This window comes from Diplotaxodon limnothrissa, linkage group LG3 (genome assembly GCF_057381915.1).
Source record: "Diplotaxodon limnothrissa isolate DT_005_m linkage group LG3, D_limnothrissa_male_GT1.1, whole genome shotgun sequence".
NCBI classification, from domain to species: domain Eukaryota; kingdom Metazoa; phylum Chordata; class Actinopteri; order Cichliformes; family Cichlidae; genus Diplotaxodon; species Diplotaxodon limnothrissa.
The window spans coordinates 43,014,211-43,066,966 of NC_140598.1; the positions used below are offsets into that span (position 1 = coordinate 43,014,211).

Sequence of the window (52,756 nt, forward strand, 5' to 3'; positions counted from 1 at the left end):
GTTACAGTTGAGTGATATTACCCTGAAATTTATGAAATAGGATAATAAGAACCTAAAAACTGGTGGTTATAGTATAGGAATACAGCTCGGTAATAAAGTGATAATAGTTGGGTAACAAGGAAGAAAGAAAAACATCATAATATGGTAATTTTTAAAATGTTATTACCACTCAATTACCTTCTGTAACTTCTGTGTGATCAGCAGGAAAGTGCACTGCAAAGTACAAAACCGCCTGTTTCCATTTAATAACATATTAATTACCTATTAATGCTAACTTAAAGAAGTGTGGTTATTACCTGAAAATATCTCTGGTAGTTTCTGTGTAATAACCAGGAAACAGCTCTGCAAAATGCAAAAACGCCGGTTACGGCCCTTGCCGTAATTTGAGTCCTGTCTCAAGGGCAGATCTAGACAAATTTTCTTAGGGTGGCAAGGAAATCAAATGGAGTGGCAAAATCCAAGCCTTTTTTTATTTTAAACATACACAGGTGGTTTCATATGGTTAAAATGATTCAAATACAGTAAGTATACATGTTTTTCATATAAATATAGTCTATAAGTAATTATTTTGTGTAGCCAACATCATTAAACACTAGTTACATAAAACATGCAAATTCTGATTTTATGTACTGTATAGCCTGTATAAGAAATAAATATGTAGCCCAATAAGTCTAAAATCTAGAAAGCTACACAACATGGGGTGGTTACTTAACAAAAACAAGTCTAATTGAAGTTTCACACTTTTGTTGTTAGAAGAAAAGTGTAAAATGCTTAAATTTACACAAAATGTCAGAAATCTTCACTGTCATAAACAAAAATTTAAACCTAATTTTTCACGATTTCTTTGCTTAACCCTCTGAGGTCCAAAATATAACTGGCTATTTTTGATTCCTTTTGATTGTACATTTGCATTTCACCTTCAAATTGTTTTATTTTATTTTATTTTTCCTTGCCTCGTTTGGTATCCTTCTTCAGCTCAGCCTCACGTGTCTTAATTTAGCTGTTTTCATTGACATACTGTGTTAACAAAACTGATCTGAAATCACACAAAAAACATAAAATCATAAAAGTATTTTTTTGAGTAAAAGCCCACAGACATGGTGAGTAAATCATTTTTATTACTTGAAATGCAAATATAAATTGTACATTTTGAAATCGTATGCACACATTTAGTAAACATATACAACTATCTATCTAAAAATGATGCCAGTACACCTGACATTTGTTTTGTTTTTTTTAAATTTGGTACAGAAGAGAACAATCAGGTGTCACAATAAGATGCCCCACAAAATATTTGTGCCATTAAAAGGAGGTGTATCAGTCCTCTTATCCACCTAGAGAAAGTGTTTGCACTGCAATCTGCCTTTCTGACATTCATTGGTGCCCTCACCAACACACAAAACAAAACAACAACTACACAACACACTAACTACACAAGACAACACAACACACTAACTATACACTCCACACTAAACGTCACAAATCTCCCACATCTCAAAACTCTCTCTCACTCGCTTGCTCTGTCTCACTGCTGTTATTGTCACTCCCAAAACCTTCCCCTCGTCCTAAACAACCAAATCCCACATGCTGACTTTTTTAAAAATTGGTTGACATGGTACATTTTTCAACCAATAGGAAAGAGGTGGCTTTTTTTCTTTCTTTACTGTTTTCGCGCTGTGCTTAAAAAATGCTTTCAAAACAAAACAAAGACAAAACAATAGTATTTAGAAAAAAACCATGACTTATGTAAAAAAAAAAAAATCAGAACTCTGTCATTAAAATTTAAAAACTGATGTATACTGTGAAGTCTGAACTTTCAACAGGGGCTGAACAACGGCCAAGTTAAATTAAATGTTATTATATAAACAGGGAGTTTTTCATTTTGCTGAGCTGTTGTTATCAAATTACATACATTTCAGCCTAATATTACTCAACTGTTACCAGTGTTGCTATAATGATATAAGTTGGATATTAAGTCGTTATTACTTTGGCAGTTGTAATAACTTAGAAATTACCACATTATTACATTCTTCCTTATTACCCTACAATTACCCCTTTATTACCAAGCTCTAATCGAAAGTGCTCACAACAACAACAACAACAACAACAACAACAAAATCACTTTCGACAAGAGAGAAGGTCCAAGTTGAATTTTCACATATCTTTTTAAATATACTGGTTTATAATGTTTATCTTTGTGTTCCATTTTTCAGATGGTCATTCACAGAGCTCTGGTAAGCATCCAAGAACTATTTTGCAAGACTATGCTAAATCTTGTTTGTTTCGTCTTGTATCTGTGTCCGTTTTTCTTTAAATTGCCTTTCTACACTAGTGGGAGTGCTTATTCCTGCCTCAGTTAGACATCTCTTATTTGTTGGAATACAATTAATGAGTAAAACAACTTGCAAAAAAATTATCATAGTGAATTGTTAGATTTGTTACAAATATAATGTTTGTTGGAGTAAAATAAGAGCCAGAATGTACTTGAAAAACCATTACACCTAGCCAATGTATCTGTCTAATGATCCAACTCTACAGTGTAAACAGACGTAATGTAGAGTAGTAAATTTGATTAATGACTTACTGATAGCTGCTGCATGCTTACTGCTGTTATGCATAAGAGCAATATGCTCTTATGTATTTACAGTAACTTTACTGAAATTTCTGTTACAATATAGCTACTTTTTACTGTAACTTTGTTTTTACTGTAACTTTTTTACAGCTTTTCCCCCCCCCCAACGTCTACAGTAGCAAGATATTTAGTATTTTTCATTTACTGTATTTTCATGTACAGAATTTTGAGTTTGTTAAAATACAGGGGGGGGGGGGGGGGGGGGGGGTATTTTATTTTTTTCTGGCATACTGGGGATGTACCTGGTAATAAGTGAGCACTGACATGAGCCAATTCATTAATTTTTATTACTGAGACTGGAATTCCCAATCAAATCTCTTAATGGAACTGGCCTCTACCTTACCTTTGCTGTGCAATTAGGGTGCTCAGAAAATAGATGGCGACATAAGGAAGGAAGAGATTCCATTAAAATAAATGACTACTTTGACTATGAGCTACTATTCCACCCAATGGTCACTGATGAGTGGTCTTTGATAAATTAATTGTGATCAATGCTCATGGACTCGCAGGCGATTGTTCGTCAGTGGTGCAAGTTTCAGTAATTGTACAAGGGTACTGTTTACAAGGTTGGGAAACCTGCTGTCGTGTAAAATCTCATATAAAATTGCACCACCAGGTGAGCATGTCTTCTGAAGTTAGGTTAAAAAGAAAAGAAAAACACTGCAGTGGAGAAAAAGGTTCAGATCAAACCAGTTTTTCTGAGGAAAGACACTACCCTGAACCCTTTTACACCTCTTCAGTCTCTTCAGTCCAGCTCATCCTTGACCCTGTCCTAGTCTAAGACAGATCAACTGTCACCAACTGTCACCTCCTTTAGAACAGGATGTCTGGAGACCCTTAAGTCTTCAATGGGTTCGCTGTGAGAAGGCAATAAACCTTGTGGCCCACCCAATAACATTTTACATGCATACAACTGGTGTCAAGAGTGATTATTCTACATTGAGTTGAGAAAGCATTACTACTATTACTAAAGTGATGCGATTAATACATAAAATAAAGAGATTTCCAGTACAATTCCCCCCTTTGTGATAACAACCCCATCAAATCACAATATTAATCAAACATAGGAATTTCTTTCCCAACTTCTGTACATAACATCAACACGATTGTACTCTCAAAAGAGATTTCACAATGTGCATCATTCTATAGGTCAGGAAGGAAGAAAAAGACCCCCCCCCCCCCCCCCCCCCCCCCCACAAAAGCACAGATCAATTTCACACCTTAATGCTCATCTTCACTCTCACTAACCTCATCACTGTCCCTATCTTCAGCCTGAAATTTAGGAGTCTCATCCTCTTTTGTCAGCACAGTTGTGATCAACTTATGCACTATAGGGTGTGAAGGCACGGGATGAAACAACAGCCACAACATGTAAGTATGGCAGAAAATGTGGCTATGGACATCAACAAAGACACCACTATGGCTTTATACTTACCAAAATAATTGCAAAAAAACAACAACAACAGTCATCCAAGGGATTATTTATACCAGAGTCCTCTATCATTTGGGTGGACAGTGTCCTCAACCCTTCCAGTGCCCTGGTTACAGAGCCGTCTGGAGCTGTGTTATTAGGGATGAAAGTACAACACAGAGGACCTGCCATAGTACAAACACCCTCCCTCTCAGCCAAAAGCATATACAAGGCCATCCTATTTTGCTGGGCCATTAGGGAAGTGGCGGCCAGCTGTTCAGATAGGTCTGCCACTGCATCCCGTGTCAAATTAGCCAGTCGCTGAATATTATAATGAACATATTTTATCCATCTACATTCTTATTTGGGGTTATCCATAGAAAGATGGACTCAAACCCTTCTGCGACCTGGTTGGCCAATTTATACTCATCAGGAACACCTCTAGGAACACCTATAGCATCTATGTAAGTTGGGGAGTTTTTAGTTAAATCTAAATATTTTGACGTGGCTCTGCGGGTCCTACCCATATGGGGTCTCTGCAGTAGCATGAGATCACTATAGGGAGTGCCAATCTTACAATAGTACAAGCTCCTGACCAGCCACGTGGTAGGGTGTCCCTCAGAATCTTGTCACCACACCACCAGAACAGGTCACCACGAGCAACATTAATGCTGCTCATATTTGCCCATTCAGTAACATTTGTCACCTTATCACACCATGACTCACCTGAATGCCTATTAGGGTAACACTTACCCTGGTCAAACATGTGTAGTTTCTGGCCCTAGGAGAAAACACAGGGGAAGTAACACCCTTCTTAACTACTGGGAAGAGGGTATTGAGACTACGTCCACACTAGCCTGGATAGATTTTTGTCTGAAAACGCTCCACGTACACATTATCGTTTTCAGTTGTTTTCACAGAGTTGTGTGTCCACATTGACACGCTTACGTTCCAGTACTGCACATGCTTGAAGCGTAAGAAGATTTGACCTGCCCCATTTCTGTCAGCCATTTATTTTTCGGCTCGTTGAAACATCGCGGCAAAAGATCGAGGAAAAGATTTTTAAATGGACTAACAATGAGGTGGAGTTGTTGCTGCGAGTAACACAAAAGTACAAAGTTGCAAAAGTGTTAAAAATTAAATAATTTAAAGAAAAGCTATCTTGAGCATGTAAAGACTGATATTAATCTTTAATAGGGCTGTCAAAATTGAGAGCAAAAAAAAACAACTGCTGTATAATGCCCTCCAGCTATGTAAGTTATCCAATCCAGCCACACATTCTTAGCTACATAACCTGTCTCTTTTTGCACCACGTCCTCAGGTCCAGTTATGTTTAAATAAGTTACTAACTGATGTCCTGACAGCTCCACAGGTGCATGTGCTGAGGTTGCATTCTTGGTTACCTTTGCATTTGGTGTGGCCATCCCAAATTTCACACTGAACCACCCCAGTGGACCTGCACCCCTGACATCTACCGCCAAGTTGAAATAAGTCCATCCGCTGCTTTCACAACTTATGTCAAAACAAAGTTTTGTTGTGTTTTTTATTGTTAAAATCAATGGTTTCACCTTTCCTGTGGCTGCGTCTCCTCCCACCTCAGCCCTAGTCAGTGAGAAATACATCTACGCCCGTGCATTGAAACTACCTACCCTGGGGGTCGCTGTCCAACCACCTGGCCCCATGCTCCAAAGAACCCGATACCAGGTCGGAAACCAGTAATCAGAATTGCTAATCCTATGCTGCGGTATATGCCCGGTATTACACATATACACATTGTGGCCTCGCCAAACACATTGGCTACCATAATATTCTATTGCATCACACAAATCAAACTCTGCAACTGTCAATTGTTCTTTTACTGCGGTGACCACCACTTTGGTATGAGGTCCGCCGTTTCCTGCCGCTTGCGCTCGTCTGGGTTGAGAAGTCGCCTCCAGCTGCAGATCACCCCAGAGGCTCCACAACAGGGCAATCATCAGCCCAGTGAAGAGCAGCAGGGCCACTCCAATGATGAGCTGCTTCTCAGTATGACGCATTGTTGCAGTTAGAGGCTGGACTGCGTACTACCTGGATGAGGTGCGGGGATCATTCTGCCCCGTATGTTTCACCTGGTCGCTCTCCCGCCTCCCCAGGCGATTCCTCTGGAAACAGCTTACAGTGACTGGCGTGGATCCAGGTAACTCGTTCCCCAACCTTTAACGCTGTCTGCGTGGTCAGCAGAACTTGGAATGGACTGAGCCACCACCTTGCCTTCCAGTGCTTTCTCTTGAAATCTTTCACCAGCATCCAGTCGCCTGGCTTAAACGGGTGCAATGGTCCTTCTGCTGGTTTAGACATGGCTGTCTTCATGTTTTGGTGTATCTGCGAGAGAGTCTTAGAGAGATTTTGACAATACACAATCATTTCACTGTCACACAGTTCTGTGGACATGACTCACCACTTTGGAGGCTCTGCCCCCACTATAGCAGGGCACCCATACAACACCTCATAAAGGCTGAGATGTGTTGGAGGTCTGGCCCGCATGCGTATGTGCATTAACACAAGGGGGAGTGCTTTTGGCCATGAAAGTCCAGTTTCTTCACAGCACTTTGCCAATTTTGTTTTCAAAGAGCCATTCACTCTTTCCACGGCACCTCCGTATTGTGGGTGATATGCACAATGTGTTCGCAACCTAAACCTAAACTTGGAAAACATGTCCACCACCACTAAACAATACTTCTTTCCCTCTGATGGTGTTAGTTCAATAAAATCCATGTCTACATGGATGTCTACATGAGCTGTACGTCCCACATTATTGGTCATGCAAATGAGACACTTTATACAAAAAAAGTGTCCAGCTGCTGCAGAAAAGCCTTTTGTGAACCACAGTTTTGTTACTGCCTGTAGCATCCCCCCTTTGGACACATGGTCCAACCCGTGTGCCCACTTAAGAAACCAAGGGAAAAAATGCTTAGGCAGGCATGGGCGGCTGTCAGAAAAATGCCAAACAGATAGCATCAGTGTGCAGCCAAATCTACACCAGAGATCTTTCTCTGCCTGAGAGGCAAAAGACTGCACTGCAGAAAGGTCAGTAAGGTCAGGAGTGGGCAATGAAGCTAGAACAAGCTGAAAAGACAGCCCCCCCCCCCCCCCCCCCGAGGCAGCTGCCTTGGCATCAGCGGCAGCATTTCCCCTTGAGACACAGTCAGTATTACCTGTATGTGCTGCACACTTCACCACAGCAATGCGAGCAGGTAGAAGAAGGCATCCAGCAACGCTGCTACCTGGTCTGCATTCAGGATGGGCCATCCATTAGATTTCAGAAACTTCCTATGCCTCCACAGGGTGCCAAAGTCATGCACCACACCAAACGCATAGCGAGAATCAGTGTAGTTAGTGATAGAATGACCCTCAGCAAGTTTACAGGCTTCTGTCAATGTCAACCTCTCCAACGTGCCAGACGCCATCGAATGTGAGCATTTGCCCACACAAGTCTGTTACGGCGACGAGCTGGAGTCAGGTCAAGACCCCGATGAGGACGACGGGCATGCAGTTGAGCGTCCCTGAGACGGTTTCTGACAGTTTGTGCAGAAATTGTTTGGTTGTGCAAACCAATTGTTCCAGCAGCTGTCTGGGTGGCTGGTCTCAGACGATCTTGGAGGTGAACCTGCTGGATGTGGAGGTCCTGGGCTGGTGTGGTTACACGAGGTCTGCGGTTGTGAGGCCGGTTGGATGTGCTGCCATATTCTCTGAAATGCCTGTGGAGACGGCTTATGGTTGAGAAATGAACATTCAATGCACGGGCGACAGATCTGGTTGACATTCCTGCTGTCAGCATGCCAGTTGCATGCTCCCTCATTGCTTGTGGCATCTGTGGCATTTTGCTGTGAGACAAAACTGCACATTCCAGGGTGGCCTTTTGTTGTGGGCAGTCTGAGGTACACCTGTGCACTACTCATGATGTCAGATCAGCATCCTGATGTGGCACACCTGTGAGGTGGGATGGATTATCTCAATATAGCAGATGTGCCCACTACCACACATTTGGACTGATTTGTGACCACTGTTTGGGAGGGATGGTTATATTGTGTATCTGGAATGAATTTTAGGTCTCTACGTCCATCCCATGGGGAATGGGAGCAAAAACAAAAGTGTTGCGTTTATATTTTTGTTCAGTGTATGTACAGACATACAACTGTAAACTGCAGTAGCAAAGCAAACATTGGTCACAAGCAGAGATGAGCAGTAACGCGTTACTTGTAACGTTTTTTCAAGTAACGAGTAAAGTAAGGGATTACTATTGCAAAAACGGTAATTGGATTACCGTTACTTTCCCGTAGGAACGCTGCGTTACTAAAACCGTGATTTTTTGCGAGAATGTCTCACGACAGTGACGTAAGTGAGTGCACCGTTAGTGACAACAGCTGTGTGCAGATCAACAATGGATCACATATAGAGTGCGGGAGAGAGTATGAGCGTGCAGAGTTTAAAGCGTGGAAGTACTGACCTTACTTTGAGTTTGATTCCATAAAAAGTGACAAAAACATTAGCGTCCATCGTGCGTGGGAAGAAAGCTTCTTTTTACAGCGAAAAAAACCCCTAAACTTCCGAGCAAGCACCGAGTGCGCAACGACGTAATGGGAAATTCACAGAGAAAGCTTTACAGGTGAAAATAGAGCAACAGGACCGCTGAGTCTTTGACTTTATTTATTTTCTGCTGTGTTTTACTTGCATCTATTTGAAAGAGTGAGTGTAAACACAAAAAATATTTTATTTTATGTGCTGGAATGTGTAGAAAATAGGCTTAAATGTTAAACTAATTTATTCAAGTCAGAGAATGTTGCATATAATTAAATTTTTGTTTGATGCATAAAGTTAAAAGATTAAAACTGATAAAACAAGTTAAAAAAAAAGAGACTTTTCCATTTGATTACATTTTGTATGATGGATTATGCAGAAAAAGTAGAATTGGGCTGAAAGATCTATCGCTTTATCTGTCATGGTCCTGGGTCGTTGACCCAGCGTTTTGTGTTTTGTGACTATTTCCCTCTGTTCTAGTTATTCTGTGTCCTCCCCCCTTGTGTCCGGTTCGGGTTCTAGATTTCCTGTTTTACTTTGTAGGTCTGTGTCTCGTTATGCCCATTAAGTTCCAGCTGTGTCCCCTCCTGTGTGCCATTTCCTCATTACCTGGTGTGTGTATTTATAGTTGGTGTCTGCCTGTGCTCGTCGTCGGCTCGTCTGCACTCATCCGTGTATTTCTGCGTTCATCCATGTATCACTGCGTTAATCTACATTCATCTGTGTTCTATGGTGTTCCTGTCTCTGCGTCTCTCTGCCCCGCACCCCTTTGTATGGTCCCAGGTTTGTCACTTAGTTTCTCCCAGTTTAGGTTTCCGTTTGTAATTACTCGTGCTTCATTGCCTGTTTTTGCCACTACCACCCTGTAAATAAAACGTCACTCGTATCATCAGTTTGCTGCATTTTGGGTCCTCCTTTTCCTCCACACCACACGGCTCCCTCCGCCAGCCGTGACATTATCACCTCTTCAGGTTGTAAATTGTGTTTTTAAAAAGTAACTAAGTAACTAAGTAATTAATTACTTTTGAAAATAAGTAATCAGTAAAGTAACGGGATTACTTTTTTGGGGAAGTAATCAGTAATTAGTTACTGATTACTTTTTTCAAGTAACTTGACCAACACTGGTCACAAGGCATGGGGACAGGAAAGAAAGAATAACTTTGGATGAGAAGATTTTCCAAGCTTCGACAGTTGTGGATTGAGCTTTATTTAATTTTGCAGTGGTATTTTCAAGATTAATGATACGGATAAGACATTTTATCCAGAATGATTCCATACAAACGTCAAGACTAAACCATTGCTTTGTAATTGTCCTGTTTGGGGATGTGAATCCGGTGAACATTTTGCATTTTATTTGTTTTAAGGAGATTTCAGAAGTATCATTAAGGAGACAAAGACCAGGATTGGGAATATAAAAAACTTCCAGCACCTCAAATAACAGAGTTCATAAAGACCCAAAAATTGGATATAACTGGACAGTCTCAAAACATGTGTAAGAACGTGACTGGTGACAAATCATTGCATATGTGACAGTGATATGTAGCCCGTAGTTTCATCTGGAGTCTCTTATAGGGTGTAATGTATGTTCTGTGTATGGTTTTGAAATGAATTAGTTGATGAGCCAGGTTCCTAGAAGTCAAACTCAGATTAGACCACACTGTATCCCAGTCTATATTAACCTGTAGTTCTCCCATTTCCTTGACCCAAATAAATTCAATGGGCAGGGGCTTTATACCATGTACGGCTAATTTGTTGTAGATTTTGGAAACAGAGGGTCTGCCAGAGTTAGGCAAGATCCATTCCAGCATGGGATGAGAAGGGAGAGGAGAGTCCCAGGGGATACCATATGTTGTTAAAGCTGATCTGAGCTGCAGATACACAAAGTTGTTTCAGATGTGTTTCTTGAATTAGAGCAATGTCAGCCTTTTTGCGGTAAAGGTACTCAAGGACACATGTCCACTTAATGGCGGAGTTAAGACCATTAACATTAAGTGACAGAATAATCAATGGTAGCATCGGTGTGACAAATGTCCAAGAATGGTCCCAATGTGAAGATAGCAAGAGAGGAATGTTGATGTGCAGTAAAATATAAGGCCACCATATTCCTGCCAGATACTAGAACATAAACTTCTGATTGATTCGTGACTGGTCCTTCCACTCCAACACAAAAACGACAGTGTCAGATGTGCACACATAGTCAACAAAAATTAAGTGGGTAAGTATATGTAACCAGTATGTAACAAAATATATAAACAATGGGCAAATCAGAAGATTTCAGGAACGACAGGACCCCAGAGGATGGGTAACCACAATGAAACCACAACTGCAAATGATGAAGCAATGGTTCAACTATATTTGAAATTTGTGCACTGTATTGCATTTACAATAACAACCAAAATTGTGTGTGCGCGCACAGGTACCCAAAATAAAAAGAAAAGAATGAACATGGTTCACACTTAACTAACACTTTTGTTTAAAGTATAAATCATGAACAAAATGTGTTTCAATTTCTAATGTTGTACAACTAATCAAATTCTAAACGTTTTCATTACATGGCAATGTAGCTATCACCAATCAATAAAGCAATTCACACTGCTCATTAAAAGCAGCAAACTCAATATACTCTGCTCACTGTCAAGTAACAACAGTGGTGAATAAAAGTAACACAATAAAACATTTCAATACAACAGATAGACATACTGTTTTTTCCTTAACCTAACAACAGCTAATAAGTTCTCAACTAACGCTTAACAACGGGAGTGAGCGTTTAGCACACTCGCTAGCTATTAGCACACTCGCTAGCTACTTGCATAGTACCGTCACCATTAGCGTTTGTTTTTTGAAACAAACAACATTAACATTTCAGGATGCCGATCAGTGGCTATAACAGTTTCGTTAATCACCAGTGCAAAGCACTTCGTACTCATAAAACTAGCTTCGGCTATCCAAATCTGGCGGCTAATCAAGCAGACACCAACAGCTTTGCTGTTTCAACAGCTACCACGTTTTCCCCACAGGTACAGCTATGGCGCGTGTGTCTAAGCAGCCTTAGCAGCGCAACCAAACATGAAAACACAAGGCGGGACAAACAATCCCATTGGTTGGACTGCATTTGCATCCAGGTAAAAAAAAATAACCTTTGAGAAACAAAAATAAATAAATAACACAAATAATGCAATTCCATACAAAATAATTTGGATTTTTTCTTTAGAGTCTCTCTCCAATCATGAGTGTTTTTAACTGAACAGAATAAAAACCTTTAATAATAATTACAATAAACAGTCTCTAATTCCATCTGTTTGCCACTGGGCTACATATATCCTACACCCTCCCAATTGAGTGAAATTATCTTATAAAACGAGAAAATAAAATATACAGATATAGAAATAAGCAAAAAATAAAATAAAGTAATATAAACATATCCTATATATGTACAATAATATAGCAAGAAAATGTTGGACCATGATAGGCTGGTACTACACGGCGGGGTAAATGAGGAATGGTTCCAGGCCCATAGCCGTAACCTTCTTCATGACAGGAGAGAAACTCTTCCTCTTTGCTGTTGTAATCAGACTTGCTGATCTGTCCTGCCACCGTAGCAATCTGAAGATTAGGGTACGAGGCTTCTTGGTATTAGTATCGCGGCCGTCGTACACCCGATGCGCTCGTTCAATGTTGATATCGCGCCCCTCCAGCGACAGAATCCACTTGGGGAGATTATAGCCTTAATGTAGCCGACTGTATCGGAACCCTCCGTCATTTCTGGTAAGCCAACAAGCCTGATGTTATTCCTGCGACCACTGTCCTCAAGATCTGTGAGCTTTGTCGTGAGTAGGTCAAGTTGTTTCTTCAGATCGATAACCGATCATCTGTCCTCATGTGCGGCGTCTTGCACTGAATCCACTCGGTCTTGAGTGCGTGTAGCCATTGTAGCTACTATTCAACCTGATTCTTTTATTCTTCTACTGGACAGAGACAACACGACTCAGTGTGGTCAAAGCTTTATAATTATTTTATTCAATCCTAAATATAATTAGAACTTATACAAGACTTTTCTGAATTCTTGGCAGGTATTCTACCAAAGTACGACAGTGTTTTAATCGTAGGGGATTTTAATATTCATGTTTGCTGTTTAAATATGGTAAATGGCCTATATTTGTATAGCGCTTTTCTAGGACCCCAAAGCACTTTACACAACCAGTCATCCACACACTGGTGATGGCAAGTGTGTACATTGTACAAGTGTGTACATTGTAGCCGTAGCCACATGGCGAGGCTGCCGGGCACTGGCGCCACCTGGCCCTCTGACCACCACCAGTAGGCAACGGGTGAAGTGTCTTGCCCAAGAACACAACGACCAAGACTGTCCAAGCCGGGGCTCGAACCGGCAACCTTCTGATTACAAGGCGAACTCCCAACTCTTGAGCCATGATCGCCCCGCTGACCAGTGTTTTTCTAAACCTTATAGACTCATTTAATCTTGTTCAGTCGCTTCCCCTGTTCCTACAAAAATCAGTACCACTCATTCAACCACTGTTGCATTGGTTGCTTTCCCTGTTCAACTCAGCTTGTCTGGAAATACTGGATTCCATTGCTCCTTGTACGACTAGGTATCTACAACCTAAAACCCAACTGTGGTTATCAAGACATCACATATTTCCATAAGTGCTCTAATGTTTTCGGAGATGCCTGTTACCCACCAGCTGACCGGGTGGTCACTCGGGTTAAACATAATATATAATGCTGAACTCACAAAAAAATTGGCCTTTGAACTAAAACAAACGCTGTTCTGACAGTGATGTACACTGTCTTGTTGGTATATATGTATGATTTGTATCACCTTCATGTTTCCCTCTCACCACATATCCAAACCAATATCATGACCAGCAGCTTTTACAGCTGTGGCTCCAGCAAACATCAGCTGATACTAGAAAGTAATATTAAATAAATTCTAACAACAGCTTATCAAGTTTGAACATGCTGCTGTTGTTTAGCGCAACATCTGCTGGTTTCCTCTTTCTGGTGCAAAGTGGGCGATAAACAAACAAGAGAGACGATCAGCTGATTATTGATCAGTTTCATGATTGAAGTAGCAACAGGCGAGAGAGGGGGAGAGAATGAGAGAAGAGGCAACTGAAAGCGTAAAGACAGAATAAATCCAGCTTTGTGTCTTTTTCATTGTAGCTGAAGTCCGGGACGAACCACGTTCCTTTTCCCCTCAATATGGATGTATTGTAATTGGTCCAGCACAGAGTTGATCATGACCAATTGGCTAATCCTCACCTTTCATTGTTTATACTGTTACAAAAACAAACATAAAAATGAAAAATCACCATCGGCCCTCCGGGCAAATGTCCAGCTATGCGGTCAGCTGGTGGGTAACAGGCATCTCCGAAAACATTAGAGCACTTATGAAAATATGTGATGTCTTGATAAATCGAGCAGATATTTGAAGTTCAAACAGCACCATTCTCACATGAAAATATCTTAAAAGTTTATTTTGTGACCCAGAAAGAGTAAGGAGTATTTCAAACTCCGGCACTTTGTGTTACTCCACGACTGCCTCGTTTGAGTTTTGAACAAAATGGATTGTGGGATATTGCATTTCGTTATTTCGAGCTGATTGGAGATGAAAACAGTGATGTTTTTAATGAACACCTTTTATTTAGTGTAATGCACAAACACACCAACAGAGGGCAGTAATATCTCTTCAACATACATTGTAAAATTACTATTACAACACTCCCACTTAATTTTACCATGGAGTTCACTTACTTGACACCCATTGCTTATTTCTTTCAAAAAAAACATATGCACCTATATCACAGTGTTACTAGAAAATAAACATTTTCTCTTTTGTTTTGAACTCACAAAAAATGTACTGTGTCCATCTTAACATAAGCATAGTATAGGCATGTTAAGCATATGATAACCCTCTTAAACTGAACACAGTCCAATCTTCCCTCTGAGATACTCAAACTTTTGTCTAGGCAGCGGTTTGGTTAACATGTCAGCTTTCATGTTTTCTGTACAGCAGTACTTCATCTGGATTTGTCCATTTTGCACACATTCACGAATGTAGTGGTAACGAATGTCTATGTGCTTTGTTCTTGCATGATCGACTGGATTTTTTGCGATTGCAATTGCTCCTTGATTGTCCTCCAGGATCACTGTTGCTGTGGTCTCCATTCCAAGCTCAGTTAGTAGTCGTCTTAGCCAAACTCCTTCTTGTGCAGCTTGGCTCAAAGCAATATACTCAGCCTCTGCAGTTGAAAGTGCAACTGTTGCTTGTTTCTTGCTAAGCCAACTGACTGCACCTCCTGCAAGTAGAAAGATGTTTCCAGTTGTAGAACGTCGATCGTCCTGATCACCTGCCCAATCAGCATCTGAATACCCAACCAAGGTTCCTGTTTCTGTTCTTTGATATTTGAGCCCCAGATTTAGAGTTCCTTTCAAATATCTCAGGATTCTTTTCACAGCTGTCAGGTGTGTAGTGTTTGGGTTTGCATTGAACCTTGACACCACACTCACTGCTTGTGCAATATCTGGTCGTGTGGCCATGGCAGCATACAATAAACTTCCAACCATTGACTGATACATGCTTGGGTTTACAGGTTGACTGACATCATCACTCTTTCTCAATTTGACATTTGTGTCAGCTGGAGTTGCTACTGGATTGGCATTGTCCATTCCATATTTTTGTAGTATGTTTTCAATATACTGTCTCTGATGAAGCATAACATGGTTTTTGTCCTTGTCTTGGATCACTGAGATGCCCAGAATGTAGGATAGCTCACCCATGTCCTTCATTTTGTAGTGTTTCTTCAGAGTGTCCTTTAAGGTCTTCATGCTCTCTGCTGATTCTGTAATCAAAATCAGATCATCAACATACACATACAACTCCTGACCTGTTCTAACAAACACACACTGATCTGAAATACTCTGTGTAAAACCAATACTTTTCATGAACTCTGTAAAAGCTTTGCTCCAGCAACGTGGAGACTGCTTCAGTCCATATATTGACTTGTTTAGTTTGCACACTAGATGTTCCTGCCCAGGTTTGATGTAACCCTCTGGCTGCTCCATGTAGATTTCCTCTTCCAGGTGTCCATTCAAGAATGCAGTCACAACATCCATTTGATGCACATTTAGATTGTTTTGCACAGCAAATGACAACAATGTACGAATTGAACCAAATCGTACAACTGGAGAGAATGTTTCATCATAGTCTGCACCATAAATCTGTGAATAGCCTTTGGCAACAAGTCTGCACTTGTATCTTTCCACTTGTCCGTCACTGTGATGCTTAACTTTAAAGACCCACTTTGATCAAACTGCTTTGCGATCCTTTGGTAGATCCACTAAATCCCATGTGCCATTCTCCAGCAGTGATTCAAATTCCAAATCAGCTGCTTCTTTCCACTCCTTTGCATTTGGACTTGACATAGCCTCTTCCAGTGTATTTGGTTCTGTGACACAACAAATGTTTGCATAATGATCAACTGTAGCTTCATCAGCAAACTCCTCAAATCCATATCTCTTTGGAGGTCTTCTGATCCGCTGATCTCCTTTTGCTGCCTCACTGGTGACAGTCTCTTCAGTACTTGTTTGTCTTTCACCCGTGTGTAGTGTCACCTCATTCCCCAAACCGAGATCTTTTTCACTTTGTTTGCATTTAAACTCTGTTTCATTGAAGACCACATCTCGTCGTATCAGTATTTTTCCTTTTTCCGCATCCCATAGCCGGTAGCCTTTTGCATTGGTTGCATATCCCAGGAAACGAACTTTCACTACCTTTTTGTCCAGCTTCTTTCTCTCTGTGTCTGGAACATGAGCATAAGCAACACAACCAAATACTTTCATATGGCTAATGTCTGGGTTTTTTTCCCATCCCATCTCTGACAGGGTGTTTCGTTCTTTAAAGCAGATGTTGGGAGCCTATTCTGTATGTAAGCTGCAGTAGCAACAGCTTCTGCCCAGAATGTGTTTGGCAACTTTGCATGTGACAGCATGCTTCTAGCTGATTCCACTAGAGTTCTGTTTTTTCTCTCTGCAACACCATTTTGCTGTGGTGTGTGTGGTACAGTCATTTCATGGTGGATGCCTTGAGCTTTCAAATATTCTTGAAACTCTTTAGATGTTTATTCCCCACCATTGTCAGTTCTGAGTCTTATTACTCCCTGTCCACATTCATTTGAGAAGATTCTTTCAAACTCTTTGAACTTGCTCAGGACCGTTTTTTCCCTTATAAAATAGACTTTACAACATCTGGAGTAGTCATCAATGAAAGTCACAAAGTACTTTTTTCCTCCTAGTGACTCAGTTTGAAAAGGACCACAAACGTCACTATGCACTAATTGCAACTTGCGTTTTGTTCGTATTTCTCCCACTGATTTGTAAGGTTTTCTTGATAATTTGCCCTCAACACAAGCTTCACAAAAAATGTCCTCCTCTTCATTTGTAAGGCTAACTCCTTTTATCAAGTTTTTTACTTTTTTCAGATTTGTAGTGTGACCTAGGCGCTGATGCCACATACTTGCTGGAACTGATGCAGTTGACGCTCCATGACAAGTTGTGTAGTTTCCCTCGATATCCAGCTGATACAATCCGTCAGATCTTTGTGTTCCCATTCCATGGAGAGCTCCATTCTTTCCTCTTATGTAGCAATGAGTCCTTTTGAACTTCACTGTGTTTCCCTTCTTGGCAGCAGCTCCCACTGAGAAAAGGTTCATTGATAATTTGGGAACATACAGCACATCATACATTGTGACATCTTTTCCATTACTAACTCTGAATGACATTTTCATTGTTATGTTACCCAGACCTAAAGCCTCAACTACTCTGCCATCACCGAGTTTCACTGTTTGTGGTTCTGAAAACTCTTGGTAGTTTTGTAGAGCTTCTTTATTCCATGTCATGTGTTTTGACGCTCCTGAATCAATTAACCATTCTTCTTGTTGTGCATCACTTTTACGTGACTCATTTACAACAAAAGCTCCCTCATACCTCATATGAGTCCTCTTTGTCCTTATACACCATGCTTTTAGCCCTGTGGGCCTTGTATTTCTTTTTAATGCTTGGACAATCACGCTTGATATGTCCTTCCTTCCCACATTTGTAACATCTCCATGAGTCGGAGCTGTTTGCTCCCACTGTTTTTGATCCACTCTGTTCATTTCTATGCATCTGAGATGACATCGCTGATACACTACTGGACACAGTGGTGTTGTCAGTAAGCACTCGCTTTTGTTCCTCATTTATCAAGGCTTGTTGAACAAACTGTATTGTCAGACTGTCCATCTTTGTCTCCAAAGCAGTAACAACAGTTGCATAGCTGGGTGGCAAACTACCTAGAAGGGTGACAATTTGATCTTCCTCTTCAATTACAGAACCTATTGCCCCTAGCTGATCAGTAAGTTCCTTCATCCTTTTTAAATGATCATTGAGATGTTCTCCTTCCTTCATTTCACACCGGAAGTACTTCTTCTTCAGAAATAGCTTGTTAGCAACAGTATCTCTTTCAAACTGTGCTTTTAGCATCTCCCATGCTTCTTTTGGGGTCTTACAGTTTGTTATCAAGTACAATTGGGGTGTACTTACATTCAGTACCAACACTGAAAATGCCTTTTCTTCTTTCTGTTCAAATTCAGCTCGTGCTTGGGCATTAGCATCCGCAGCTAACTGTTCCGTCTCCTGTACCATACCCCACAGTCCTTTTGCCTTCAACAGGTGCTCCAGTTGAAATTTCCACGTTGCCCAATTCTCCGGTCCGCTCAGCTTGTCAATAAACAGTCTATCTTCCATTGTGAATCCCACAATTCTGTTTATGACTCTCAAAATAAAACGTTTTAGCAGCTTCCCTTGGCGACCTCTGGGCCCATAACCTGATGTTTTTAACGAACACCTTTTATTTAGTGTAATGCACAAACACACCAACAGAGGGCAGTAATATCCCTTCAACATACATTGTAAAATTACTATTACAACAAACAGCCAATCAGATTTATTTGCATTCAAGTCTGTGATTGGCTGGTTTTGTGGCACAAATATAACGGTGCACAGAAAGAGTTGCGCGCACTGGCAGAAATGTTGAGAGCACAAGCAACACATTGCGAGCGAGCGCAAATGCAAAAACTGAGCAAGAGGGGCTGCTATTATGTGTGTGTGTGGATAATAGAAAACACTAAATTACATTTTTTTGCACGCCGCAATGAATTTTGTTAACTCAAATTTATCTTTTCTTTGCTCTAAATAAATTTATCCTCAAAATGCAACACTTGCACCTGCAAACTTTTTTTACGTGCACTCAAATGCTTTTACATGCGCTCAGAATCAGTGGCGGTCCTAGCCTGTTTGGCGCCCTGGGCGAACACTCCCATTAATATTAAAATCTGTAACATAATGTATCTTTTGCTCGTTTCTCCTCCTTTTCTTTTCTCTTTTTTCTAAACTGAGCACCTGATGGCTTTGAACTTTTTTTGTACATCTACCATTGGTTTTAATTTTGCACTCCAGTATGAACACAAATCCCCCAACTCGAGGATCACCACAACATAACCTAATAGACCTACACCTTAGTTCACAGATTCACTTTGTCTGGGTGCATTTCTGGGATTTCGCACAACCCAGGATTCAAATCATGAATATATAATGGGCTTGGATTGACAACATTATGAATGAAATGTGCTCTATTTGGAAGCAGCAGGGCCCCCTCCCGTTTCGAAAGGTTGTGTGTGAGACTTTAAATCATTAAACTGTAAATTATAAATTTTAAATTGCTATTGATCCCTTTACCCCGAGTCCTAAAGTCCATATTTATTTTCTTACTCTTCTTATATTTATTGTTTGTTTTCTTGCACTGCTATAACTGGAGCCTCGTCGTCTCGTCTCTCTATATACTGGACTGTATGAAGCGGAGATTACAATAAAGTTTACTTTGACTTTAGCAGCAAGCAGGCGCATCGAGGGCTCTCGCGCTCACTTTATAGAATTTCGAAAAAACATCGGTGCAAATTATAAGTCTGTATCATAATGTCTGGTGTTTTCGTGTTTGCTGGTTTGTTTTAATTTTGTCTTATTTTGCGAGTTGGTTATTAGATGCTGCTCCAGCCAGCCAGAGAATCCCCCGCTGCCCCGCCCTCTCCTCCCTGTGCCGCAAGCAGCAGGTGCACCTCGCAAACGGAGGGCGCCCTTACTCCCAACAAATGAGCGGCACAAAGCTGATCGGTGCCTGGCATTACGTCGGGGCAGCATGAGTACGAGCAGTTTTTTTTAATTTTTCTATTTTTTTGCCAATGCCCGCCCCCCACCACAATGCCGCCCTGTGTCGCCTGTATCAAAAACCACTACTGCTCAGAATAGTGGCACAAAAATAACGCCATAGTATTGGACCGATTCTGATATTACATATCAGAATCGGTCCATCTCTGGGACGAGTCATTTGATGGGACGAGTCATGAGTTCTCAAAATGGGCTTATTGAATGGGCTTTCTTCTCCCATGTTATTAACAATATCCTTGCTCTCAATTCCGGTTTGTTTACTTCTGTTTCTTAATTCTAGGTTCCGGTGCCAAGTTAGTGTTTTTGTTTCACATTTGAGATTCTGGTTTGTTTTGTAACTGTAGCATGGCTAAATTAACCAGCCCGGAACACAGAATATCTTTGGGGTTTATTTAATCTGAATTATAAAGTAAGCGCCCAGACGTAAATAGAAAGGTTGTAAAAATAAGGAAATAAAATTGGGACAGGCAGTCCTCATCCAGTAACAGCTTTGTGCACTGCTAACCCACTGCTACCTCAGGTTATTATCCCCACTTTTCAGGGTTTGGAAGCCAAAGATGTCTAATTTCAATTTGTGACTGATATAAACCCATACAAAAACAAAAACTTAGCAATGTAAAAATAAAACATAATAAAAGCTCCTTTATAGCAATTCTGTGAATAGAGTTCACCATCATGTAGGCACCAGCTTGATAAGTGTGTCATGACCTTGAACAAAACTTATGATTAGTTTTCTTTTCTGATCTTTACAGTCATTCTCTGCTCAAGTAAGTTACAAAGTTACATGTACATACCAACAGTACACTGAGGTTAAATGAGGTGAAACACAAATTTTCGATAGCATCAGGGTGCTGTGAGCTTCCCATCATACATTGAGCATCTTTAACCTAGATGTTTATATATACCTTATATACTTTGTTAAATACCTTGTTCCTTACCATTAACTTTAATCTTCTTTCACCCATACTTGTTGTTTTTTTCTTTAAACCCTATTCTTTTCCCTTCAACCCCCAACTGTTTGCATCAGATGACTGCCTCTCCCCACCTCTTTTTGTGTTTTATGTTTCATCCTGTTAAAATGGATTTTTTTCATTCCCACCATTGCCTAGTGCCTGCTCATAGGGGATCATCTGATTGTTGCAGTTTTCTCTGTCATACGTTAGGAGCTTTACATTGCAGTATAAAGTGCAATGTGGTGATTGTTGCAGTAATCTGGAGTTGTTTGCATGAAACTGAATCGAAAGTTGAGTTGAACTGTGTTCTGTTTTCACCTGTTTACAGATGCATGAAACATTAGAATAGCTGGGCATGGATCAGATGATGCAGAGATCAGATGCAGAGTGTTCTTGTGTCATCCATTTAGTATTGTTTTTAAATGTAAAAAACAAATAAAAACATAGTTGACTTTTTTGTGCTTAAAAGGTGAGACCATATTAACTGGATCTGGTTCAAATCGATGCTCTGGCAGAGTTGAAATTTACCACAATAACAGCTGGGGAACAGTCTGTGATGATGGCTGGGACTTAAATGATGCTGAGGTGGTTTGCAGACAGATAAACTGTGGGACAGCACTCGGGGCTCTTCATTCAGCTCACTTTGGTGCAGGAACTGGACCGATTTGGCTTGATGATGTGAGCTGTTCAGGAAATGAAAGTTCGCTAACTACGTGTGTACACAATCAATTTGGATCACACAACTGTGATCACAGGAAGGATGCTGGTGTCATCTGTTCAGGTGAGATACATTTTTAGATAGTGAAAAATTGCAATGCAGTCTGTTCTTGTATCTTGTACATTCCTTTTTTTTATTTAAATAAACTATCAAACCATAGTTCTTGTCATTTAACTGATAGGTCCGATCAGATTAGCTGGGCCTGGATCGACTCGGTGCTCTGGCAGAGTTGAAGTTCATCACAGTAACAGATGGGGAACAGTCTGTGATGATGGCTGGGACTTAAATGATGCTGAGGTGGTTTGCAGACAGATAAACTGTGGGTCGGCACTACAAGCTCCTCGATCAGCTCACTTTGGTGCAGGAACTGGACCGATTTGGCTTGATGATGTGACCTGTTCAGGAAATGAAAGTTCTCTTATTGGGTGTCAACACAGGGGATTTGGAACACACAACTGTGAACATGATGAGGATGCTGGTGTCATCTGTTCAGGTAAAATAACCTGAAATACTGAAGACATTGCAGATCAGTCTTTTCTTGTGCGTTTTACATGGATTCCTATAATTAGTGCAATGGAAATTTTAAAATATCTTTCATCTGTTATGTGATAGATGCAATCAAATTAGTTGGATCTGGATCAACTCGATGCTCTGGCAGAGTTGAAATTTACTACAATAACATCTGGGGAACAGTCTGTGACGATGGCTGGGACTTAAATGATGCTGAGGTGGTTTGCAGACAGATAAACTGTGGGTCGGCACTACAAGCTCCTCGATCAGCTCACTTTGGTGCAGGAACTGGACCGATTTGGCTTGATGATGTGAGCTGTTCAGGAAATGAAAGTTCGCTAACTACGTGTGTACACAATCAATTTGGATCACACAACTGTGATCACAGGAAGGATGCTGGTGTCATCTGTTCAGGTGAGATACATTTTTAGATAGTGAAAAATTGCAATGCAGTCTGTTCTTGTATCTCGTACATTCCTGTTTTTTTTATTTTATTTAAATAAACTATCAAACCATAGTTCTTGTCATTTAACTGATAGGTCCGATCAGATTAGCTGGGCCTGGATCGACTCGGTGCTCTGGCAGAGTTGAAGTTCATCACAGTAACAGATGGGGAACAGTCTGTGATGATGGCTGGGACTTAAATGATGCTGAGGTGGTTTGCAGACAGATAAACTGTGGGACAGCACTCGGGGCTCTTCATTCAGCTCACTTTGGTGCAGGAACTGGACCGATTTGGCTTGATGATGTGACCTGTTCAGGAAGTGAAAGTTCTCTTATTGGATGTCAACACAGGGGATTTGGAACACACAACTGTGAACATGATGAGGATGCTGGTGTCATCTGTTCAGGTAAAATAACCTGAAATACTGAAGACATTGCACTTCAGTCTTTTCTTGTGCGTTTTACATGGAGTCCTATAATTAGTGCAATGGAAATTTTAAAATATCTTTCATCTGTTATGTGATAGATGCAATCAAATTTGTTGGATCTGGATCAACCCGATGCTCTGGCAGAGTTGAAATTTACTACAATAACATCTGGGGAACAGTCTGTGATGATGGCTGGGACTTAAATGATGCTGAGGTGGTTTGCAGACAGTTAAACTGTGGGTCGGCACTACAAGCTCTTCAATCAGCTCACTTTGGTGCAGGAACTGGACAGATTTGGCTTGATGATGTGAGCTGTTCAGGAAATGAAAGTTCGCTAACTACGTGTGTACACAATCAATTTGGATCACACGACTGTGATCACAGGAAGGATGCTGGTGTCATCTGTTCAGGTGAGATACATTTTTAGATAGTGAAAAATTGCAATGCAGTCTGTTCTTGTACACTCAACAAAAATATAAACGCAACACCTTTGTTACTGCTCCCATTCCCCATGGGATGGACGTAGAGACCTAAAATTCATTCCAGATACACAATATAACCATCCCTCCCAAACAGTGGTCACAAATCAGTCCAAATGTGTGGTAGTGGGCACATCTGCTATATTGAGATAATCCATCCCACCTCACAGGTGTGCCACATCAGGATGCTGATCTGACATCATGAGTAGTGCACAGGTGTACCTCAGACTGCCCACAACAAAAGGCCACCCTGGAATGTGCAGTTTTTTGCGCTATTGGGGGTCTGGGGACCCAGAACCGGTCAGTATCTGGTGTGACCACCATTTGCCTCATGCAGTGCAACACATCGTCGCATGGAGTCTATCAGATTGTCAATTGTGGCCTGTGGAATGTTGGTCCACTCCACTTCAATGGCTGTGCGAGGTTGTTGGATATTCGTGGGAACTGGTACACGCTGTCGTATACGCCGGTCAAGCACATCCCGAACATGCTCAATGGGTGACATGTCCGGTGAGTATGCTGGCCATGCAAGAACTGGGACATTCTCAGCTGCCATCTGCCCTGAACAATGTGAACCATGATTCATCCGTGAAGCGCACACCTCTCCAATGTGCCAGACGCCATCGACTGTGAGCATTTGCCCACACAAGTCTGTTACGGCGACGAGCTGGAGTCAGGTCAAGACCCCGATGAGGACGACGGGCATGCAGTTGAGCGTCCCTGAGACGGTTTCTGACAGTTTGTGCAGAAATTGTTTGGTTGTGCAAACCAATTGTTCCAGCAGCTGTCTGGGTGGCTGGTCTCAGACGATCTTGGAGGTGAACCTGCTGGATGTGGAGGTCCTGGGCTGGTGTGGTTACACGAGGTCTGCGGTTGTGAGGCCGGTTGGATGTGGTGCCATATTCTCTGAAACGCCTGTGGAGACGGCTTATGGTTGAGAAATGAACATTCAATGCACGGGCGACAGATCTGGTTGACATTCCTGCTGTCAGCATGCCAATTGCATGCTCCCTCATTGCTTGTGGCATCTGTGGCATTTTGCTGTGAGACAAAACTGCACATTCCAGGGTGGCCTTTTGTTGTGGGCAGTCTGAGGTACACCTGTGCACTACTCATGATGTCAGATCAGCATCCTGATGTGGCACACCTGTGAGGTGGGATGGATTATCTCAATATAGCAGATGTGCCCACTACCACACATTTGGACTGATTTGTGACCACTGTTTGGGAGGGATGGTTATATTGTGTATCTGGAATGAATTTTAGGTCTCTACGTCCATCCCATGGGGAATGGGAGCAGTAACAAAGGTGTTGCGTTTATATTTTTGTTGAGTGTATCTTGTACATTCCTTTTTTTTTTTTTTAATTTAAATAAACTATCAAACCATAGTTCTTGTCATTTAACTGATAGGTCCGATCAGATTAGCTGGGCCTGGATCAACTCGGTGCTCTGGCAGAGTTGAAGTTCATCACAGTAATAGATGGGGACCAGTCTGTGATAATAACTGGGACTTAAATGATGCTGGAGTGGTTTGCAGACAGATAAACTGTGGGTCGGCACTGGAAGTTCCTCAATCCGCTCACTTTGGTGCAGGAACTGGACAGATTTGGCTCAGTGGTGTGAGCTGTTCAGGAAGTGAAAATTCTCTAACTGAGTGTCAACACAGTGGATTTGGATCAAACACATGTGAACATGGTCAGGATGCTGCTGTCATCTGTTCAGGTGAGATACACTGAAATACTAGAAGACATTGCAGATCAGTCTTTTCTTGTGCGTTTTACATGGAGTCCTTCAATTAGTGCAATGGAAATTTTAAAATATCTTTCATCTGTTATGTGATAGATGCGATCAGATTAGTTGGATCTGGATCAACTCGATGCTCTGGAAGAGTTGAAATTTACCACAATAACAGCTGGGGAACAGTCTGTGATGATGGCTGGGACTTAAATGATGCTGAGGTGGTTTGCAGACAGATAAACTGTGGGTCGGCACTACAAGCTCCTCGATCAGCTCACTTTGGTGCAGGAACTGGACCGATTTGGCTTAACAATGTGACCTGTTCAGGAAATGAAAGTTCGCTAACTACGTGTGTACACAATCAATTTGGATCACACAACTGTGATCACAGGAAGGATGCTGGTGTCATCTGTTCAGGTGAGATACATTTTTAGATAGTGAAAAATTGCAATGCAGTCTGTTCTTGTATCTCGTACATTCCTGTTTTTTTTATTATTTAAATAAACTATCAAACCATAGTTCTTGTCATTTAACTGATAGGTCCGATCAGATTAGCTGGGCCTGGATCGACTCGGTGCTCTGGCAGAGTTGAAGTTTATCACAATAACAGCTGGGGAACAGTCTGTGATTCTAACTGGGATTTAAATGATGCTGAGGTGGTTTGCAGACAGATAAACTGTGGGTCTGCACTACAAGCTCCTCGATCAGCTCACTTTGGTGCAGGAACTGGACCGATTTGGCTTAACAATGTGACCTGTTCAGGAAGTGAAAGTTCTCTTATTGGGTGTCAACACAGTGGATTTGGATCACACGACTGTGGACATTTTGAGGATGCTGCTGTCATCTGTTCAGGTGAGATACACTGAAATACTAGAAGACATTGCACTTCAGTCTTTTCTTGTGCGTTTTACATGGAGTCCTTCAATTAGTGCAATGGAAATTTTAAAATATCTTTCATCTGTTATGTGATAGATGCAATCAGATTAGTTGGATCTGGATCAACTCAATGCTCTGGCAGAGTTGAAATTTACTACAATAACAGATGGGGAACAGTCTGTGATGATGGCTGGGACTTAAATGATGCTGAGGTGGTTTGCAGACAGATAAACTGTGGGTCGGCACTACAAGCTCCTCGATCAGCTCACTTTGGTGCAGGAACTGGACCGATTTGGCTTGATGATGTGACCTGTTCAGGAAATGAAAGTTCTCTTATTGGGTGTCAACACAGGGGATTTGGATCAAACAGATGTGAACATGATGAGGATGCTGGTGTCATCTGTTCAGGTAAAATAACCTGAAATACTAGAAGCCATTGCACTTCAGGCTGTTCCTGTGTGTTATACACTATTTATAATGTCACTAACACATGATATAAAAGTTAATCTCTTTTTCCTCATAGATGTGATCAGATTATCTGGATCTGGATCGACTCGATGTTCTGGAAGAGTTGAAGTTTATCACAATAACAGCTGGGGAACAGTCTGTGAGGATGGGTGGGACTTAAATGATGCTGAGGTGGTTTGCAGACAGTTAAACTGTGGGTCGGCACTGGAAGTTCCTCAATCAGCTCACTTTGGTGCAGGAACTGGACAGATTTGGCTTGATAATGTGACCTGTTCAGGAAGTGAAAGTTCTCTTATTGGGTGTCAACACAGTGGATTTGGATCACACGACTGTGAACATGATGAGGATGCTGCTGTCATCTGTTCAGGTGAGATACATTTTTAGATAGTGAAAAATTGCAATGCAGTCTGTTCTTGTATCTTGTACATTCCTTTTTTTAATTTAAATAAATTATCAAACCATAGTTCTTGTCATTTAACTGATAGGTCCGATCAGATTAGCTGGGCCTGGATCAACTCGGTGCTCTGGCAGAGTTGAAGTTTATCACAGTAACAGCTGGGGAACAGTCTGTGATGATGGCTGGGACTTAAATGATGCTGAGGTGGTTTGCAGACAGATAAACTGTGGGTCGGCACTGGAAGTTCCTCAATCAGCTCACTTTGGTGCAGGAACTGGACAGATCTGGCTTGACAATGTGACCTGTTCAGGAAATGAAAGTTCTCTAACTGAGTGTCAACACAGTGGATTTGGATCAAACACATGTGAACATGATCAGGATGCTGCTGTCATCTGTTCAGGTGAGATACACTGAAATACTAGAAGACATTGCAGATCAGTCTTTTCTTGTGCGTTTTACATGGAGTCCTTCAATTAGTGCAATGGAAATTTTAAAATATCTTTCATCTGTTATGTGATAGATGCGATCAGATTAGTTGGATCTGGATCGACTCGATGCTCTGGAAGAGTTGAAATTTACTACAATAACAGCTGGGGAACAGTCTGTGATGATGGCTGGGACTTAAATGATGCTCAGGTGGTTTGCAGACAGTTAAACTGTGGGTCGGCACTACAAGCTCCTCAATCAGCTCACTTTGGTGCAGGAACTGGACAGATTTGGCTTGATGATGTGACCTGTTCAGGAAGTGAAAGTTCTCTTATTGGGTGTCAACACAGTGGATTTGGATCACACAACTGTGGACATTTTGAGGATGCTGGTGTCATCTGTTCAGGTGAGAATGGTTTTAGATACTGAAAAAATGCAATGCCGTCTGTTCCTTTATCTTGTACAATCCTTTTTGTAATGTAAAGAAAATATCAAATCATAGTTCTTGTCATTTAACTGATAGCTCTGATCAGATTAGCTGGGCCTGGATCAACTCAGTGCTCTGGCAGAGTTGAAGTTTATCACAATAACAGCTGGGGAACAGTCTGTGATGATGGCTGGGACTTAAATGATGCTGAGGTGGTTTGCAGACAGTTAAACTGTGGGTCGGCACTACAAGCTCCTCGATCAGTTCAGTTTGGTGCAGGAACTGGACAGATTTGGCTTGATGATGTGACCTGTTCAGGAAATGAAAATTCTCTAACTGAGTGTCAGCACAGTGGATTTGGATCAAACAGATGTGAACATGGTCAGGATGCTGCTGTCATCTGTTCAGGTGAGATGCATTTTTAATCATTAAAAAACTGTGTAAATACAACTTTTTAGTTTTTCATCCAGCCTTTCATCCACCCATTGGTATACAGTTAAGCTGTACAGTAAACAGTATGTTGGTAAATCATTGCCTTATTTTTTGTAAAAGTGGGTCAAATACAATAAATATCATGCTCTAAGAATTTCTTCATCTGTTAAGACAAATGTCCTCTTAAAGACATTGATTTTCAGTAACTGCCTGTCATACGAATCACTTTTCTAGTATTGCATGTAAAACTTGCCTGCAGGTGTGATCTTATTGTTAATTAAATCCTCATTAGATGCTGACAGGTCTTAGCCAGCTCTGGTTTGGATACAAATGCAGCTTGTCAGACAAGGCTGAATCACTCGTGAAAGTGATCTTGTTGAAATTTGCAACGTAATCAGTTTCAATTTTTAATCTGTTTTTAAATTGAAAATCTCCAAGTTGACTTGCAACAGAAGAAGCTGTGCAATCTTGTGCACACATTTTGAGATGCTCACATGTGCTTCTGCTTCTTGTGTTGAAATATTGTATTACAATTTTATTTATTTCAGTCCATCTATTAATTTTCTATTCATTAGACAAATATTAAAAATCCTAAACGTATTGTGTAATTGAAGTAGAGAAACTTGTATATAGATCAATTATCAACAATATCAAAACTATAATAAAACACAATAACATGCTATAGCTCAGTTTGCTTTGTTGGGACAATGTTGAGGTGGTCAGCTGTCTTGAAAATAGCATCCACATGAATGCCAGGACAGAACTCTCCCAGCAGTACATTCAAAATGATCTGAAATTGAAAATTCCTGAGATATATCTAAATATTGTGGCTGATTAATTTACTCACTGATGAAAGGTGATTTCTTTTCTTTTGTCAGCATGTGGTAGGATTGTGAAAAACACAGGAAGTTTGCCCTGGCGGGTCATTATAGACCCCAGTGGAGAGTTTTGGTGTGAAGGGTCTCTGATTACCAACCAGTGGGTGCTGACAGCTGCTTCCTGTATATCACAGTGAGTCCCCGTGTCTCTTTCACATTGGTAATCATGTTACACGCGACTGTTGGTGCTCATTTTACATTTACTGTAATAATTTTTCTTCCACTACATTATGTCAAAGTTATTCATGAAAGCAGGAATGTTTAATTACCAGCAATTTATATTTCTAAATTTTTTTTTCAAGGTCACAAAGAGCTCTCCACCATCTCTGTTAAGTAGTACAGCTAGGGCCGGGCAAAATGATTATTTTCCTAATTGATGAATCTAGCGATTAATTTGTCGATGCATCAATGAATCTAATGATTAATTCTTTTCCTGCTGCCAATTTGCTGTCTCACATTTTCGTCTTTCGCCGATTCTCATAATCAGCCTGCGTGCATTCTGACTCATTTTGCCAGCATGGGCCACAAATAAAAACTACTAACAACGACAACAACAACAACAACTAAACAGCAGCTGCTATGTTACTGCTGAGCAGCTTAAATGTGGGGGCCATTTCCACCTTACAAAGCCAGGAAACGACTGAATCACTTCCTTTTCTGTTAAAATATCCCCATACTGACGACATATCGACGCACATTTTTTTACGTCGCCGTATTTTACGTGTCGACGTAATCGATTATGTCAATGCGTTGTCCCGGCCCTAAATATAGCATGTAACTGATCAAGCAGACCAATTCTGTAAGTGGTCCACATCTCTGGTTTAACTGCTGTCCACAACATATAGATGGACCATAGTCTAAAATATTCATACATCTTAAGAATATCATGTTTTCACAGAGAACTGTGATACCTCTCATTGTTACTATGTTAAATGACAGATCCATTAAATGCAAAGTTACAGTCAGCAGCTTGTTGTCTTAGCCCTAAAAGATCTGTCATCATGTGTTGATGATGACCTAATCCTACTCTGCAATTTAGGAAAATAGAACCAACCCTGGCTAGCAGGTGCTTCCTGATATAAACTCAGATGATCTAAAGTATGACACTAAATGTGATTCAGAGCAGTGTTTTTCTTTTGTATGTATTTTCTAAAGCAGTTCAACAATATCATTATCACATAATAAAATATCTAAAAGCTTCTATGTTATTTACAGTAAGATGTATCCACAACAGACAACATAAGTTTTTTGGGTTGTTTTTTTTTTTTTTTTGGTTTGTTTTGATGTATGAATGGATGTAGGATTTAAATGCATAGAAGGAATGCATCTGTGTTAGGATTAAAAACTGGTATGTAGTCCTCACTTTCAACAAAATATGAAATGGAGGCTCAGTTAGACAGCCTTTTGTTGCTATGTCATCTAATATTTGCCATGTGATTTGGATGCACCAGCACATCCATTAACTTTTTATTTTTGAAGGTTAGCATAAAAACTTTAAATAAGAAATCCTCTGCTCTGCCTGAAGATAACAAAATTCAACTATGCAAACACACACGCACACACAAACACACACACTTTATATCCTTGTGGGGACATCTCATTGACACAATGCTTTCCCTAGCTGCTTACCTTAACCATAACCATCAAAAATGAATGCCTAACCCTGACACTTACCCTAAACCTAAACATAACCTAATTCTAACCCTGACACTAAAACCACATTTTGAGTCTCAAAATGCCTTCAAACTCGTGGGGGCTGGGGTTTTGGTTGCCACAGGGGCTGCCGGTCCCCACAAGTAAACTTCAAACTTTTGGTTCCCACAAAGATGTTAAAACCCATCCATACGATATCCATCACATTATTTACATTGCTCATGATAAAAGATAGTCATGATAAAAGTATTTGTGATCATTTATGCAATAAATGTGTCCATTACTGAAAACGTGTACTGAAAATATTTCTTAGTATCTATTCTGAACTGTGATAACAAGATTCCTCTTTTGTGTTTTTTTGTTAAATCTTCTTTTAAAATCAAGTGATAAACTCAGCAACAAAGAAGTCCATCTGGGCCAGCACATTCAGTCAGCTTTCAGTCAAAATGTGGTGATTCGGACAGTTGAAGAAGTAATTTGTCATCCTGAATACAACAGCACGACATACAACAATGACATTTGTCTGCTGAAGCTGTCAGCTCCTGTGTATTTCACAGACTACATTCAGCCGATCTGCTTAGCCTCAAAAAACAGCACTTTTCACAGTGGGATCAGCAGCTGGGTCACTGGTTGTGGTTTTGATTGTAAGTAAAAATAAAATCTATATCTATGTCTATATATATATATATATATATATATATATATATATATATATATATATATATATATATATATATATATATATAGACATATATATATATATATATATATATATATATATATATATATATATATATATATATATAGACATAGATATATATATATATATATATATATATATATATATATATATATATATATATATATATATATATATATATATATATATATATTACAGTCTTATGATATATTCTTTCAAAAGTTGCTATCCTGCAATCTGTTTCAAAGATAGTGACGGGTATTTCTCCAACATCCAACAGATGTTACTATTCCAATAGTAGGAGGAAATGAGTGTCAGTGCCACTATAAACATGACAAAGTGATCACAGAGAACATGATCTGTGCTGGGCCCAGAGCTGGAAGACAAGATTCATGTTGGGTAATCACAACTTTTTATGTGTTTCTTATGTAATCACTTGTTAAATGCTAGTGTGAAAAAATATTTATGTTTTTGTTTCTGCAATTATTCATATATGTATATAGTAGCATACCAGTTCTTATGGTTGTTTAATAGCTAAATCATTTTATTTGATATATTTTGAATTTTCCATAAGACAGTTCTTTCTAAAATGACAGGACTGAGCTCCTTTGTGGAACAGGTCTACCAGCTAAAGTCACATTTATCGTGAGAAATATTTGTCAGATTTCATTTTATGGATTTACTATAATAGAAAAAAAAAACTCCAATGGGTTTTCAGTCTTTAATCTTTTCAGTTAAAAAGAACATGAAAACTATTTACTTCTTGAAAGTAACTCCAGTGCTATTTATGTATTATTTTTGTACAAATATACACACACTGTAAATAAATGGTGGCATTCTCCATTCTCCGTTTTGAAACTTCCATTTTTGTATTTATCTGCTACCATGTTGACTTTTACCAATTTCTTTTCTCAGTGGAAAAGAGGAGCTCCAATTATGATCAAAAAAGGATCAATCTGGGTGCAGAGTGGAGTTATGACCCTCCATGATTCCTATGGTTACCCAATGAAACTAGAAATCGGCACTCGTGTGTCCAAGTACCAGGAATGGATCAGAAACACAGTCACTGGGACACCACCAGGTTTCGTTAGCTTCACCTCTCCAGCCACAGACAGTGACTTAAAATTCACCTGCAGTGGTGAAAATCTGGTCCACTTCACCCCTTTCACCTCACTCTGTTTTCTTGCTGTGTTGCTCCATGCATATTTTGGATGTGGCATATAACTCAAGATCCTGTACTAAAACAATAACGTCAAATACTTATACATTAGTAGAGTTCTTAAATTTTTACTCTTGTCCTTATGACATTTTACAACTTTGAGGTGAAGTAGTAGTTTCTATTCTATTTATGGGACAGCTTGGGTTTGTGGTTACTTTACTAATTAAATAATATTTTTGCTTCCAAAACATAACACACACACACACACACACACACACACACACACACACACACACACACACACACACACATTATTTATTCTAAACATTGTACTTTTTAAACATGTGACTAAGAGTTGAAACTATATAAACATTTTGACAAACTTTTTTTTGGCAAATATGATGATTTTTTATTATTATATTCTTTATACTATATTCTTAATCACTAAATACATTCTTTATTAATCTTTTGTTAAAGTTAGATTTTCATTAATAAATAAAATGGTGAAATTTCTTTTTTCTGTTTTTGGTTGAATCTGGTTCTTGTTTGACATCCTGACATTTCTTGTTTTGACAGGATTTTTGTATACAGTTGTGCTTAATGATTAAATAAATACATAAATAAAACAACGTTTAAGCATTTCATTCCAGGCAGTAGAGAAATAAAAACAAAAAAACAAAAAAAACAAAGCCAAAACCTTGAGAAATGTTTTAAAAAAATAGCTTTTCTACATCCAGGAGACAGTATATGACTATATGATTCTTCAGAGCTACGATATGAACATAGCTCTGAAAAATGATCCAATGGAGTAGTGCTAGAACCAAAACAAATTAACAGTTGCCTTAAGTCACTTTATATTCTATGGTAAAGACCCTATTATAATGCAAACAAAACAGAGAAAGACCCAACATCATAATCAAGGGCTTTGGAGACAATGGGAAGAAAAATCTAAATTTAAACAGGAAGAAAACCTCAGCAGAACCAGGCTCAAGAAGGGGTGGCAAGGGGGAAGTAAGGAAGACAGGACAGAGATATGCTGTGGAAGAGAGATTAATAATCAGTTATACTAATAATAATAATAATGATAATGATAATAATAAAAAATAATTACATGCAGAGAGGTGTATAAACACATAATGGAAAAGGTGACTGAAAAAGAAATATTCAGTGCTACATGGGAACCCCCCCCAGCCTAAACATATTGAACTTTAGTTTAGCTTACGTGTTTCCGAACTCCATGGACAGACGATCATCAACTCCACTTGTATGGTATATATGTATCAGTCTAATAAACTTAAACCTACACCATCCTTCCCATTCTGGTATTCTAAACAGTACTTAGCCGAAACCCAAAGACTGCTTGGTCGAGTAAACCTCCTGAACACATGGTGGAAACCTGAAACTAAGACAGAGAAGACTAAAGGTGAGACATGATCATTACTGAATATTAAAAAAAAAAAAAAACTAACAGATTTAGAGATATTTTCATAAACTATTAATTTACCACATCAATAAACAGCATGGCAGGGCAAAATGTTTTTTCTAACATGGCAACCTTTAAAAACTGAAAGGAGACAGTGATAGGTTTGTAGCATAAACCTATTCGCTGGAACGTTAAGGACAATTCAACTACACAGCAAAAAGCATTAAACACCAAGTAGGCAAAGTTTTTTGTGTTACTCATGCATGAGGGAGAGAACCACGACAAGCGTCGTTCCTTCACTTGACCCCAGTCGCTCTCGTCATATACATAGGTTCATTAACATATGACGTCTACATACACACAAAGAGTACCTTGCCTGTGTGTTGTGTAAGTGTGTGTGTGTGTGTTGTGTGTGTGTGGTCAGAGTGTGACCCCATAAACGACTTCCCTAACCCTGCTGGTTTGGAAGTCCAACAGTTCATCTAAACAAAAGGCACTTAGCCTAAAACAGATATAGACACGTTTATCCTGCCATAAAACAATAAGAGAAGGTATGACCTCTTCTCATGCTCCCAGAATGTGGGTGTGAATGCCAGAACACTCTGGAATGCACACAAAGCCTTTGCAGACTATTAAGGATAACACACCCTATCACTACACAATCGATTATACACCTCTAAGCATATAAGGTTAAATATTTCTAAGCATAAATGACAATAAACAATACAAATCTAACAGACAGAAAGACAGGTGAGAAAGAATAAAATTTAATTGAATTTTTGATGGCCATCAAGAAATGATTCTTTGGGGCACTTTTAATGGTTTTTCAAAAAACCTTTTTAAAATGGTTCTTTAAATTTTTTTTTAAATCTTTCAAAATAAAATGTATCATAAATTGAATTTGAGTAGGGTAAAATAAATACGAGCACAGCATAGACATATATTAATGGTTTATTGCCGTTTCGTAATATACCAAAAGACAAAAAGGCATTTTAACCCTCAGCACCACATCACTACTAATACATGTCACATATTAGTCATTTAAACAGTAATGATTAAACATTTTTACTATACTATGAATAAATAAATATATATATAAATACTATATCTATAGATAACACAACAATTACTACATGTATTGTTTAATTAATAAAACATCAGAAAGTGATAAAAACACATTAGAAATAGCAATAGCTTCATAACAGACCAATAAATCAACACATTTTCATCAGCAGATGTTTGCATATTCAGTAAAAATATTTCAACAACAAGTTTTTGATTAAAATTATCAATGAACTTCAGCCTTACCTTATGTAAGGTAAGTTTCATGTTGGACTCATGGTCCTTTGTTAGTCCAGTTTAGGACAATGTCTCTGACGTATGTATCATATCAAATATATGTTATATCAAAACAAGGCCACACCTGCAGTTGTTTCAGTTTTTCACTGGTGTTTCCTGTTAGCTGGTAAACCTCACTCAGGTGGACATCCATATCAGCCAACCAAATGACAAGCTCCTCCCTTTGTGCTTCAAATCCCTCCCACTCTGAGACAAGGAGCTGAGAGAGAGAAAAAAAGTGTCAATTATAAAGAAGAGAGAAAAGTGAAACCCTCCTCAGAAGGTCTGACTCGCATACCTGCAATTGACCTGTGATGGACTCCTGTTTGGCGTTCACATCATCCCAGCGGCGGCCGCACTCCCTCGCTGTTGCCAGCAGCTGAGTCTGCAGGGTGCCCTGGAAGACCTGAGTTAATGTTCGACTCCTCCTGATCAGGCTGTCCAGCTGGATGAGCCGAGGTCTCCCCTCTTGCCGCCGCCTCTGAACACACAACACAAATTGCATGTGAAGCAGGAGGTGCAGATTTTTTTTGCTATTCTTTTCTAAATCCAGGCTTGATCACGTGGAGGTATTTGGAAAACTTTTTTGGCCAGCGGACGACTGTTGTCTCGCAGAAAGTCAAATCAAATGTATGCGATACACAATCAATTCACAAGAACACATTAAAAAAGAAAGTCCCGTTCTTGCCTGATTTCAACTGAATTCTGCATCAAAACAGGGTAACAGAAGTAAAACGAGTGTTTGCAGCAAATCTGAGCACAAAGCTTCACTTTATACAAGCCTGCTACTAAAGTTCTCCTCTATGCAGATGACTTGGATCAACTTGGATCTGCTGTACAAATGTTATAGATTCACGCTAAACGAAACAGTAGTCTGCATGACTCCAGATTCTGATCCCTCATCCTAATATGGTCCAAAAAGGCTCACAAAAAAAAACAAAGCAATAGCAATAAAGCAAATGTTGAGGCTTCTAAATACAAAGTCCATAAACCAATGGCTGACATGGGTTTTATCATAAGGGTGATAAATATACAACATATGTTCTTAAGACTAAAAGAATAATACAGATTTTAGTCTGAGAGATTTGATGTTCATTTACCTGCAGATGCACTATAATTCATTTGTGCAAACAAGAAATATCTACAGCTTTTCGGTCAGAGGTGGTCTTGTGATTTAAGCCGGGTAGATTTATGTGTTGATGCTACCTGCTTCATCATTGTGACTGGCTGCTGAGTGATATTTACAAACTTTAACCACGTGCTGAACTTTGGCCCAGCGTTGATATGTCTTGTTAGTATAATGAACTCTTCTTGGCTTAATGTATGATGGTGGATAAATTAAATGTGCAACCGTTACGAAAAAAAATCATAGCTGGACTGATGGCCAGTCTAGCTATGGCCATGCCATCAGTTAACCCTTCACGTGCCAGCTGTTTGCCAACCCCTGGCTTAAACCCGACAATAACCTGTAACCCTGACACTAAAACCACGCGACCCTGAAAGGATGGATGGACAAAGACGTCTAGACATACATACACACACAAACACACACACACACATAATGGAGGGAGAGTATAAAAAGCAGAGACCATGACGCTTGCATAAGGACCCCTAAAAGATATAAACAGCTCTGCTTGGAGCCAAATTGTTCCAATATAATTTTTGATCAAGTATATAGACTGAATCAAACACGTCTGGAAAATGAAAAGCATTCATATATTTAACTTGAAAAAAAAATTATATATATATAGATACATATAATTTGCTGGTGCTACACTGTGCTTTGAGGGTCAATAACAGCATAACAGAACTCACTTATGGTACTGCATTCATTCTATAAAACAATAACTGTCTGTGACTTTAAACCACAGTATAAACGCAACATTCAAGATAACAGTTAAAAGTAACGTAACCATAAACAATAAAACAATGACATCAAAACAGCAGCACATGTCCCAAGGCATGATGGGAGAGAACTAGCTGCTCCCCCAACACGCCACACAGCCCCCACCTGAGTGGTTAGCTGTCCCCAGCAACCGACAAGTCCATAGCAAAGTCTCTGAGGTGTTGGGGAAGGCGACGGCGTCTTTGAGGACATTCCATGGGGGGATCCGAAGACCAAGTCCACTGGGGTACGAAGCTCATGCCCGAACATCAAGGTCGCTGGAGTGCACTCAGTAGATTCCTGGACCGCCAAACAGTAGGACATTAGGACCAGGGGAAGGTGTTGATCCCAGTTGCGCTGCTGGCGGGAGGTCAGGATAGCAAGCTGGGTGGCTAGGGTGTCGTTGAAGTGTCGCTTTGGGATTGCAGTGGCGTCATCCAGGTCTTCCTGATACCCAGCCGCTAACAGACCTCGTACGTAGAGTCGTACGTAGTGAGGAATGTAAAATTATTAACAAGATAATCGACCACTGATGTGGTAGTGTTCAGATAGCTGCTCTGCTCGATGAGCATTGAAGATGATAACAGTGGGTGGATTATATTCTTAAACTTAGTTACAGCGCTTTCAGAAAGACCTCTAATGTGATAAAATCTACTCTCCACTGTTGTGGAGGGCGGGGCCCCGGTAACCCTATCTCGGGCAGGGTAAACTGTTCCCTCGATGTTTTCCTCATAAGGGGCCTGCTCTGGCCCCTGGAAGACAATTGACTATGGTTGCCGGTGTCTCTAGCTTCACATGTCTGAGAACAGAATCACCAATTACCAGAGTTTGACCCCCGGCAGATGTGTTGCCAAGTGGGGAAACACAGTTAGACACATGAACAGGTTGATGGTGTACCTGGGGCTTCTGTTTAAGACTATGCTTCATCGTCACCGTCACCCAGCCGCCCTCTTTCCCCAGCTGCTTGGGGTCTGCCGGGGAACAGCTAGCGGGGCCTACACTATCTTCGGCTGCACCAGCTACAGGTGCCTGGCTAGCTACGAGTGAATGAAGGTTGTGAAGCCGAGTCTCCAATTCAGTAATCCTGACCTCCAGAGCTGCAAACATGCTACATTTGTTACAAGTATCATTACTGCTAAAGGAGGCCGAGGAGTAACTAAACATCTGACACAATGAGCAGGAAAGTGCAGGAGGGACTAGTGAAGTAGCCATGGTGCTATGAGCTAAGCTAAGCTAGCAAAACAGTACAGACACAGTGAGTGAATACTTTGGCTATAAATTAGGTAGTGAGTACACAGAAAGTGTGCTTCAGATGAAGCACGTGAAGATCATACTATGAAAAAAAGAATGTATTTGAAGTTTTTTAAATTTTAATCACAACCGAGTGAACGAACACCAAGTGACAGCGCCGCCAGTGGAAGTGTGTCAGTGGAAAGTCATCTCCTTCCGGAAGAGGTGGCACTTTTTGGGGTGGAGACGAAGGCGAACCTGGCGGATAGCATGGAAAATGGCAGTCAGGTTAGTCAAGGCTTTCTCATAGTCTTTCGCATGGACGAGGAGGTCATCCAGGTAGACCACACATCGGTCGTGGGGAATGTCAGCCAGAACCCTCTCCATTAGGTGCTCGAATGTGGCTGGGGCATTGCAGAGGCCGAAGGGCATCACCTTAAACTGCCACAGTCCCTGGCCAATGGAGAAACCAGTCTTTGGGCAGGCCTCTGGCATCAGCTCCACCTGCCAGTAGCCACTGCGCAAATCAAGGGAACTCAAACAGCAGGACCCAGCAATGTCGTTGAGGGCATCGTCAATCTAGGGCAATGGGTAGAAGTCCTTGCGTGAGATGTTGTTGAGTAGACGATAGTCGACACAAAATCACCAGGTACCATCCTTTTTCCGAACAAGCACGGCCAGGGCTGCCCAGGGGCTGTTTGAGCGTTCTATGATGCCCGCCTCTGCCATTTCCCTGATCTTCTGCTCTGCTACGGCACGCTTGGCAAGGGGAAGGTGACAAGAGCGGAGGTGGATGGGGTGTGCATCCCCAGTGTCAATGTCGTGTTGTACCAGGCTGGTTTGCATGCAGTCCTCATCCTTGGCTGCAAAGATGTCAGCAAACAAGTCAAGTAACTCCTGCAGCTGCTGTTGTTGATCAGACCCTCGCAGCTCCTCTGGTATAGGTCCTCGACAGCTTTCTTGGTCTCAGTGGACAGTTGCTGTAATGCTGATGAAGGGGAGGCCCCTTCCACCGCCAGTGGTGACAGGCCCTCAGGCTTCCTGACACTGGCTGAAAAAGTGGAGGCAGGCAGCGGGACTTCCTTGGTGGTGTGGAGCTCCACAGCCTCCTTGCCCAGGTAAAGGATTGCTCTTGACCCATCCACTGTGGCCTCCCATTTGGCCAGCACGTCCAGACCAATGATGCATTGGTCCTGGATGCTGGCTAGTGACAAAATATAAATATATATTTTTTTGTGCTTATTTTCTGATTATATTGTTTTTGTACTTTGTAATAAAGTCTGGCAGAAAGAACTAGATCAGAGGGTGACAGGTTGCCTAGCAACAGAGGCTTCAGTAAGGGGAAGTTAAGAAACAGGAAGTTGCAGAGGCATATTAATAAAATACAGGAAACCAGACAGAAAAAGCGGAACTAGTAACATACACACACATTAGTCAGACCTGAGGGAGTTGTTTTGGTCGAAGCTCTGTGTGGGTGTGTGACGTATGGCAGAACTATATATACGTATTTCGCCGGCCATGCTTTTAGAACTGGGGGGTACATGCTTGTATCTGCAGTTCTCCTTTTCTGGAAATATAAAATAAATATAATTTTTTGAACTTGACCACTCTGTGACGGAAGTCTTTCTCTGTCGCCAAAAGAATTCAAACAGAATTAAATACTAGCCAGAACCAGTGGTCCACAGTGCAGTTAGCAACAGTCACCAGAAGGGATCTTTCCCCCTTAACTCTGGCGCGCTCCCTCGTGACTGTGGTGATGTGGTGCTGAGTGTGATTCGGCGGGTTGGCCGAGGACAGATTGCTGGTGGGGGGCAGTTCCTCTGTTGTGCCACCCCGCCTTAGTTTAACGGCAGCTGAGGTGCCAGGCTTCGTGGGCTCGGTGTTGGACAGTAGCGTGCAATGTGGCCTGGTTCTCCGTGTAGCTGGTCTGGCCTTAAACTCTGATTGCCGTTAGTTCTCTGCGTTGCGTTGTGCGAAAGACCAGAGGAGTCAGCTCTCACTTTGCCAGCTGGGGTGGATTTATTCTCCCATAACTGTTTAAAATAAAAACAAAACTGTACAGCGACTTAACTTTACTGGACTTCTGCATGAACACCTCTCCTCAGCGGGGCCTCTAGGCGACTGAGGTGCAACATCACAACAAATCTAATTAACAAATAAAACTGCTAAAATACTAAAATGTATTTATAAACATATCTAACAAATTAAAATGCACTTCATTGTGACCATATAGCGACAATTACCTCATCAACAAAATTATTCTTTAGGGAGACTTCATTTACCAGTGGCAATTTTACATATTTTTTTTAGTTAAATATATCTAACAGTAAGTTCAAACAGTGAACATGCATCACAAACAAACAAAAGATATAACCAGTATACATGACACAAAAATAAAAGAGGGAGCTCACATACCTCTTTAAAAAAATACAAAACAGTACAGCGACTTCACTTTACTGGACTTCCGCATGAACACCTTCAAGGGGGAGAGAAGGATAGCGGACCACATGAGAAACTGCCTGCATGCTCCTATGCTGTCATCTGAGAATGGCTAACTAGCATGTTACAATAAAGTGCTGTACTTGACAGAGAAAGAATAATTCACACTAAAACATGTAACAGAACAGTGAGACAAAGTGCACAGAGGGAACGAGCACTGTTTGAATTACTTTTAGTTACTTTAACTGTGTTTATTCGCACTGTAACTGAGAACACTAGCGTACACTCACCTCTCCTCAGCAGGGTATTAAACCCGATTCTTTGATCCCCATGATAGAACAGAGAAAACCCGACTCAGAGTGGTCAAAACATTTATAATTCTTTATTCAATCATCTTCCGGAAGAGAGAGCCCTGCACAGCCCAAAGCCAGTTGCAGAATCTCTAACATTAGAAGCTCAACATGAGTCTCATATAGGTGTTATTTTGGTACTTCACACGTCACACAGTTTCGATACAAACAACTCCTTTTACTCCGTTCCTCTTTTCTTTGTGTCTTACTTCCTGTGCAGCTTGCAATAACTTCCCCTTTCTGAGGTCTGTTGCCAGGGCAACCTGTCATCCTTCATCTGAACTTAGTTTCACTCTCTGTCTGCTCCTCATATGCTGCAAAAACATGCAGTTTCCTGTCAGCCTGCGACCTAGTCAAGTCTGGGCCTTTCATAAAACAATCTAATCAGCAAATAAGAATAAGAATATATATTTATTTCTTAACAGGGGCCTCTAGGCAACTGAGGAAAATAGCACGCAGCTACAGCAAGTGACTTCGTGGAAAGTCAAAGGTAACACAAACAAAATAAAAGCTCCCATAATATAAATACAGAAAATAAACATGTATAAATAAACACTTATACATAACCAATACTGACAAAGCAAAGTAACACTGCAGGATGGATCTTTGGTGAAATATAAATTATTTTTTAATACACCTGTTACATCCGCATCAATGGCAGTTGTCCCTGGATTGGCCACCTGCTCGTCTACTCGCCAAGATTGCCAGGGTGGTGTGATGGTGGTTTGGAGGGCCTTCTCCTCCTGGTCACTCCCTTCGTAGTCCATTTGACACATTTGTGACTTGTGCCAGGGCTACATGCACCTGAGCTGAGCACATGCTCCACTCTTTCTGTCTCAGTTAGAGCTGCTGCCAGGGTTTCTGGTGCATGCAGGCTGATGTGCTCTTGTAGTTGTTTTGGCTGGAGACCCTGAACAAAAGCCTGGAGAGCAAGCTCTTCCTGTGCTGCAGCATCAAAAGCAGGGTACTCTCTTCATGCATAAAGACAAAGGTCTCCAGCATAGGCACCCAGACTCTCCTCTTGTCTCCGTGGGCGGCTGGCAAGTTTATCTTAGGCATCATCTGCATGTTTATGGAGCCCAAACCTGCTCTGCATTGCTCTGGCTACAGCAGGACAACTTAAACGCTCTTCTGGCTGAAGATCTGTGAGGATCTGCAGGGCCCTGCCTTCCAAGGCGAGAGCGACTTGGACAGCTGTTTCCTCTGTTGTACCATCTGTTTAGCCAACACGTTCTCACTCCCAACTCGTCAAACGTGTGACGCATGGTCAGGCTCCCTCTGCTTCACTTATGGACGCGCAGGGTACCCCCCTCGCGTCGGGAATTGACGTGAAGGGTCCTCCGATTGAAGAGATTGCTGCAGAAGTGCCTGTTGTCAGTATATTTAGACATTTTCCAAATCACATTGTAGTGACATATACAGAACACAATAAATTATATAATGTAAATAACTACCTGAAAAACAGGTAGAACGATTCTTTTGTATCGTTTATTGCATTTACGGAGGGAGTGATGTATGCTGGGTAATGGCACAGCTAGCTACTGGGTGACTTTATTCACCCGCTTCAGCTGTTATCAGTCCATACAATGGGCGTTGAAATACTTATAAAATACTTAAATAATACTTATTTTCCACCCTAATTTACAAATAAATTCTTTACAAATCCTACCATGTGAATTCATGCATTTTTTTTTCACATTCTGTCTCTCACAGTTGAAGTGTACCTCTGGTGCAAATTACTGACCTCTGTCATCATTTTAAGTGGGGGAACTTGCACAATCGGTGGCTGACTAAATACTTTTTTGCCCCACTGTACTTCTTAAATGAAGGCAAGTGTTTGTCCTTTTTTGTTCCTCAGGTACAGTACGTGATATCAAGGGCAGGTGGTCAACACTGGGGGTAGACAAGAAGCAGAAGTACTTCCAAGAGGGAGCTGCAGTGAGGACACAGCCAGGTCACTGAGGTCAGAGGTCAGAATCTGAAACAGCTCAGGTTTATATTTTAGAGGATATAAAAAATCAAAATGTATTTATAAAGAAACCTTTAAATAATAGTCATAATTATGATTATTATAAGAAATATCAAACATTTAAGTGGATTTTCTGTTACACATATCGTGTTAGCCCTGCAATAAACTGGCAGCCCGTCTTATTCCTGTATCAGCTGGGATAGGCTTCATCCTCCCGCAACCCTGAATTGGATACATTGTATTCCAATTATGTAATCTGATCATTTACAAACTCAAGGTATCTAATCAAAATGTAAGTAATAATTATAAAATGGGAAAGCAGAAATAAGTGTGACATGAATGTAAATGTGTGAGCTGACATAGAGGACAGCTACATGCAGTCTGAAAAACCTTTGTTGTCAAGTTTGCAGGTCTATCAGCACGAGACATTCTTACATAGAAGAGACATTAAAGTCTCTAACTCAGTGAAGCATTATTGGTCCCGTCTGTTTGGATAAATATAGTAAGTTGATGTATGTGCATTTATTGACACATTTTCTTAAGTGCTTATCCAGTTCAGGATCACAGTGGAGCTGCAGCTGGATATGTTCACTAAATAAACCTTACAAAAGTTAACAATAAACCTGCATCCATGTACGTTGTTGTCCACAGGATGAGAAAATCAAACTGGAAGACTGTGGAACATGTTAATAAATGTTTGTGTGTTTATGCCTGTGTCTTTCACAGGAGGTGCTGGAAGGTTTCCCTAATAGTTCCTGGTGAATCAAAGCAGAACCATAAAGGTTGCTGGACTGCATGATGGCCTTACCCCTGAGCCGTCATCCTGTTAAAGGAGGAACCAGTTAGAAGCTGTTTTCAAAGTAGCTGAGCAGATTTCATCTCAAGTAAGCAATTAACTGTTTCAGAATCAGAATCAGAATCAGAAAGGGGTTTATTGCCAAATGTTGAGCAGGTTTACAACATTAGGAAATTGCTGCGGTGCTTCAGTGCAAACATAGTGTCATAAAAATATAAAAATAAGAATAGGAATTAAAAGTGCTCCGTAGAAAGATATGTGCATGAGATATACATGAGAATAAGAATTAAAAGTGCTAAGTAGATAGATACATACATGATATATACATGAGTGCAGGTGGTGATCAGTGCCAAACATGGAATGATGCAGTGACACAGCGTAGGGTCATGTGTTAGTGGCGGGGGCAGTCATGTGGTTATTGTTCATGTGTCCAACAGCAGAGGGGAAGAAACTCTTCTTATGGCGAGAGGTTCTGGTGCGAATGGACCGGAGCCTCCTGCCTGAGGGGAGCAGGTCAAACAGACTGTGTCCAGGGTGAGAAGGGTCAGCTGAGATCCGAGCTGCACGCCGCAATGTCCTGGAGGTGTACAGGTCCTGTAGAGATGGGAGTCTGCAGCCAATCACCTTCTCAGCAGAGCGCACAACACGCTGCAGTCTCTGTTTGTCCCTGGTAGTGGCTCCAGCGTACCACACGGTGATGGAGGGGGTGAGGATGGACTCGATGATTGCAGTGTAGAACTGCATCATCGTCCGTGTTGGCAGGTTGAATTTCTTCAGCTGCCTCAGGAAGTACATCCTCTGCTGGGCTTTCTTGATGACGGAGGTGATGGTGGGCTCCCACTTCAGGTCCTGGGTGATGGTGGTAACAAATGCTCCTTCTGCTTCCAATTTAGAAGAAGAAGAAGAAGAAGAAGGCGAAGGCTTCAGCGAAGTGGCGTTCATGGTCTCAGTGAACAGTCATGGTCACACACTGCATGTGGTTTTAAAAGCAACATGTCTGTTCACTACAACAATGGAGATGTGTAATATTAGTGCAGCTACGGTTTGTTTTTGAGCATCAGTTCTGTTTTCTACTTTGATCACTTAGACCAAAAAAGTGTTGTTTTCAGATTCTTTCTTTTACATCTATAAACCACCTGTTCATTTTTTTATTACAATTAGTTTCACATAAATGTTAGTGTTTCCTTTATTATCTTTTAATGCTTACACTACACTGTACATGTCTACATTAGAGACATTTCTGTTTCCTGTTTCTGTTGACTCAGAGTTGTGAAATGTTCTTTTATTTGATGCACAATATGAAGTTCATAATTTTCTTACAAATAAAACTCTAATGACAAACATGAACAGCTGTGCTTATTTCTGAGACATGAGTTTTTGAATGTGTTGATATTTAGACAGTGTGCATCTGTATGCTGAAACTGTAATGGTGAACCTGAGGTGATGGTCAACAGAAGGCAAACATATATCAATATAAAACAATATTGAAGTAATGTCTTTACCCTCTGCAGCGTGTGGACGCTGTGCACGCAATCACCTTATTCACTGTAGTAAACATGCATTGCTAGCTCACGTGACTGACTGTCTCCATGGTTACATCGTATATTATTAGCCATGTAAACAGCTTCCATAGATACCGCCATAGCTCTCTGCAGCTGTAACACTTTCACACTTTGCAAATCATTTCATGTTTTTGATAGTTATGAAGAGAGAATATGTTTTTAAGGTCATGCTAGGCGGTTGCTATGGTGGTTGCTGTGGACTTGGGTGGACCGCGTCCGATTCCTGTTATTAGCTGTCCGCCGCAGGAAGGCTGCGTTCCATTTACAAGTAGTGACAGTCTGCCGCAACTCGAACTCAAACCCCGCTTTGTTCTTTAATTATAGGCCTTTTTTAGCCGTTCATGACACGCACACACACACATAAAGCATTTTGCCTCACCATGAAAATGCAAGTTTACCTAACCTAACCTTAAGTATCTGATATAGGATAGAAAAATGAAGCAACCAGAGATTTAATGATGAAGACTCTGGGTTCTGTAGCTCACGTTTTACAGTCCTGAATGACTCTTTGCATATGATTTATTGAAGAGGACTTTAGAATGCACTTTACATTTAGACTGTTGCTGTTTCATTTTTTACATTGTTGCGGTGTTATGTCATGAATAAGGTTCACCTGCTGGGGGTTTGATGGATCAGCTGGACAATACAGTCAAAGACAGACTTCATTCATCATATGCAAGAATCCTAGTTGGATTTTTGTTGTCACTCATGTTTTTGAACCAAATATTGAAAACAATTCTGACAGACTGGATACCTGGTCAGGTGTACATTACCTTTTACTCAAGCATCCCAGGACAGAGCCCTGCCCCACCATGAGCCTGGGTGGATACGTGGTTATAATATAAAAGGACCAATACTGAATATGAATATTTCATGAAAATTGAATTATAATACAAATTAGTAATAAGGGTTTCTCTGCGCCCTTATCTACCCCATACTCAAAGAGCTGCGGGCAGAGAGGGTGACAGGAGAGGATGGCACTGAAGAGAAGATGCTCGGTTTCTGGAGTCTCCTGGTCCTGTCAGTATTAGTAGGATGCATCTGCTGTGTCTTCTCGTGGATGCTCACCTACCTTGACTCGTTCCAGCCTGGTATGGATTTCCCAACACTGCGGACAGTGGCCCACGTCAGAGACGTTTAATATTGATTACATATGTCTGAATTGCTAACCCTAACCCTAACCCTAGCTCAACAGACCACAATGCCCTGGACTGTCAGTATTATTACATGCTGTGAACATAAGTACCTTTGATCACAGTTTATGTTGTAAAAGAGAAGGAATATTGGAAAGAAAGATCAACATTGTGATATTATTTCTTCCAAACTGACCAGAAACATGCTTGTCAGACTCTCACAGCAAAGGATCAGACTCACTGTGCATGACGGCTCAGGCCAATGATGTCTGTTAGATTGTCAGTTGTTTAGTGCTTCTGTACAGTTAGGGTCACCGTCTCTATTTCAGAATAATTAATATGCGGAAAACACTAAAAGTTGATTGTCTTCCAATATTCTAGCATAATTAAAAAACTTTGACTTTGTAATAATAATAATAATAATAATAATGTACACTTTTATTGATCCCCGTGGGGAAATTCTTCTCTGCATTTGACCCATTCACTCAGTGAAGCAGTGGGCAGCCACCAGTGCAGCGCCCGGGGAGCAGTGTGTAGGGATGGTACCTTGCTCAAGGGTACCTCAGGGTAGCCGTTCAGGGGATTCGAACCCCTGACCTTCCGATCATGTAAGTACATATTATTAGTCCTAATGCCAGTATGATTCTTCATAACTCCTGCTTTGAAATACTGAACTTTAAAATTTACCTGATGAAAGATCATTTATAGTGGCACTCTGTCAGGATCATTCTGACTGTAAGATCACTGTATTAATCTGAATCCTTCTGAAATGTGCTGTGAATGAACGCTGATGCAACTCACTGTGGGAAAGCTGTTAATAAAATGAATCTGTGACACATGCAACACATTCACAGAGGAAGAGGACACAAAGGGAGGACACGCAGAGGCTGTGTTGAAGTCAGAAATCCAAATCTTTATTAAAAAACAGGCGGCGGTTACAAACAGGAAGACAAGCAATCCATCAAACAGTCTACAGGGTCAAACATTCAGAGAATTCAAACAGCAGTAAAAAATAACTGGACACTGAAAAACTTAAAGCAATGTGTGACGCAATAGAAGGAAGCAGCGCAGTATATTCACTGAATTATCATCAATTACAAAAGAGAAAAATGACGATTTCTAAGGATTATTTTCTTAAATACAGTTAGTGTGGCTGGTAAAGATGGAAACATACAGAATGTAAACTGTGTGAGTTTGTGAACTTTGTTAGTAACAAATGAGGTAAAAAAAAAACAAACAAAAAACAAAACAGACAAAACACAGAAAGAGGCTCTCAGTATTCATTAATAATTAGAAAGAAACATTCTGGTCGTGGATTTTTACAGTCTTAGTTCCGCTCGCTGTCATCATTATAATCATCATGATCAATGGCGAGGTCCTGAGGTGGGTGGGGCTGTCTCTGGTGACGTCACCATGAAGGAACAGCATCTGGCACGTGTTGGTGAAACATCCCAGTACACTGGTGTAGTTTCCTCTCCAGCTGTTTGACATGTGACACTTGAACATTAAGGGAAAGAAGAAGAAGAAACAGTGTTAGGTCAGGTGACCACATGGTTTCTAAAGTAACTGACAGGAAGTAACCAGGCCGTTAGAAATGGATGGCATGTGTTTAGAGTTACTGGAGTTGGGTAACTCTACTTACCAAAAGCAGCAGCACACAGATGAAGGATCAGATGCTGAATGTTGCAGGAACATGCTCATGTGCGGTGGTTATTCAGTGCTGCTCCGGCAGGTTAGACAGTCCAAGACTGATATGCTGCCCATCTGAGAGTTTGAAAACACACATGCAAAGATTTATTTTGTATTACAGTCAAAGTTGGATGTTCATTTGTCCTTTAAAAATGTTTGTGTATTTGAAAGCACTAACATTTAAGGATGACTTGGATCGTTCCCTGAAGCCTGGGACTCCTAGTGTTGAAGGGGAGACAAGTGTATCCACGGATCTACGTCACTTTACCTGGATGATGACTCCTCCCCCCTCACTCAGAAACACTCCTAATATAACCAAGCAAGTAAATAATATTGAAGATTTACTTACATCATTACAAAAACATCAAAAACATCTCCCTTTGATTCTATTTCTCCATTCCTGCTGAACATCAGGCAACAAATATCTCAATAAATCACAGTAAAATGTAAAGCACATGTTTTCTCTGCTTTGTCTAACCTCTGCAGAGCCTCTGTCAAGAAAAACACATCTGTAAGCATAAAACAAATATACATTTCATAACACGTCACTGGACAAACCTCGGTAAGTTGATTTCCTCTGTGCAGTGCAGACGAACATCAGTCAGCAAGTGACTCTGCTGGTTCTTCTGAGGAAACACCACCGTCTCTCCACACCGTCACCATCTGTGAGCACAAACTGCTGCTCTGCCAGCATGTAGGAATCACATATCACACACAGGGGTGAAGAAACATCAGAGCTCAACTTTGGATACTTTAGATCTAAACAGATCAAAGCAGCTCTTAGTTTCAACAATCAGTGAACAGACAAACAATGATACCAAACTGATTCTGTATGAATACAATATGGTATTTTCAATACAGGTGTCAAATTAATTTATTAAAACTAATACAAATATATGTGGGTTTTTTTTGATAAATTAGTTTGCTAAATTATAAGAATATATATATTTTTTCATTTATCAATTGCAACTGAAAGAAATGAAATATTGAACAAAAATATATTGTCACATTCTGAGCATGCTCAGCACGCTGACAGACTTGAAGTTGCTACAGATTTTAAGAAGTGATAATTATAGGGAAGAAACTTCTCTTTTTCATCTGTTTAATCAAACATTTGATGCCTCAGCTGTCTCAGTCTATAGCGTTCTGCAACTACAACTAACCTGAGGCTTGGATTTGGCTGCAGGTGCCCCTGTACATCCTTCTCAGCAGCACACATGTGGGTACCATTTAATTACACTTCTTCCTGAGCTTTGCTTCATCACAAGACCAAAGGTGGCATCCCGTGTCACAGTCTTATCATCATCCAGAAGAAACATTTGAAGAAACATCATGGAGAAGAAACATTTGAAGAAACATCATGGAGAAGAAACATTTACGCGCCTCCTGGTTTTGTTTTCTGATCCTGCGAAAAGACTGAGGACAACAAAGCCCAGAGAACACGAGATACACAACATCCAACAGACTCAACAGCCTCCATAAATGAAGAGCACCAGGTTGGTTCAGTTATAGTAGATATAAGCATACTTCACATTACTGGGTATGAATAATAATGAGGAGGCAAACTTTGAAGATGCAGAGCATGATGTCCCATCATCAGACTGTAAACAAACATCCACCAGGCTTCTTTGTTGCCAAAATTGATGATTCTCCCATCAGGGATCAGTAGAGTGTATTAACCTGTGGTACAAGCAGCAGTCACTGAAATATTACTGTTTCAGATAAGAAATCTAGGACATAAAAGCCAGGGTTGGAGGGATCTCTGCAAACTGACTTACCTCTGCAAGTGTGAAGCTCAACAAAAATCTGACTCTCCAGTCACAGACAAACAAAAACTCCAGCTGGGAGATAGAAAACGCTGTCTGGGTCCTGCTGGATGTTGCTGGTCAGAGTCCACACATTAGCACAGTGCTTCTTGGTCCCACTGACCCATATGGACAGTGACTGTGGAGAACTGTTCTGGAAAACAGAGAAGAGAATTAAAATAACAAAAAGCCAAACAGGATTTCCACAAAGACTCTTGGAATCAGCAATCAAAAAAATCACTGGTTCATATTTCAATTAAATATGAACAGGTTCCTCAAATGTATGCAGTTCAGATCTGATTTAATTTAATTTCCTTCACACAGCACATTCATCCAGGCTGACAGGTAAACATAGAATTAATCTCAGGTAACATGACTCATAGTAGAGATTCAGTAAGAAAGATTGCAGGCTCTAATATTATTACCACACAATCCAAGGACACACCAACAGCTCAGATTTGTAGAACTATTTAAACAAATGTCTTCTGAATATTCAATTCAGGCTCACAGTGGGAGGGGGGGGGGGGGGTGTCGTGGAATTTTTTAAATAAAGTCTGCAACACAGAAAGAGCTGTGATCAAGCTATTTATTACTGCGCCAACACACATCAAACATCACAGTTCAGTCATGTCAGCGCTGCCACAGAGGTCGTGCTCCTCCTCCTTTATGCATTCCAAGGAAGAGGGAGGAAGTTACAAACTGATCCTACCACACTTCACGTGTCTCGCTATGAAACCTAACCGATCAATGGTTAAGCTGTTTTGTGCCCTTGGCCTTATCAGCACCTGTAAAGGGAGTTGTTTTCTCAAACTGCTGACGCTGAAGTAAGTTCATCTAGTTTTAGAAACATTCACTGAACAGTAACAGTGTCACAACTAAGCATATGCATAAGCACTTAAATACTTTAAATGAGAATAACAGAAAATTTCTATTACAGAGGCCAGAGCCTGTCCCAGTAGTCATAGGTAGAGCACACCTGGACAGGTCACCAGTCTGTCAGAGGACTAACACAGAGACAGACATCAGAGTAACAAATCTATTTAAAATTAATGTAAGTTTGCTGCAGCTGTATGTATGAACATGTGTTTCTGTGCTCACAGTCCACCTCTCAGGAACCTGCAGTTCACTTTTAGTCTACTTTAAACAGACCTCACAAAAGGCTGATGTGGCTGGATCAGTAGTCTGATTTAAGTACGATACCTTTGGCCAGGGATTACTCTGGTGCATTGCTTCACTGCAGTCTTACGTATTTTCCCCACACCTGAATAAAAAATACTGATATATACAAATAACAGCTTCAGCTGATGCAGCCTGACTCAATCCTAAATATTCAGCACACAGAGACACAGAGGTGCCGTTTAAAGTTTAGTGTTAACCTGAGTCACTGATCATTTGCAGTATTACAGAGTCTGGCAGTCTTTGCATGATGTCCACGTCACTGTAAGTTTCTAGCTGACTCTCAGGTGTGACAGGTGTGCCAGCAGGAAAGAGTAATAATAACCTGCATCCTGAGGTTTGTCATGCAGGATTAAAAAAGCCAGGCTTTGTTCACACAGCTGGGATTGTATTTTACACTGACCCTGGGTCAGTATAAGTATCATACAGTTTAAACGAAGCACTGAAACTTGCACATATTTATTATAGATGCACTGAAGCTAATCGAGATATTTGCTGTCAATCTGTGGCTGCCATTAAACACTTTACTGAAAAGTTTATTAACTAGTAACTTCATCAGTCATGACAGAAGCTAATATCTCTGTGCTAACATCGTTTAACCAGTAACAGCTTTACTAATATAAGCTAACGTTTACACCGTAACTTTAAGCTAGCACCACAAAGACGGTAAAACACGTAATAATATCTACAAATGCATCTTAAAGCTGTTATATTAGCACTCGGTGTATTACTAAGATAACCACATTAACATTACTGACACTCGCTGACTTTTAATAGTCATTCTATAAATGCTGTCCGTTTAAATGGTCTTACCTGTTGGTAATATCCACTGCATATCCAGCCAGAGTGGATTCTGGAGTCTTCCCACGCTCCTGTTAGTGATCCTCCATCTGGATGGATGAGAACAACCTTCTGAACAATCTAGCAGGAGATGGCCCATATCTATGGGACTGATTTGTGCTAATAACGCCCATTGTATGGACTGATAACAGCCGAAGCGGGTGAATAAAGTCACCCAGTAGCTAGCTGTGCCGTTACCCAGCATACATCACTCCCTCCGTAAATGCAATAAACGATACAAAAGTATCGTTCTACCTGTTTTTCAGGTAGTTGTTTACATTATATAATTTATTGTGTTCAGTATACGTCACTACAATGTGATTTGGAAAATGTCTAAATATACTGACAACAGGCACTTCCGCGGCAATCTCTTCAATCGGAGGACCCTCCACGTCAATTCCCGACGCGAGGGGGGTACCCTGCGCGTCCATAAATGAAGCAGAGGGAGCCTGACCATGCATCACACGTTTGACGAGTTGGGAGTGAGAACGTGTTGGTTTAGCTGAGCAGCCAGCTGTACCTGGATTAGATAGGTCTCTGGAGGTGCCTCCCCGT

The 52,756-nt window shown here is 40.7% G+C and overlaps 1 protein-coding gene across 1 annotated transcript; it reads left to right on the forward strand.

Moving 5' to 3' along the window:
* Window positions 1–7,003: 7,003 nt before the first annotated feature.
* Window positions 7,004–32,396, forward strand: LOC146636008 (scavenger receptor cysteine-rich domain-containing protein DMBT1-like). Its single transcript, XM_085350245.1, has 11 exons — window positions 7,004–7,109; window positions 21,303–21,614; window positions 21,733–22,044; window positions 22,164–22,475; window positions 22,601–22,912; window positions 23,032–23,343; window positions 26,550–26,861; window positions 26,980–27,291; window positions 27,412–27,732; window positions 27,841–28,152; window positions 32,323–32,396. The coding sequence occupies exons 1-11, from the start codon at window positions 7,004–7,006 to the stop codon at window positions 32,394–32,396; spliced, it is 2,997 nt and encodes a 998-aa protein (XP_085206371.1).
* The last annotated feature ends 20,360 nt before the right edge of the window (window positions 32,397–52,756 follow it).

Bases quoted from the DNA above. Each gene is read 5' to 3' on its own strand.
- LOC146636008 (XM_085350245.1), top strand. From the start codon at position 7,004: ATGGGCGGCTGTCAGAAAAATGCCAAACAGATAGCATCAGTGTGCAGC. The intron at 22,045-22,163 runs GTAAAATAACCT...GTTATGTGATAG, and splicing joins TGCTGGTGTCATCTGTTCAG to ATGCAATCAAATTAGTTGGA. The intron at 23,344-26,549 runs GTGAGATACATT...TTTTCCTCATAG, and splicing joins TGCTGGTGTCATCTGTTCAG to ATGTGATCAGATTATCTGGA.